General features: G+C 28.0%; 6 long non-coding RNA genes across 6 annotated transcripts; 2 read left to right on the top strand and 4 right to left on the bottom strand.

The window, feature by feature from the left end:
- The first annotated feature begins 7,847 nt into the window (after positions 1 to 7,847).
- On the top strand, positions 7,848 to 15,113 carry LOC141390437 (uncharacterized). The gene is made up of 2 exons (XR_012409352.1): positions 7,848 to 10,422; positions 11,013 to 15,113. It is a non-coding gene; the product is annotated as an uncharacterized lncRNA (long non-coding RNA).
- Positions 10,128 to 15,202, bottom strand: LOC141390435 (uncharacterized). The gene is made up of 2 exons (XR_012409350.1): positions 10,822 to 15,202; positions 10,128 to 10,232 (listed from the first exon to the last, which is right to left on the bottom strand). It is a non-coding gene; the product is annotated as an uncharacterized lncRNA (long non-coding RNA).
- Positions 15,203 to 16,246: 1,044 nt separating this feature from the next.
- Positions 16,247 to 17,164, bottom strand: LOC141390441 (uncharacterized). Its single transcript, XR_012409356.1, has 4 exons — positions 17,064 to 17,164; positions 16,861 to 16,938; positions 16,711 to 16,778; positions 16,247 to 16,351 (listed from the first exon to the last, which is right to left on the bottom strand). It is a non-coding gene; the product is annotated as an uncharacterized lncRNA (long non-coding RNA).
- A 29,063-nt stretch (positions 17,165 to 46,227) lies between these two features.
- On the bottom strand, positions 46,228 to 50,160 carry LOC141390436 (uncharacterized). The gene is made up of 2 exons (XR_012409351.1): positions 47,817 to 50,160; positions 46,228 to 47,695 (listed from the first exon to the last, which is right to left on the bottom strand). It is a non-coding gene; the product is annotated as an uncharacterized lncRNA (long non-coding RNA).
- LOC141390439 (uncharacterized) lies at positions 49,125 to 52,879 on the top strand. The gene is made up of 2 exons (XR_012409354.1): positions 49,125 to 51,222; positions 51,297 to 52,879. It is a non-coding gene; the product is annotated as an uncharacterized lncRNA (long non-coding RNA).
- Positions 52,880 to 56,180: 3,301 nt separating this feature from the next.
- LOC141390434 (uncharacterized) lies at positions 56,181 to 71,309 on the bottom strand. The gene is made up of 3 exons (XR_012409349.1): positions 71,120 to 71,309; positions 61,823 to 62,657; positions 56,181 to 60,660 (listed from the first exon to the last, which is right to left on the bottom strand). It is a non-coding gene; the product is annotated as an uncharacterized lncRNA (long non-coding RNA).
- Positions 71,310 to 72,089: the final 780 nt, after the last annotated feature.

The following is a 72,089-nucleotide window of genomic DNA, read 5'->3' as shown; positions in this document are numbered from 1 at the left end:
GTCACCGACTGATTATAGTTCAGTGAACTATTGAACTATATCGACTGATCTAGTTCATACGCTCTTTTCAATGAATCGTTCAATTGAACTAGTTCGTTCATGAACTATACAACTCTAATAAAGACCAGACAAAATGCATGCAACAAAAAAATGTTTACGAAACTATGTATAGAAACATTACCCTTAACATATTGCAGTTAATTCAAAATCACAACCAAGGAGGAACATTTCATGTAATGGTATCAGAAACGAAATTTATGAATTTAAGGATCTATTCAAGAATAATTCAATTTCAATTGGATCGGTAAATTCGGTTAAATACGTAAAAATGTATAAAAGAAAAAAATGTTATGTCACCATATCGTAACATAACATTATGTTAAATTCAAAGTCCATTCACTGAAGAATGATAGCAAAATAATGTCTTATCTTGTTGTATTTATGTCTTTGATATTTTTTCTTGTGATTGTTTCGAAAAACATTTTTTACTTTGAAAATGTTTTTGTTTCAAAAATAATTTTATGTTGTTGGTATAAAATTCCCATTTGCTTTTTAAAAAAAAAAAATTCGATATAAATGCTACGTATAATATAAACAATAATAGCTCATTTAGACTAGCCATAAATCCTCGACTGGATTTAATAAATCCAGTACAAATCCCATTGCATTTAGATATACATTTTGGAGGATTTAAATGGCAGTCAGTTGATTTTTGTTCATAGCACAATTACCAAGGTAGATGCATTAACCCATCTGAACGAATATGAAACGTCAAAAGAATTTTTTGTAAATTGAATTTGTCTCAAAAAACATACGTCAAATTACAAATGTATTGTTTAATACTGAAAATGTTAGCACATTATGCTACTAATGCTAACTAAAGAGCAAATAAATTATTATTTTATCGCAGTTTGCCCATCCAAAATAAATAAACGAATTATTTTATCCTTTAGACATCATAAATATTAGTCTTGGTTGATTAAAATCAACTTTGCACATCAAAACAAATTTAATTTTTCCGCCTTGTTTACAAATTTTTACATTTTAAATTATTTTTAGTGTAGCAATTCACCGATGCATCTACCTTGTTTCTTGTGCCAGCTTGCAACTTTTTGTATTTTCTAGCAACATGTTGCTAAAAACAGAGTTGTATACGAGGATTTATGCCAGATTTAAAACAAATCCACTCAATAGAAGGATTTATTTTTGTATGGGAAATCTGGTAGATTTTGGCTGGATTTAGAAAATAAAACCTGATAATGCGCTAAATCCGGCTAATGGTGTCATATCTAAATGGCATATAAGTGTTGATAAAGACAACATATCGCTCATTTACTCAAAGAGTGACACATCTCAAAAAATCCCGTTTCGAGAAAAACGCGTTTTAAGTTGGCGATTGAAATTTGACATTCCAACTTAAAAAGATTAATACACAAAAATTAAAATAACTACTTGGACCATATTTTGCAAACAGCTAGCCATATAGCAGTGCTAAATTTCTGTGCAAGATCAAGCACGATTTGAAGTACTTTATTGATTAATAAACTCAGAAAACATTTGTATTGAATTATTCGAAACTTGTAATAAATGGGCTGTAACTCGTCGAGTTTTAGAGATATCGGCATGAAAATTCGACACAATCTAAAGTAGCAGTCGTAGAAAAAATAAAAATTGCTAACTCAGAATACGAATTTTTTGAGTTATGTCACTCTTTGAGTAAATGAGCGATATGTGTAGGTTGCCAAACACAAAACAACAATGTTACTTATCGAGTCGCAAACATAACAAAGAAATAGAAACGGAAAAGGTACATAACAGAAACATCAAGAAACTCCACAGAAATGATTTTCGCCACCATCGTAGAAATGTCATTCATTCGCTAATAATATTATTGCCGATATTCGAAATCGAAGGTATTCCTGCCACAAACTGAGCGACGAATGAATCGCTTTCAATTCATTCTCGTGTGTCGTTTTCGAACAAAATATCCGCAAAACTATCGAGAAACATACGAAAACGATATCGATAGCAATGGTATGGTGGGTACTTACCTCTTGTGCCATATTTGATTCATAAATTGATTTTTTGTTATTTTATTTAATTACTTATTATTTTATTACTTTTTATATAATTTTATGTTATAATAATTTTATAAATCGCAAATTCGTTTTATAACAAGGCAATACAATTTTCTTATACGATAATTGATTCTTAATAATAGTTGGAGTGGTTTGTTTTAATGTATTCCATATAATATTAAAAAAACTTTCTGTAGGGAAGTATTCAAGTACAAGTACATCGAAGTAGTTTAACATCCCCACCTGGATATACATATTTAAGCTAATATATTTAATCACAAAATATATTATTTTGACATTACAATGTAATAAATAAAAATAAATAAATAATAAATTTGAAATAAATATCATAAAGTTTACAAAAGTTTACTTAAAACAAACTGTTTCAATTCTAGATAATGGGGGTTATCATGAACGGCAATTCCCCGTGAATTTTTTCACATTCTCCCTTAAGTTGCAACGGCGGAAAAACAAAACTCACGGGGAAATTCCATTCATGATAACACCAAATATTTGTATTTCTATTTATTATTTAGCTTTGGTATAAAGATATATCTGTTGTGAGATAGGCTACGGAAGTCAGTTGCTTGGCAAATGATTGCTGGGTTGGCAGTCACTGGCCGAAACACTATAGTTTCGGGTCAATCCGGTACGAAAGAACCCGCTACAGTTGGATTGATAGATCACCAATGGGCGAACAGAAGCACCTACAGTGTACGGCAACATCATGTAATTTCGTTCGATTGTGGCCTCTGTTTTTGTTTAACACAATATGTACAAGGACAGTGTTTTAGTCCTTAACTGCGATGGTACCCGTTGCTGTTATATATCCATCGTAAAACTGAAAAATGATAAAAAATAAAAATTACATAAATAATTGTTGTTACCTTTGTTTAAGTATTAAGATTTGTCCCCAGTATCAATATTTAACATTTATTTTATTCGCAGTGTATAGATTTATTTTCTGAGAAGTAAAGCTGTAAATGGAACAAAAGGGTAAGTAGTGACACATAAGCTCTTACCTCTATTTATAAGTATATTTTCGCCAGTAAGGTAATATCCATTAGCCCAATAAATTCTTCTAGTTGCATGTTCACCATCGTGTTCGCATTGCATTTTATTTAATAAGTAATATGTTATATTTAGTCTCTCTTGTTTACTGCAGTTTGAATTTTTTTTTTTGTTTGAAACAATTTCAATCTCTTTTTTAAAATATTTGGTGGGTGGGCTTTACACCGCACCCTTCGAAGACGAATAAAATTTTCTCTGTGGTGGTGATGTAGAAATATACAACAATTACATGCCTTACTTTCGTTTTATATTTGTTAGACCTTCCCCCATTTTCAACTGAAATCCATTTGGTGAATTAGCATCTTCAGTAATCCTCTTGATCCAGCATAGTTACAGTAATTGGGATTCATCTGCCGAAGCCAGCTTTGGTGTTCCATATTTGTGAATTTTATTAATCCATAATGACAAATAACTTGCTACAGCTGAATTTTTAGTTTGAAACAATTTTCAATCTCTTTTTTAAAATATTTGGTGGGTGGGCTTTCAAACCTCACCCTTGAAACGATGTAAATTATATGCTTTAAAGTTTAGAAAATGGATTGATTTTAGAAATTTTTATTTTTTTATGAATGTTTGCATAGTTTTGGTTTTAGAAACATAATTTTTAACGAACGACCCACGCCACACACTAACCCGCCCCAACCGACCGAGAGGGCTCGTCCTCATGACGTAAGGACCTTGCGTACACACCATAATCCGGATTATGGCGGAGAAAATCATTTTTCTTGACTAGTCAACTGAGAACGCGAAGAGAAATATATTTCTCCAAAAATATAGAAACGTATAAGATTTGAGTTATTATTTATTTTTTTTTTTTTTTTGTAATGGATATTTAAATAAATGTTTATTTTTAAAATCTTGTTTTTATATTTTAGCTTTATTATATGAAAATATTGATTTTAAATTTATAAAATTTTGCAAATTTTATTAGATTGTCATGTAATTTAATTTAGTATTTTTATTGACATTTAGTTTATTTGAGTTAATTAATATAATTATTATATATTTCTTTGTGTGTTATTTGAAACTTGGAATTTTTGTGTTTCAACGCTGAAGAATATTCGCATAAATAACTGGGTGCTTTTGTTTTGTCTCGAGTTTCCTGGCATTTTGAAATATGGTTTTATTTTGAACATTTTGTATTGTATTGTAATTTTATGCTATTTGACTTATCTGAATTATTGAATTATGTTTTTAAAGAGTTGAGACTCTGAAGTATTGAAATATCATATATATTTTTAAATATGTATTTTATTTAGCATTCTTTGCCATTAGACTTAATTTTCCTTGTGTTTTTAAATAAAATATCTGGAATCCCTTGTAGATATTTTATGTATTTTTAGAATTTTGAATTTTTTTATATTTAAATGTATTTAAATGTATTTTTGTATATTTAGAAAAAAATATCTTGCCAACGTAATTTTGAATGTATTTCTGAAAGGGTTAAAACTGTTGAATTTCCACTTTTCTCTGGTATTGGGTCTTGAAAATTATACGTTGTTTTGAGTGTTTTTGTTTAATTTTTTTATATTTTATTAAAAATAATTAGCAATTTTGATAGTCTGAAAAAGAGCAGTTAAAACATCCATTTACGTTATGGAGAATTTCATTTCGTTTACTTTGAGAAAAAATATATTTTAAATTGTTTGAATAATTGACGACATATTTAAGTAGTTTTTTCTTAACGTCATTTTGAATTTATTTCTGAAAGGGTTGAAAAAACTGTTGAATTTCCACTTTTCTGTGGCATTGGATTTTGAAAATTATACGTTGTTTTGAATGTTTTTGTTTGATTTTTTTTATTTTATTAAAAATACTATGTATTGAAATATTTAGCAATTTTGATAGTCTGGAAAAATATCAATTAACATATCCGTTTATGTTATGGAGAATTTCATTTCGTTTACTTTGAGAAAAACTATGTTTTAAATTGTTTGAATTATTGACGACAAATTTTAGTAGTTTTGTCTTTTGAGTGCAGTTGTCTTGGGTTTTTACTGAAGACGTTTCCGTAATTTATTTAAATTATACCATCATTTTAACATTTTTATTGGAAATTGCATTTCAAATTTTATATTACATTTTCATTGCAGGTAAATTTGAATTCTTGTTAATTTTTAAGAAACTTTTTGTAGCGAATATTTTATTATTCGGACAATTGAAGATTGAATTTCGAGAAAATTCAAAAAAATTATTAACATAAAATGTTGTTAAATTTTTGGTTACATTTTTAAATGTATTATTTAAATAGTTTAATATTTGGAGATCGCCTTATTATTTATTAAGTGAAATAAAATATAAGTTATTCAGGGAAATGCCTAGCTGTGTTTGTGGCAAAATTTACGATTTGGTGATTTATGACAATAATTTTAGTAATATTTATTGGGAAAAAAGTACGAATATCAAATGGTTATAATATAGAGAAAATGATATTTTTTATCGACGTAGTATAAACTGTTGATAGTCAAAACATAATTAGAATCGAAGTAATAATAGTTAGAAATAAAGCGCATAGAACAAATTTGTTTCCAAATAAAATTTTTTGTGGCATTGCTAATTAAATAACGTGGATTATTTTAAACATAAAATATATATTATAAACAGAGAAAATATAAAATATTTGGGATATAGACCCTATTTTATTATGGCTACTTAATTTTCTTATTTTGTATATTTTTTGTTGGCTGAATCAGCTATTAACTCAATAGGTATTGTGTTGAATAATACACAGAAATAGATTTTACCTCCTTTGGTGGTAAATTTTTGAAGACGTTATAATAATTCTGTACTAATATTTACAAATCCAAGACCATTGAAAGGCCATTTGTATGCACACATACATTTGTTTTATGTTTAAATTAATTAATTTGTCAACACTTTAGAAAAATTGCCTTTTTAAGGATTTATTTTCGTTATTTTTACAATATCGAAGAAGATATATTTTGAATAATAACATACAGAAAATTAAAGCGTAGTACATGTAAAAAATGAAGAGTATACAGTTTTAAAAACCCATAAATAGTGCCAAGAGAAGTTCTCTTTGCAAGTGAAGCATATGCTGAGTTTCATTCACTTTGCATGAACTTATTACAATTTATAAGATCGAGAGCCATTAAAAAGATTGCATTTTTTGTAATGTTACAAGTGTTCGAATATGCCTTAAAGTTTAAATTCGATTTTCACATATCTCTTTATAAAGTGTATACCAAATGAAGAACATTCTGGATGTAGATTAGAACTGTTGAGATTTGGTTCATAAAGGAGTTAACAATATTTACTCCATATGGTACATATACAATTTTTTCAACATAATCATAAATAGTACAAGGGTATGTTAATAATGTTTTACAATGTTCAAAACCATATGTAGGTAATGACGAAATCTTCTCTGAATTGAATAGAAGAATTTTACAAAAACATTGTCTTGCAACTCTTAACAAGTTTCGGGTCTTATTTTTGATTTTTATGGGCCAGAAGACTCGACGTATCTCTCTACATGGATATTTTGTTCAAATCATCATTTGTGAATAAAATTGTATGTAATGTTTCTATAATCCTGTGGTGGGGATTGAAGCTGTATAAAGTGGGTGGGATCGTTGTGTTTTTGTTCATTAAAAAATACAATAAAGAACATATACAAATTATATATATTTTTTTAGAAATTCAACATAAAATGTTCGTATATATTGTTATAAAGAATATTTTTTTATGAAACATTCAAAAATATATGTATGTAGTACATGGTAATGTATTATGGTAATGTATTTTTTACAAAAATAATATGTATAATATTTAATAATTGTTAAAATATTGAAAATATAACTGCATATAGAAAAGAAAAACTCCTTTTTTTGTTGCGAGTAAGTATAGCATGTTCACATATCACAAGTTCAATAATTATTGCCAAGGGATACTTGCATTGTAAAAAGTTGCATTAACAAATACATTTTTTTAGATAAATTTGAGCATTTTTGGTTCCACTAAATACATACATATTTACCAAATGCAAATATGTATATAATTTACAAGCCTTTTTTGGAATATATGTAGCAAATTTTTGTGAAGCCTCCACCATAAATTAAAACTTTTAATAGAGAATACAAAACAAACACATGTTACATAAAGAAATATTTGAAATAAAATGTAGACTTGTCATAACATTTGTTTGCATAATTTGTTTGTAACAAAGAAGGACACCACACACCGTACGTAAATAATTCATTCATTCTAATTTAAAATAATTAAATTCTAGATGAACAAAAACATTGGCATTTAAAAAAAGTAATACAAATTATTTCTGTAAACCCACAAATAAATCAAACAACAAATTCAGTAACTTGCGTCAGCAGCAAAAAAAGGATGGGATAACATTGAAAGAGAAGAAGAAGAAGAGCATGTATCCCAAACATTGTCATAACTTAATGTTTTAAATGGGCCTAAAGAAGCATTATACATAAATAGGGGGATTGATAAATCAGTTTTCAATTACTTTGTGCTGTAATTTATTTCCATTATACAATTACAATTAGAAACCTTTGGAGTTAGCTTTGTAATCTTATTTAGGTACATTTTTTAAACAATTCACATTAATTACATTGAAAATTCTCCAAGAAGGAGTCTTATTTTACGAGTTACCATATAAAGAACATTTACAAAATATGTCATGATGTGGTCGGTTGATTATGGCCTTAAATGGTCTTTTCTTTTCTCTTTTGGGTTAATATGCTTCGATGTTCAATACCAATATTAGTTGGTGAAATAAAGCATTTATTTTTGGGACATAAATTATTACAACAATTAACAAAATATTCTCAGGGAGTGCAGCAGCAAATGTATGTAAGGTGGCAGTAATCAACTAAGGCCTATAACGCTAGGTTTTACACATAACAAGCCACTTGGAGACCAATTTGAGAAAGAAGGTGAGTTCTAGAGTAATTTGAAATATGTACGTCTAAAATATTGCTTATTTCTTATGGTGGTGGTGGTGGATTTATAAAATGTTGATAATGTTAGAGAATATATATTTTCCCATAAAGGACATTTTTGAAAACAACAAGGCATTTTGTACACTATTGTAGTCATTATCGATTACTTTCCAAATAGAAAAACTAAATACACAACAAACAAAGAAAGACGAGAATCGGCTGACATACATGCTTATGTTGGTTATTGTTGAATATTGAGTTATGCGCGTTACCATTGAAAATAATTTATATTAACTTCACCACCCCAGTGTGTTTTCTCAATACAAATAATATAAGGCTAATACGAAAACATAGATTATATGAAAATTATATAACAACAAAAAGGAGAAAAAAAGAAACGAAGCTTTTCTAGAGAAATGATATGGGGTAACAAATTCTATAAAAAGTAGTAGTTTCAGAAACGTAAACATTTGTTAATATCTAAACAATATTGGCATAATAGCATATATGTTGAATACAGTATTCAAGTTACAATTCGTGGTTAGATTCAATTGGGTGAAAGTTTTCATTAGAAAGGGATATACAAACACAATGGCGGCTTGCTGGCCTATGTAGTTTTACAATGAGAAAGGCGCTTTGTTTGTTATAATCTGGAAAATTTGACAATTGTTAAAAGAAACAGAACAAAATGTTGACGACAATAATAAAGTTTTACTATTTAGAAGAACACAATATGGAGTAGATTTGTAGAGTATTTTATATTCTTAGAAGACATTACAAATGTTATGTTGTTGTAGCAGTTTGATGTTGTTGTCGGTATGTTTGTTTTAAATATTACGTTGAACTTTTGAGTTAATGTTTGTCGAATGTTGAGGAGTAGTTTAAAGATAAGATAATCCAATAGATGTTGTGATGTTTCTTGGTGCTTTATATATTGGAGGTGGTGGTGGTGATGATGATAATCATGCGGTTGTGATTTTGATGCTCTCGTAATTATATTGTGGATGTGTGTTTTGTTGGTTGTGAAGGATGTGAAGAGGAGGACGGTTAAAGGTGGTGGTGGCATATCATGGTGGGCAATAGATATCGTTGTAATTGCTAGGATGGTGGATATAGTTGATGTTGAATATTGACATTTTGGTGTAGATAGGCGCAGTTTTTTGGAATTCATAAATTAGGTAAAATATAATAAAATTTATTTTCAGCAGTTGGTGGTAGAGTTGAGTTTGATATCGTTGTAAATAAATATTGTTGTTGCTGTCATTGAAGTTGGGGATATGTGGAGGTGTAACATTCAGCTTAGAATTGCTATTCTTCATTGAGTCACATAAAATACAATACAATTATGTTTTTCAGTTTAATGTCTTTTTTTGAAAAAGGTTTTGGAAATTGTTACATTTATATTTATCGATAGGTGTATACACAACCGTAAACTACAAGTGGTTTATATCGTTTTGAACATGTATGCATCTGAATTCACAGTGTTCGAAAATGGTTACATTAAATCTCTTGGACATTTTTTTTAAATTCCATTTAAGGTTTTCTAGGTATGATACTGAAAGACTTCATGTGTTGCTTGATGTGTTGATTGGAGCTTTCTCTCTAAGCACTTGAGTTACAATTTTGAGTTTAATGTTGTTGAATTTGAGTTTGAAATTGTAGAAAAAAACACCTTCACTAGATAAAATGCTCAGAAGAAATGATTGAAATTACCATTTTAGAACTTGTAGTTGTACTACTGTTTATGTTGGGTCGCAGTTTCTGGGATTTCTTGTGGTGCTGCATGTGCATTTAAGAGGATTGCAATTGGTTGTTAAATCGATGTGTTTGAATGTAGTTGTCTAGGACAGGTGCATTGGTGTTGTTGAATGTGGTGTTGTTGATGTCCAAATCCAATAAATGCTAGTGTTGATCATCATAGAAACAATAATAAAGTTGGCATCTATCATGAAAATAGTTGATTGCTGTTTTAAAAGGACATCCATCCACATTGAAAAGGTTGTAAATGTTGAGTTTAGTTCTAAATCTTCTTTAGGTTAAGTTTATTATTTAATTTTCTTCCTATAATTGGTGTTCTTTAAATATTTTGTAAAAAAAAGAATGGGCTTCATATTTATTTGGGGTTTCAATTCAGGGTTGCATAGATCTTGCTCTTGAACTAATTTAATTTTTATACGTGGTTTGACTAGGTTTTTGACTTTGATGTACGCTTTTGTTGATGACATAGATATGGGTTAGAAATTTGGGGTAGATATTTCAGACATGTTTCTGAGGATTCGGAACAATAGTTATAAATGTGGTGCGCCTGCTGGTACATTCGAAGAAAGTTGAGTTTTGTTCTTCTTTAGGCTATTTTTATGTTTAATAAAATTTCATATTTAATTTTTGTGTGATCGTTGTGTTCATTTTGTAAAAGAAGAGAATTAGATTCCTATCTATATGGGGTTCCAACAATTATGTGGTGTTGTTGATGTCCAAATCCAATAAATTGTAGTGTTGATTATCATAGAAACAATAATAAAGTTGACATCTATCATGAAAATAGTTGATTGCTGTTTAAAAAGGACATCAATAAAATTGAATAGGTTGTAAATGTTGAGTTTAGTTCTAAATCTTCTTTGGGTTGTTGAAGTTTATTATTTAATTTTCTTTCTATAGTTAGTGTTCTTGAATATGCTGTAAAAACTAATGGGCTTCATATTTATTTGGGGTTTCAATTCAGGCTTGCATAGATCTTGCTCTTGAACTAATTTAATTAAAATTTTGTACGTGGTTTGACTTGGTTTTTGACTTTGATATACGCTTTTGTTGATGAGATAGATATGGAGTAGAAATTTGGGGTAGATACTTCAGACATGTTTCTGAGGATACGGAACGATAGTTATAAATGTGGTGAGCCTGCTGGTACATTCGAAGAAAGTTGAGTTTTGTTCTTTAGGCTGTTTATATGTTTAATAAAATTTTATATTTAATTTTCGTGGGATCGTTGTGTTCATTTTGTAAAAGAAAAGAATTGGATTCCTATCTATATGGGGTTCCAACAATTCTGGATTGTATTTTGTGTTTATTCTTGAACTAGTTTAATTTCAATTTTAGAAGTGGATTGACTTGGTTTCGGACTTTGAGGTACGATTTTGTTGAAGTAATATTCGTATAGATATTTCTGTGGTGTTGGGAGATTCGCAAAGTTGTAAATACTGTTCGCTGATTAAATGCAAAATGTTGTGCAGTTAATGCAATGTAATTTGCTTGAATTGTGAAAATTGTATACATTTGGAAAGTGTATGTTATTCATTTTGTTTTGCCATTGACATTTGGAGTTAAACGTAAAGTAACCCTCCTTAAGTAATAGACAGGATGACTTTGTTGAAATGTTTGATATTTTTATGATTTAAAAAAATCACTTCCAAAATATTCCTTTAGAAAATTCTTTCATTTTTTTACTCCAGTTACAGTTCGTGGTTTTATCTCTAAAATAAATTTAAATAATTTTATACTTCTGCTAGTTTCCAACCTTGGATAGGTTTTAAAGATGTCGCTGCCGTATATGTGTTTTTTTGAACAATTATCCAGAAAACTGAATAAGCTGCCGTTTAATGTCAAAAAGTATTTTTAAGGTAATAATTTAAAGCATGGGCATGAATTATTGCTGAATTCGATTATTGGTGATTTCATAAATTATAATGATAATAATTATTGAAATAATGTTTGATTATCATATTAAAGATTCCATTTTAATATATTCATCAAAAAACTCAATGGATTTTGAGCTTATTTGAATAGGTTCGTGTCCTGATGAGGATGAGATTGGCGAAGAATCTGTAATACTCCTTGATTATAGAATAATGGATAAAGGAAAGGTTTTCTCTTTCAAATAACTTGCGTTACTATACCGCAGCAAAAGGTCTTGTAGTGATTTTGCAAATAAGGCGATTAGCCGTGTCTTCATATTTCTTTACAAAAATGTTAACAACATTTTTGAAATGCGATTGTGGTATATAAATATTATACAATTCAAGCCTTTTTTGTAACTATGTAATATGTTAATTGGGCATCCTATCAGCGTCATAAAGTGTCAACATTTGTTAGAAAGCTTCCATTATTTTCTTGAAATTTCAGAAATCGTCTAAAGATATCAAATAAGACGAAATTTCGCTTATATTTTCATGTGTTTTGATTGTCAATTTAACATCGAAGGCAGAAATGTCGTTTGGATAAACTGAAGAGTGGTTTTATCGTAGTTAATAATGATTAATAATTTGTCGTTGTTTTGATGTAAGGTGGGCGAGATGTGGAGGTTTTTAAACAATGTTGTAATGCTAAATAAAAACAATGGTTGTGTTGTAAGTTAATATTGGACTGAGACATTCGTCAGAAGGTCAAATTGTTGCAATGTTGCTAGCGCAATAAATTAGAAAGATAAATATGGCAGATAGTTAATTTCTTCAATAAAATTTCTTGGCCGCTAAAAATTGTTTCCGCTGTTTGAAGGGGACATTTCTCTTATATTTTTATGGTTTTTGGTTGTAATTCGATTTCGAAGCCAGTGGAATGAATGTTTTTTTATCGCAGCTTAGTCATGATTCTTCATTTTGTGTTGACGCAAGGTGGGGGGCAATGTCGTGTTGTTACCAAAGTATATATGTTGTAATGTTAAATAGAAACAATCTTTGTGTTGCAGGATGATATTGAAACGGTATTTCAGGCAATTTTTTTTTTAAATTTATGTTGATAGAAAGTGTTAATTGTCGCAATGTTGTTGTAATAACAATATAAAGTGTCACTCGTTGTAAATTGTATACTCTTGTTTGGAAGAAATTTTAAATATATAAATTATAGTGTACCAAATCTATAATACCCTTCAATACAATACTTCTTTTATTTCTAAATAGACATTATGGTTGGTGCATTCAAATGTGTACTCAATATATTTAAAATAGAACAGTGTTTTCTTTTTTGAACATTTCGTAAGATTCCATCAGGGCACTAGCGGCCAGCAGACACAAAGCAGCATGCTACATACAATTTGACATCGAAGAAAAGCCACAATTATATTTTTTAGTAATATGAAATATGTTGCTATCCCAGTTAAGTTTAAACGTGCCTGTTTGTTTGCCGTTGTGCTGTTGCAATATGAGCCAAATTTGCTTGAAGAATATTGTAATTCCAAATGTAATCAATATTTGTGTTGAAAGATGAGGGGTTGGGGTTGTCAAAGTGTTGCATTTGAATTCGTAATTCATTTAGGAATTGTTGTTGTTTTTCAAAAATAATTGACAAGAAGGTCGGAATGTTGCAGTGCTGATGTAATAAATACTAATTACATATAATTACTAATTACTCTACTCTTGGAATATATTTTCAAAATGCATTCATTGATGGGCTCAATATTTTATTTGGAAAATTTATAACATATTTCATATTCGTATCTCCAAAAATTTTAAGAATTCCTAAAACTCATTTAGGGAGCTATCCTTTTTTTTTTTTTTTTTGTTTGACAATATTTTGTTTTTCAATCTTGATAAAGAGGGCAACATCTTCTTATGTCGCTGTAAAGAACATTAAACATTGTGGGAGATTTTGTTTCTTCCTTTTTTGAAGCGGGCAGGACATGTAACTTGAGTTTGGGAACATGTTATCGTAAGGGCTTCTATGCATTATTGATTTAATATATTACTCGTATTCTTGTGAAACCAAACTTCTTGGGACACATTGGTGAGAAGGGCGAAATGTTGTCGTGTTGTAAAAAATAAAAAATTTGGAGAAGTCCAAATTTGTGTGATAATTGTTGAGTTTGCTTATCCATATTTATTATGATTCTTCGAACATCTGCATTATTTAGCAATGTTTAGTTACTTTTTCCGAAAATATTTGTTGTTAATGATGAAATGTTGTTAAATGTAGTTAAACACAAACAATAGATAATCGCTGTTATTGAACATGTTGGGAGATGTATTTTTTTGAATACATATCGTAATGACAAAATCTTCCGTGCATTGTCGTTTGAATATTCTAGTTTGTATCATATTTAAGAGATTTTTGAAATTGTTGCATTCATATTCATATCTTTAATATTCATATTTTAATTTTTGAGCCATTCGTAAATAGACATTTTGTTTTGAAATTAATTGATATACATATGAATATTGATAAGGAGGACGGCATGTTTATGTTCTAAAAATTGATGTGATGTCTGTTCACTGATTGTTGTTATGACTTTTCCAAGTCTTGCTATAAGACGGGCGGAATGTACAGTGTTGATGCAAAATATAAGTTTGTCGACCGGTGAAAATTGTTTCTTTACTTGGAGCACATAGGATATGTCAAATTTGTAATATACAATGTATTGTACATCGTTGCTTTATTGTTTGATTTTGAAAAGGTTGAATTTGCAAAGTGTTGCATCCAAATGTGCTTAATATTTAAAAGGGTTTTTCATTTCTTAATAATTGATATCGATGTTGATAGGGAGGGCGAAATGTTAGTGTTGCTCAAACATATAATACCAATGATAAAAATCAACTCCGTTAAGAATTGTTTGCAGGTGTTGAAATTTCCTGTTTTGGAGCAGGGTAGAAATGCAATGCATTCGGCAAGGGTAGGTTAAAAATATACTTTTTTACTAAGCAAATAATACGATGACAGGTGATTGTTTTTTAATTTAATCATAGGAACATATCGTTAATCTTTTGTCGAAAATAATTGCCATATTGGTAATGCGGGCGAAATGTTGCAATCAGTTGTTGAAATGCGTTTTTTTTTTCTGGGCGGAAGACAGTGGACTCTCTTCCAAATATTGTTTTTCAGTATAGTTTTAAATTATAACTCTTTGATATATCGCAAAGAACCTGTGAAAATTGGCTTCAGTGATAACTGTTGGGCAGCATTTGATGGACGAAGGCAAGAAATTTGCTCGATGAACTAACATTTTTAAAAGGAATGTTGGTTGAAGTGATTTTGCATAATTGTTACGTTGGTGAAGGCTTTTTGTTGATTTCTCTGTATGATTTTGTATATTGAAACCATTGAAGATTATTTTGAAGCTGGGCAGAAGTTTTTTTTGTGATGAATATCTGTGTGTTGGTGATTATTGAAAGTGTAGTTCTCGTTCGATGATACCTTGAAGACATTCGAATTTTATAATATTGGGTATTTTTCTAAATCAGTTGGTATGGTAAATAAGAAACAATATTTCAATTAAACTCAAACAATACAGAATCGATGCAATCAAAAATGTTGAATGAAATTTATTATCTTTTGAAGGAGACAGGACGTGTACCTTAACTTTTGGAATATATTTTCAAAAGAAAATATTATATTGTTATGTCAACTCTTCTGTATATTAATTATTCAATATTTTAATGAATAATACACACATTTATTATTCATAATTATTTATCAGGGTTTGTTCATTTGTGAACCAAACTTAGGGACACTTGTAACTATTTTTTTGCAGTACAGTATACAAAATATTGTATATTCCAAAGATTATCTCAAAGAACTTTTTGATGTTTGACAAGGCATCGGTGATAATTGTTGGGCAGCAGTTGACGTAAGAGGGCAAAAATCAAGATGTTGAAAAAATTAGTTCAAAAATCTAAAAAAATAGTTCGTGGAGTATGTTGCTTGAAGTATGGCAGAAATGTTACAATTGAAGATTATTTTGAAGCTGGGCAGACATTTTTTGATGAAGCTTTCATGTGTTGGTGATTATTGAAGGGGTTGTTCTCGCCGTTCGCTGATGATGACATGTTGAAGACGACATTCGAGTATTGTGTAATATTGGATATTTTGCCAAACCCGTTGGTGTGATTTCAGGATAAGTTAGGGCGAAATGTTGTTGTTTCGGTGTGAGGAATAATAATAAAATTTAACAGCAAACAATAGATAATCGATGAAATTGAAAATGTTGCGAGATGTTTGTGTACCTTTTTCTCTTTTGAAGGGAGCAGGACATGTACCTTTCTGTACATTGTGAATTATATATTTTTTGCAGTCAATGTGTGAGTTTTCGTGTTCAAAAAATATTCAGATTTATAAAGGAAAAAGTAGTAGAAAATGTTGAAAATACATAGCAGATTTTTGCAGGTTCTGAAAAATACATAATATATTTGTGTGTGTAATTTATTTATATACCTGGATTGATCATTTTTGAGCAATTTGTAACAAAACTCAGGGGACTCGTTTTAATTGTGATTTGCTGGTGTTTGACAAGACTTCAGTTATAATTGTTGGGCAGCAGTTGATGAAGATGTTGAAAAAAATCAGTTACAAAATCTAAAGAAAAAGAAATATGTTGCTTGAAGAATTACAGAAATTGTGTTATTTTGGCGAAAATTTTCGGTACATTTCGATGTGTTTTTGAATATTGAAACAATGGAAGATTATTTTGAAACTAGGAGAATTTTTGATGATGAAGTTTTTGTGTTGGTGATTATTCAATGTGTTGTTCTCGTTCATGGATGACGACATGTTGAAGACATTCGAATTGTGTAATATTGAGTATTTTGCAAAATCCGTTGATATGATTTCAAGAAAAATTAGGTACTGCCGATGTCAAGTATTAGATGTAGTTGTCAAGGTGGTGCATACATTAAGCAAAATCATTTGGTAAGTAAAAGTAAAATATCAGTTACCATTTATGATGAACATGGTGCTCTTTGCAGCGTTTTGATGGCGTCTAAGCTAAAGCAAAAAAGATACACTGAAGATAAAAATGGCTGATATTTAGATCATTTTAAGAGGTAGCTAAGGGATTTGCTATGAAAATATTTCGTTTTTTTTACTTGTATATGTTGATAAAGTGGGTTTTGAGGTGGTGTTGGTTGGTTTCGAACAGTTGTATTTTGTTGTAATGCCTTGTACTGTTGATAAAGTTTAAAATAATGTAGGTAATTTTTTGTTATTTGGAATTGTATCCAGAATTCAATCGAGATAAATATTCTGTATTTTGGATATTGAAATATATATTCATTATACAATTATTTACTTGTTTTTGTATAGCTACAAATTACTTTTTGTATTTGGCATTTTTACATAATTGTTGAAAATTAATTATCTGCTTGTTGTTTATTTTGTTGACATCTAATGCTGAAATTGTTTGGAAAATTAAACAATATAAAAATGTTAAATAAAACACAATAATGAGAGTATATCATGGTGGACACTGTTAGGACAAAATCTAGGCAGTATTACCAATTACGTTTATTGAGTGAAACATTATTTGTATTTTACACATAAGAGAAAAAGAGGATATTTGTTTTAAATTTACATTATCCTATAATGAAATTGAAGTAAAAAATATTGGACGAAGACTAATTACTATAGTTAACAAAAAGTACAAATTATTATTTATGAAAATTATATCAATATATTTTACCTAAAATTGTGTTAGAAACTTAATAGAGAGATTTAAACAAAGAAAATTAAGTCAATAATATATCAGGCGATGACGACGGTGGCTTCACAACATATCTAAAGATGCATTCTTTTGAGTTTTATATAAAATTGTGTATTGGAGAAGAAAGAAATACAATATTTAATAAGTAAAATATACCACATTATGTAACAAAGTATTTGTTGTTAGACAAGTAGAAAAGTATATGTTTTATATTATCAATAATACGAGGCTTTTAAAAATATGCAATGGAAACAAACTCATAGATTAGGAGAAATAAAAAGAAAATATAATCTACATAAATAAAATTTAAACACAGCTTATAAACAAAAATCATGGCAATGATATATTCCATTCAGTGGTCGGTTAGTTTTTAAGAATTTGCCAATTTGATTTGTTATTTGTTTAGTTTCTGAATAAGTTGAGAATTAATTCAAGCTGGAGGTCTATAAATAATTCAAGTTTTTTTAAATAATTGAACACTGATATGGTATAGGGTATGTGGAAATTGTATCCATGTTAATAAGACTAAGGCAATCAAAATATTTAGGTATTTCATATGTGTACTATAATGTGAAGTATAAAACATAGCATTTATATACCACGAAGGTTGGATTGTGTGCCAGACAAACATAGCTGCAGAAATATACCATAAATATATATTTTTTTAAAAGTTATTTATTAATATCCAAATTTAATAATATATTTGATTATGATTTTAGAAGATATCTTTAAATATGTTTATTTTATTATAACATCCATTTAGATTTGATTTTGTTATATTTGTAATTTATTTAAATATCCATTTTATATACAAAGAATTAGCTTTTTTATGTTTTCATAGAATTTATTTACTATGTATTTATTTTTAATGTTTGATACATTAATATTATGTACATCGGAGTTTTATTTGGAAATCAGTGATATTTTAACGCTTTTTAGTTTAAATGTGGTAAATGCTTAGAGCGTTTCCGCTTTATACTATTTTTATTGCATTCAAAGTTCATCAATTTGATGAAAAGGTGGTTTATTTTTTAAAAGTGATTCGCTATTTCGGCATGTTTTATATAAAAAAATTCTAATTTTTTAATATTAGGTATGCGCCTTATTTTTCATTAAAATTCGATGAATTTGTTTTATCTTCTTTATAATATTATATAAATATTATTAAAGTGGATTTTATGTTGGTCATTGTGAATTCGTCATTTAAAATGTAAAATATTTCATTATTTATTATATAATATTCATATTTTTCGATTCGAATTCGATTTATAACAAAACGTTGCAGTCATGACCTACAACGGTATTTTCAATTTAATAATTCTTAAGTTTTATACGTGTACGTAATTAATAGCAGTTTATAATTTTTATATTATATTATTATATTCTATATGTTTATTATAGCCTTTTTAGTTTGTGAAATTAGATTCAATGTTTCATTCATATTTCAAAATATTGAATATTGTTGCAACGCTTCTATGAAAAACATAACTTTTTTAGAAAAACAACGCTGATAAATGCAAGAAAAGGACACTTTTACAGGAATATACATTGTGTTTTTTTACGACGGTTTATAAGAAAATCGACGCCTTCTTTATAAAATATACTCTTTCCTTAGAAAATCGAAGTTGGTTCAGAAAATGTGGTCCTTCTTTACAAATTCAACATTTCAATAGAAAATCGACAATATTTCTTTAAAAAATCGACGCTTTCTTCGGAAAATACTCTTTCTTTATAATATCAATGTTTTGTTTAGAAAATATATTCTTTCTTGAGAAAATCAACGCTTTATTTATAAAATATTTTTTTTTAGAAAATCGACGCTTCTTTAGAAAATTCTCTTTATAAAATCAACACTTTGTTTAGAAATTATACTCTTTCTTGAGAAAATCGATGCATTCCTTATAAAATATTTTTTTTAGAAAATCTACGCTTTCTTCAGAAAATACTCTTTGTAAAATCAACGCTTTGTTTAGAAATTATACTTTTTCATGAGAAAATCGACGCTTTCTTTATAAAATATTTTTTTAGAAAATCGACGCTTTCTTCATAAAATACTCTTTATAAAATCAACGCTTTGTTTAGAAACTATACTTTTTCTTTCATGAGAAAATCGACGCTTTCTTTATAAAATATTTTTTTAGAAAATCGACGCTTTCTTCATAAAATACTCTTTATAAAATCAACGCTTTGTTTAGAAACTATACTTTTTCTTTCATGAGAAAATCGACGCTTTCTTTATAAAATATTTTTTTAGAAAATCGACGCTTTCTTCATAAAATACTCTTTATAAAATCAACGCTTTGTTTAGAAACTATACTTTTTCTTTCATGAGAAAATCGACGCTTTCTTCATAAAATATTTTTTTAGAACATCGACGCTTTCTTCATAAAATACTCTTTATAAAATCAACGCTTTGCTGAGAAACTATACTCTTTCATGAGAAAATCGACGCTTTCTTTATAAAATACTCTTTATAAAATCAACGCTTTGTTTAGAAACTATACTCTTTCATGAGAAAATCGACGCTTTCTTTATAAAATATTTTTTTAGAACATCGACGCTTTCTTCATAAAATATTTTTTTAGAACATCGACGCTTTCTTCATAAAATACTCTTTATAAAATCAACGCTTTGCTGAGAAACTATACTCTTTCATGAGAAAATCGACGCTTTCTTTATAAAATACTCTTTATAAAATCAACGCTTTGTTTAGAAATTATACTCTTTCATGAGAAAATCGACGCTTTCTTTATAAAATATTTGTTTAGAATATCGACGCTTTCTTCATAAAATACTCTTTATAAAATCAACGCTTTGTTTAGAAATTATACTCTTTCATGAGAAAATCGACGCTTTCTTTATAAAATATTTTTTTAGAATATCGACGCTTTCTTTATAAAATATTTTTTTAGAATATCGACGCTTTCTTCATAAAATACTCTTTATAAAATCAACGCTTTCTTCATAAAATACTCTTTATAAAATCAACGCTTTGTTTAGAAATTATACTCTTTCATGAGAAAATCGACGCTTTCTTTATAAAATATTTTTTTAGAATATCGACGCTTTCTTTATAAAATATTTTTTTAGAATATCGACGCTTTCTTCATAAAATACTCTTTATAAAATCAACGCTTTCTTCATAAAATACTCTTTATAAAATCAACGCTTTGTTTAGAAATTATACTCTTTCATGAGAAAATCGATGCTTTCTTTATAAAATATTTTTTTAGAAAATCGACGCTTTCTTCATAAAATACTCTTTATAAAATCAACGCTTTGTTTAGAAATTATACTCTTTCATGAGAAAATCGACGCTTTCTTTATAAAATATTTTTTTAGAATATCGACGCTTTCTTTATAAAATATTTTTTTAGAATATCGACGCTTTCTTCATAAAATACTCTTTATAAAATCAACGCTTTCTTCATAAAATACTCTTTATAAAATCAACGCTTTGTTTAGAAATTATACTCTTTCATGAGAAAATCGATGCTTTCTTTATAAAATATTTTTTTAGAAAATCGACGCTTTCTTCATAAAATACTCTTTATAAAATCAACGCTTTGTTTAGAAATTATACTCTTTCATGAGAAAATCGACGCTTTCTTTATAAAATATTTTTTTAGAATATCGACGCTTTCTTTATAAAATATTTTTTTAGAATATCGACGCTTTCTTCATAAAATACTCTTTATAAAATCAACGCTTTCTTCATAAAATACTCTTTATAAAATCAACGCTTTGTTTAGAAATTATACTCTTTCATGAGAAAATCGATGCTTTCTTTATAAAATATTTTTTTAGAAAATCGACGCTTTCTTCATAAAATACTCTTTATAAAATCAACGCTTTGTTTAGAAATTATACTCTTTCATGAGAAAATCGACGCTTTCTTTATAAAATATTTTTTTAGAATATCGACGCTTTCTTTATAAAATATTTTTTTAGAATATCGACGCTTTCTTCATAAAATACTCTTTATAAAATCAACGCTTTCTTCATAAAATACTCTTTATAAAATCAACGCTTTGTTTAGAAATTATACTCTTTCATGAGAAAATCGATGCTTTCTTTATAAAATATTTTTTTAGAAAATCGACGCTTTCTTCATAAAATACTCTTTATAAAATCAACGCTTTGTTTAGAAATTATACTCTTTCATGAGAAAATCGACGCTTTCTTTATAAAATATTTTTTTAGAAAATCGACGCTTTCTTCATAAAATACTCTTTATAAAATCAACGCTTTCTTCATAAAATACTCTTTATAAAATCAACGCTTTGTTTAGAAATTATACTCTTTCATGAGAAAATCGACGCTTTCTTTATAAAATATTTTTTTAGAAAATCGACGCTTTCTTCATAAAATACTCTTTATAAAATCAACGCTTTCTTCATAAAATACTCTTTATAAAATCAACGCTTTGTTTAGAAATTATACTCTTTCATGAGAAAATCGATGCTTTCTTTATAAAATATTTTTTTAGAAAATCGACGCTTTCTTCATAAAATACTCTTTATAAAATCAACGCTTTGTTTAGAAATTATACTCTTTCATGAGAAAATCGACGCTTTCTTTATAAAATATTTTTTTAGAAAATCGACGCTTTCTTCATAAAATACTCTTTATAAAATCAACGCTTTGTTTAGAAATTATACTCTTTCATGAGAAAATCTACGCTTTCTTTATAAAATATTTTTTTTTAGAAAATCGACGCTTTCTTCAGAAAATACTCTATATAAAATCAACGCTTTGTTTAGAAATTATACTCTTTCTTGAGAAAATCGACGCTTTCTTTATAAAATATTTTTTTAGAAAATCGACGCTTTCTTCATAAAATACTCTTTATAAAATCAACGACGTTTAGAAATTATACTCTTTCATGAGAAAATCGACGCTTTCTTTATAAAATATTTTTTTAGAAAATCGACGCTTTCTTCAGAAAATACTCTATATAAAATCAACGCTTTGTTTAGAAATTATACTCTTTCTTGAGAAAATCGACGCTTTCTTTATAAAATATTTTTTTTTAGAAAATCGACGCTTTCTTCAGAAAATACTCTATATAAAATCAACGCTTTGTTTAGAAATTATACTCTTTCTTGAGAAAATCGACGCTTTCTTTATAAAATATTTTTTTAGAAAATCGACGCTTTCTTCATAAAATACTCTTTATAAAATCAACGACGTTTAGAAATTATACTCTTTCATGAGAAAATCGACGCTTTCTTTATAAAATATTTTTTTAGAAAATCGACGCTTTCTTCAGAAAATACTCTATATAAAATCAACGCTTTGTTTAGAAATTATACTCTTTCTTGAGAAAATCGACGCTTTCTTTATAAAATATTTTTTTAGAAAATCGACGCTTTCTTCAGAAAATACTCTTCATAAAATCAACGCTTTGTTTAGAAATTATACTCTTTCATGATAAAATCGACGCTTTCTTTATAAAATATTTTTTTAGAAAATCGACGCTTTCTTCAGAAAATACTCTTCATAAAATCAACGCTTTGTTTAGAAATTATACTCTTTCATGATAAAATCGACGCTTTCTTTATAAAATATTTTTTTAGAAAATCGACGCTTTCTTTATAAAATATTTTTTAGAAAATCGACGCTTTCTTCATAAAATACTCTTTATAAAATCAACGCTTTGTTTAGAAATTATACTCTTTCATGAGAAAATCGACGCTTTCTTTATAAAATATTTTTTTAGAATATCGACGCTTTCTTCGTAAAATACTCTTTATAAAATCAACGCTTTGTTAATAAAATCTACTCTTTCTTTAGAAAATACTCTTCATAAAATCAACGCTTTGTTTAGAAATTATACTCTTTCATGAGAAAATCGACGCTTTCTTTATAAAATACTCTTTATAAAATCAACGCTTTGTTAATAAAATCTACTCTTTCTTTAGAAAATACTCTTCATAAAATCAACGCTTTGTTTAGAAATTATACTCTTTCATGAGAAAATCGACGCTTTCTTTATAAAATACTCTTTATAAAATCAACGCTTTGTTTAGAAATTATACTCTTTCATGAGAAAATCGACGCTTTCTTCATAAAATATTTTTTTAGAACATCGACGCTTTCTTCATAAAATACTCTTTATAAAATCAACGCTTTGCTGAGAAACTATACTCTTTCATGAGAAAATCGACGCTTTCTTTATAAAATACTCTTTATAAAATCAACGCTTTGTTTAGAAATTATACTCTTTCATGAGAAAATCGACGCTTTCTTTATAAAATATTTTTTTAGAACATCGACGCTTTCTTCATAAAATATTTTTTTAGAACATCGACGCTTTCTTCATAAAATACTCTTTATAAAATCAACGCTTTGCTGAGAAACTATACTCTTTCATGAGAAAATCGACGCTTTCTTTATAAAATACTCTTTATAAAATCAACGCTTTGTTTAGAAATTATACTCTTTCATGAGAAAATCGACGCTTTCTTTATAAAATATTTTTTTAGAACATCGACGCTTTCTTCATAAAATATTTTTTTAGAACATCGACGCTTTCTTCATAAAATACTCTTTATAAAATCAACGCTTTGCTGAGAAACTATACTCTTTCATGAGAAAATCGACGATTTCTTTATAAAATACTCTTTATAAAATCAACGCTTTGTTTAGAAATTATACTCTTTCATGAGAAAATCGACGCTTTCTTTATAAAATATTTTTTTAGAATATCGACGCTTTCTTTATAAAATATTTTTTTAGAATATCGACGCTTTCTTCATAAAATACTCTTTATAAAATCAACGCTTTCTTCATAAAATACTCTTTATAAAATCAACGCTTTGTTTAGAAATTATACTCTTTCATGAGAAAATCGACGCTTTCTTTATAAAATATTTTTTTAGAATATCGACGCTTTCTTTATAAAATATTTTTTTAGAATATCGACGCTTTCTTCATAAAATACTCTTTATAAAATCAACGCTTTGTTTAGAAATTATACTCTTTCATGAGAAAATCGACGCTTTCTTTATAAAATATTTTTTTAGAATATCGACGCTTTCTTTATAAAATATTTTTTTAGAATATCGACGCTTTCTTCATAAAATACTCTTTATAAAATCAACGCTTTGTTTAGAAATTATACTCTTTCATGAGAAAATCGACGCTTTCTTTATAAAATATTTTTTTAGAAAATCGACGCTTTCTTCATAAAATACTCTTTATAAAATCAACGCTTTCTTCATAAAATACTCTTTATAAAATCAACGCTTTGTTTAGAAATTATACTCTTTCATGAGAAAATCGATGCTTTCTTTATAAAATATTTTTTTAGAAAATCGACGCTTTCTTCATAAAATACTCTTTATAAAATCAACGCTTTGTTTAGAAATTATACTCTTTCATGAGAAAATCGACGCTTTCTTTATAAAATATTTTTTTAGAAAATCGACGCTTTCTTCATAAAATACTCTTTATAAAATCAACGCTTTGTTTAGAAATTATACTCTTTCATGAGAAAATCGACGCTTTCTTTATAAAATATTTTTTTTTAGAAAATCGACGCTTTCTTCAGAAAATACTCTATATAAAATCAACGCTTTGTTTAGAAATTATACTCTTTCATGAGAAAATCGACGCTTTCTTTATAAAATATTTTTTTAGAAAATCGACGCTTTCTTCTACTCTATATAAAATCAACGCTTTGTTTAGAAATTATACTCTTTCATGAGAAAATCGACGCTTTCTTTATAAAATATTTTTTTAGAAAATCGACGCTTTCTTCATAAAATACTCTTTATAAAATCAACGCTTTGTTTAGAAATTATACTCTTTCATGAGAAAATCGACGCTTTCTTTATAAAATATTTTTTTTTAGAAAATCGACGCTTTCTTCAGAAAATACTCTATATAAAATCAACGCTTTGTTTAGAAATTATACTCTTTCTTGAGAAAATCGACGCTTTCTTTATAAAATATTTTTTTAGAAAATCGACGCTTTCTTCTACTCTATATAAAATCAACGCTTTGTTTAGAAATTATACTCTTTCATGAGAAAATCGACGCTTTCTTTATAAAATATTTTTTTTTTAGAAAGTCGACGCTTTCTTCAGAAAATACTCTTCATAAAATCAACGCTTTGTTTAGAAATTATACTCTTTCATGATAAAATCGACGCTTTCTTTATAAAATATTTTTTTAGAAAATCGACGCTTTCTTTATAAAATATTTTTTAGAAAATCGACGCTTTCTTCATAAAATACTCTTTATAAAATCAACGCTTTGTTTAGAAATTATACTCTTTCATGAGAAAATCGACGCTTTCTTTATAAAATATTTTTTTAGAATATCGACGCTTTCTTCGTAAAATACTCTTTATAAAATCAACGCTTTGTTAATAAAATCTACTCTTTCTTTAGAAAATACTCTTCATAAAATCAACGCTTTGTTTAGAAATTATACTCTTTCATGAGAAAATCGACGCTTTCTTTATAAAATACTCTTTATAAAATCAACGCTTTGTTAATAAAATCTACTCTTTCTTCAGAAAATACTCTTCATAAAATCAACGCTTTGTTTAGAAATTATACTCTTTCATGAGAAAATCGACGCTTTCTTTATAAAATATTTTTTTAGAAAATCGACGCTTTCTTCATAAAATACTCTTTATAAAATCAACGCTTTGTTTAGAAATTATACTCTTTCATGAGAAAATCGACGCTTTCTATAAAATATTTTTTTAGAATATCGACGCTTTCTTCGTAAAATACTCTTTATAAAATCAACGCTTTGTTAATAAAATCTACTCTTTCTTCAGAAAATACTCTTCATAAAATCAACGCTTTGTTTAGAAATTATACTCTTTCATGAGAAAATCGACGCTTTCTTTATAAAATACTCTTTATAAAATCAACGCTTTGTTAATAAAATCTATTCTTTCTTCAGAAAATACTCTTCATAAAATCAACGCTTTGTTTAGAAATTATACTCTTTCATGAGAAAATCGACGCTTTCTTTATAAAATACTCTTTATAAAATCAACGCTTTGTTAATAAAATCTATTCTTTCTTCAGAAAATACTCTTCATAAAATCAACGCTTTGTTTAGAAATTATACTCTTTCATGAGAAAATCGACGCTTTCTTTATAAAATACTCTTTATAAAATCAACGCTTTGTTTAGAAATTATACTCTTTCATGATAAAATCGACGCTTTCTTTATAAAATATTTTTTTAGAATATCGACGCTTTCTTTATAAAATATTTTTTAGAAAATCGACGCTTTCTTTATAAAATATTTTTTTAGAAAATCGACGCTTTCTTTATAAAATATTTTTTAGAAAATCGACGCTTTCTTCATAAAATACTCTTTATAAAATCAACGCTTTGTTTAGAAATTATACTCTTTCATGAGAAAATCGACGCTTTCTTTATAAAATATTTTTTTAGAATATCGACGCTTTCTTCGTAAAATACTCTTTATAAAATCAACGCTTTGTTAATAAAATCTACTCTTTCTTCAGAAAATACTCTTCATAAAATCAACGCTTTGTTTAGAAATTATACTCTTTCATGAGAAAATCGACGCTTTCTTTATAAAATACTCTTTATAAAATCAACGCTTTGTTAATAAAATCTACTCTTTCTTCAGAAAATACTCTTCATAAAATCAACGCTTTGTTTAGAAATTATACTCTTTCATGAGAAAATCGACGCTTTCTTTATAAAATATTTTTTTAGAAAATCGACGCTTTCTTCATAAAATACTCTTTATAAAATCAACGCTTTGTTTAGAAATTATACTCTTTCATGAGAAAATCGACACTTTCTTTATAAAATATTTTTTTAGAATATCGACGCTTTCTTCGTAAAATACTCTTTATAAAATAAACGCTTTGTTAATAAAATCTACTCTTTCTTCAGAAAATACTCTTCATAAAATCAACGCTTTGTTTAGAAATTATACTCTTTCTTGAGAAATTCGACGCTTTCTTTATAAAATATTTTTTTAGAAAATCGACGCTTTCTTCGTAAAATACTCTTTATAAAATCAACGCTTTGTTTAGAAATTAGACTCTTTCATGAGAAAATCGACGCTTTCTTTATAAAATATTTTTTTAGAATATCGACGCTTTCTTCATAAAATACTCTTTATAAAATCAACGCTTTGTTAATAAAATCTACTCTTTCTTCAGAAAATACTCTTCGTAAAATCAACGCTTTGTTTAGAAATTATACTCTTTCATGAGAAAATCAACGCTTTGTTAATAAAATCTACTCTTTCTTCAGAAAATACTCTTCGTAAAATCAACGCTTTGTTTAGAAATTATACTCTTTCATGAGAAAATCAACGCTTTGTTAATAAAATCTACTCTTTCTTCAGAAAATACTCTTCATAAAATCAACGCTTTGTTTAGAAATTATACTCTTTCTTGAGAAATTCGACGCTTTCTTTATAAAATATTTTTTTAGAAAATCGACGCTTTCTTCGTAAAATACTCTTTATAAAATCAACGCTTTGTTTAGAAATTAGACTCTTTCATGAGAAAATCGACGCTTTCTTTATAAAATATTTTTTTAGAATATCGACGCTTTCTTCATAAAATACTCTTTATAAAATCAACGCTTTGTTAATAAAATCTACTCTTTCTTCAGAAAATACTCTTCGTAAAATCAACGCTTTGTTTAGAAATTATACTCTTTCATGAGAAAATCAACGCTTTGTTAATAAAATCTACTCTTTCTTCAGAAAATACTCTTCGTAAAATCAACGCTTTGTTTAGAAATTATACTCTTTCATGAGAAAATCAACGCTTTGTTAATAAAATCTACTCTTTCTTCAGAAAATACTCTTCATAAAATCAACGCTTTGTTTAGAAATTATACTCTTTCTTGAGAAATTCGACGCTTTCTTTATAAAATATTTTTTTAGAAAATCGACGCTTTCTTCGTAAAATACTCTTTATAAAATCAACGCTTTGTTTAGAAATTATACTCTTTCATGAGAAAATCCACGCTTTCTTTATAAAATATTTTTTTAGAATATCGACGCTTTCTTCATAAAATACTCTTTATAAAATCAACGCTTTGTTAATAAAATCTACTCTTTCTTCAGAAAATACTCTTCGTAAAATCAACGCTTTGTTTAGAAATTATACTCTTTCATGAGAAAATCAACGCTTTGTTAATAAAATCTACTCTTTCTTCAGAAAATACTCTTCGTAAAATCAACGCTTTGTTTAGAAATTATACTCTTTCATGAGAAAATCAACGCTTTGTTAATAAAATCTACTCTTTCTTCAGAAAATACTCTTCATAAAATCAACGCCTTGTTTAGAAATTATACTCTTTCTTGAGAAATTCGACGCTTTCTTTATAAAATATTTTTTTTAGAAAATCGACGCTTTCTTCGTAAAATACTCTTTATAAAATCAACGCTTTGTTTAGAAATTATACTCTTTCATGAGAAAATCGACGCTTTCTTTATAAAATATTTTTTTTAGAATATCGACGCTTTCTTCATAAAATACTCTTTATAAAATCAACGCTTTGTTAATAAAATCTACTCTTTCTTCAGAAAATACTCTTCGTAAAATCAACGCTTTGTTTAGAAATTATACTCTTTCATGAGAAAATCGACGCTTTCTTTATAAAATATTTTTTTAGAAAATCGACGCTTTCTTCATAAAATAAAAGCAACGCTTTGTTTAGAAATTATACTCTTTCATGAGAAAATCGACGCTTTCTTTATAAAATATTTTTTTTAGAATATCGACGCTTTCTTCATAAAATACTCTTTATAAAATCAACGCTTTGTTAATAAAATCTACTCTTTCTTCAGAAAATACTCTTCGTAAAATCAACGCTTTGTTTAGAAATTATACTCTTTCATGAGAAAATCGACGCTTTCTTTATAAAATATTTTTTTAGAATATCGACGCTTTCTTCATAAAATACTCTTTATAAAATCAACGCTTTGTTAATAAAATCTACTCTTTCTTCATAAAATACTCTTTATAAAATCAACGCTTTGTTAATAAAATCTACTCTTTCTTCAGAAAATACTCTTCATAAAATCAACGCTTTGTTTAGAAATTATACTCTTTCTTGAGAAATTCGACGCTTTGTTAATAAAATCTACTCTTTGTTCAGAAAATACTCTTCATAAAATCAACGCTTTGTTTAGAAATTATACTCTTTCTTGAGAAATTCGACGCTTTCTTTATAAAATATTTTTTTAGAATATCGACGCTTTCTTCATAAAATACTCTTTATAAAATCAACGCTTTGTTAATAAAATCTACTCTTTCTTCAGAAAATACTCTTCGTAAAATCAACGCTTTGTTTAGAAATTATACTCTTTCATGAGAAAATCAACGCTTTGTTAATAAAATCTACTCTTTCTTCAGAAAATACTCTTCATAAAATCAACGCTTTGTTTAGAAATTATACTCTTTCATGAGAAAATCGACGCTTTCTTTATAAAATATTTTTTTAGAAAATCGACGCTTTCTTCATAAAATACTCTTTATAAAATCAACGCTTTGTTTAGAAATTATACTCTTTCATAAGAAAATCGACGCTTTCTTTATAAAATATTTTTTTAGAAAATCGACGCTTTCTTCATAAAATACTCTTTATAAAATCAACGCCTTGTTTAGAAATTATACTCTTTCATGAGAAAATCGACGCTTTCTTTATAAAATATTTTTTTTTAGAAAATCGACGCTTTCTTCATAAAATACTCTTTATAAAATCAACGCTTTGTTAATAAAATCTACTCTTTCTTCAGAAAATACTCTTCGTAAAATCAACGCTTTGTTTAGAAATTATACTCTTTCATGAGAAAATCGACGCTTTCTTTATAAAATATTTTTTTAGAAAATCGACGCTTTCTTCATAAAATACTCTTTATAAAATCAACGCTTTGTTAATAAAATCTACTCTTTCTTCAGAAAATACTCTTCATAAAATCAACGCTTTGTTTAGAAATTATACTCTTTCAGAGAAAATCGACGCTTTCTTTATAAAATATTTTTTTTAGAAAATCGACGCTTTCTTCATAAAATACTCTTTATAAAATCAACGCTTTGTTAATAAAATCTACTCTTTCTTCAGAAAATACTCTTCATAAAATCAACGCTTTGTTTAGAAATTATACTCTTTCATGAGAAAATCGACGCTTTCTTTATAAAATATTTTTTTAGAAAATCGACGCTTTCTTCATAAAATACTCTTTATAAAATCAACACTTTGTTTAGAAATTATACTCTTCCATGAGAAAATCGACGCTTTCTTTATAAAATATTTTTTTAGAAAATCGACGCTTTCTTCATAAAATACTCTTTATAAAATCAACGCTTTGTTTAGAAATTATACTCTTTCATGAGAAAATCGACGCTTTCTTTATAAAATATTTTTTTAGAAAATCGACGCTTTCTTCATAAAATACTCTTTATAAAATCAACGATTTGTTTAGAAATTATGCTCTTTCATGAGAAAATCGACGCTTTCTTTATAAAATATTTTTTTAGAATATCGACGCTTTCTTCATAAAATACTCTTTATAAAATCAACGCTTTGTTAATAAAATCTACTCTTTCTTCAGAAAATACTCTTCATAAAATCAACGCTTTGTTTAGAAATTATACTCTTTCATGAGAAAATCTACGCTTTCTTTATAAAATATTTTTTTAGAAAATCGACGCTTTCTTCTTAAAATACTCTTTATAAAATCAACGCTTTGTTAATAAAATCTACTCTTTCTTCAGAAAATACTCTTCATAAAATCAACGCTTTGTTTAGAAATTATACTCTTTCATGAGAAAATCGACGCTTTCTTTATAAAATATTTTTTTAGAAAATCGACGCTTTCTTCATAAAATACTCTTTATAAAATCAACACTTTGTTTAGAAATTATACTCTTCCATGAGAAAATCGACGCTTTCTTTATAAAATATTTTTTTAGAATATCGACGCTTTCTTCATAAAATACTCTTTATAAAATCAACGCTTTGTTAATAAAATCTACTCTTTCTTCAGAAAATACTCTTCATAAAATCAACGCTTTGTTTAGAAATTATACTCTTTCATGAGAAAATCGACGCTTTCTTTATAAAATATTTTTTTAGAAAATCGACGCTTTCTTCTTAAAATACTCTTTATAAAATCAACGCTTTGTTAATAAAATCTACTCTTTCTTCAGAAAATACTCTTCATAAAATCAACGCTTTGTTTAGAAATTATACTCTTTCATGAGAAAATCGACGCTTTCTTTATAAAATATTTTTTTAGAAAATCGACGCTTTCTTTATAAAATATTTTTTTAGAAAATCGACGCTTTCTTTATAAAATATTTTTTAGAAAATCGACGCTTTCTTCATAAAATACTCTTTATAAAATCAACGCTTTGTTTAGAAATTATACTCTTTCATGAGAAAATCGACGCTTTGTTAATAAAATCTACTCTTTCTTCAGAAAATACTCTTCATAAAATCAACGCTTTGTTTAGAAATTATACTCTTTCATGAGAAAATCAACGCTTTGTTAATAAAATCTACTCTTTCTTCAGAAAATACTCTTCATAAAATCAACGCTTTGTTTAGAAATTATACTCTTTCATGATAACATCGACGCTTTCTTTATAAAATATTTTTTTAGAAAATCGACGCTTTCTTCATAAAATACTCTTTATAAAATCAACGCTTTGTTTAGAAATTATACTCTTTCATGAGAAAATCAACGCTTTGTTAATAAAATCTACTCTTTCTTCAGAAAATACTCTTCATAAAATCAACGCTTTGTTTAGAAATTATACTCTTTCATGATAACATCGACGCTTTCTTTATAAAATATTTTTTTAGAAAATCGACGCTTTCTTCATAAAATACTCTTTATAAAATCAACGCTTTGTTTAGAAATTATACTCTTTCATGAGAAAATCGACGCTTTCTTTATAAAATATTTTTTTAGAAAATCGACGCTTTCTTCATAAAATACTCTTTATAAAATCAACGCTTTGTTAATAAAATCTACTCTTTCTTCAGAAAATACTCTTCATAAAATCAACGCTTTGTTTAGAAATTAGACTCTTTCATGAGAAAATCGACGCTTTCTTTATAAAATATTTTTTTAGAATATCGACGCTTTCTTCATAAAATACTCTTTATAAAATCAACGCTTTGTTTAGAAATTATACTCTTTCATGAGAAAATCAACGCTTTGTTAATAAAATCTACTCTTTCTTCAGAAAATACTCTTCATAAAATCAACGCTTTGTTTAGAAATTAGACTCTTTCATGAGAAAATCGACGCTTTCTTTATAAAATATTTTTTTAGAAAATCGACGCTTTCTTTATAAAATATTTTTTTAAAAAAACGACGCTTTCTTCATAAAATACTCTTTATAAAATCAACGCTTTGTTTAGAAATTATACTCTTTCATGAGAAAATCGACGCTTTCTTTATAAAATATTTTTTTAGAATATCGACGCTTTCTTCATAAAATACTCTTTATAAAATCAACGCTTTGTTAATAAAATCTACTCTTTCTTCAGAAAATACTCTTCATAAAATCAACGCTTTGTTTAGAAATTATACTCTTTCATGAGAAAATCGACGCTTTCTTTATAAAATATTTTTTTAGAAAATCGACGCTTTCTTTATAAAATATTTTTTTAAAAAAACGACGCTTTCTTCATAAAATACTCTTTATAAAATCAACGCTTTGTTTAGAAATTATACTCTTTCATGAGAAAATCGACGCTTTCTTTATAAAATATTTTTTTAGAATATCGACGCTTTCTTCATGAAATACTCTTTATAAAATCAACGCTTTGTTTAGAAATTATACTCTTTCATGAGAAAATCAACGCTTTGTTAATAAAATCTACTCTTTCTTCAGAAAATACTCTTCATAAAATCAACGCTTTGTTTAGAAATTATACTCTTTCATGAGAAAATCGACGCTTTCTTTATAAAATATTTTTTTAGAAAATCGACGCTTTCTTCATAAAATACTCTTTATAAAATCAACGCTTTGTTTAGAAATTATACTCTTTCATGAGAAAATCGACGCTTTCTTTATAAAATATTTTTTTAGAAAATCGACGCTTTCTTTATAAAATATTTTTTTAAAAAAAACGACGCTTTCTTCATAAAATACTCTTTATAAAATCAACGCTTTGTTTAGAAATTATACTCTTTCATGAGAAAATCGACGCTTTCTTTATAAAATATTTTTTTAGAATATCGACGCTTTCTTCATAAAATACTCTTTATAAAATCAACGCTTTGTTAATAAAATCTACTCTTTCTTCAGAAAATACTCTTCATAAAATCAACGCTTTGTTTAGAAATTATACTCTTTCATGAGAAAATCGACGCTTTCTTTATAAAATATTTTTTTAGAATATCGACGCTTTCTTCATGAAATACTCTTTATAAAATCAACGCTTTGTTTAGAAATTATACTCTTTCATGAGAAAATCAACGCTTTGTTAATAAAATCTACTCTTTCTTCAGAAAATACTCTTCATAAAATCAACGCTTTGTTTAGAAATTATACTCTTTCATGAGAAAATCGACGCTTTCTTTATAAAATATTTTTTTAGAAAATCGACGCTTTCTTTATAAAATATTTTTTTTAAAAAAACGACGCTTTCTTCATAAAATACTCTTTATAAAATCAACGCTTTGTTTAGAAATTATACTCTTTCATGAGAAAATCGACGCTTTCTTTATAAAATATTTTTTTAGAATATCGACGCTTTCTTCATAAAATACTCTTTATAAAATCAACGCTTTGTTAATAAAATCTACTCTTTCTTCAGAAAATACTCTTCATAAAATCAACGCTTTGTTTAGAAATTATACTCTTTCATGAGAAAATCGACGCTTTCTTTATAAAATATTTTTTTAGAAAATCGACGCTTTCTTTATAAAATATTTTTTTAGAAAATCGACGCTTTCTTCATAAAATACTCTTTATAAAATCAACGCTTTGTTTAGAAATTATACTCTTTCATGAGAAAATCGACGCTTTCTTTATAAAATATTTTTTTAGAATATCGACGCTTTCTTCATAAAATACTCTTTATAAAATCAACGCTTTGTTTAGAAATTATACTCTTTCATGAGAAAATCGACGCTTTCTTTATAAAAATTTTTTTTAGAAAATCGACGCTTTCTTTATAAAATATTTTTTAGAAAATCGACGCTTTCTTCATAAAATACTCTTTATAAAATCAACGCTTTGTTTAGAAATTATACTCTTTCATGAGAAAATCGACGCTTTCTTTATAAAATATTTTTTTAGAAAATCGACGCTTTCTTTATAAAATATTTTTTTAAAAAAACGACGCTTTCTTCATAAAATACTCTTTATAAAATCAACGCTTTGTTTAGAAATTATACTCTTTCATGAGAAAATCGACGCTTTCTTTATAAAATATTTTTTTAGAATATCGACGCTTTCTTCATAAAATACTCTTTATAAAATCAACGCTTTGTTAATAAAATCTACTCTTTCTTCAGAAAATACTCTTCATAAAATCAACGCTTTGTTTAGAAATTATACTCTTTCATGAGAAAATCGACGCTTTCTTTATAAAATATTTTTTTTAGAAAATCGACGCTTTCTTCATAAAATACTCTTTATAAAATCAACGCTTTGTTTAGAAATTATACTCTTTCATGAGAAAATCGACGCTTTCTTTATAAAATATTTTTTTAGAAAATCGACGCTTTCTTTATAAAATATTTTTTTAGAAAATCGACGCTTTCTTCATAAAATACTCTTTATAAAATCAACACTTTGTTTAGAAATTATACTCTTCCATGAGAAAATCGACGCTTTCTTTATAAAATATTTTTTTAGAATATCGACGCTTTCTTCATAAAATACTCTTTATAAAATCAACGCTTTGTTAATAAAATCTACTCTTTCTTCAGAAAATACTCTTCATAAAATCAACGCTTTGTTTAGAAATTATACTCTTTCATGAGAAAATCGACGCTTTCTTTATAAAATATTTTTTTAGAAAATCGACGCTTTCTTCTTAAAATACTCTTTATAAAATCAACGCTTTGTTAATAAAATCTACTCTTTCTTCAGAAAATACTCTTCATAAAATCAACGCTTTGTTTAGAAATTATACTCTTTCATGAGAAAATCGACGCTTTCTTTATAAAATATTTTTTTAGAAAATCGACGCTTTCTTTATAAAATATTTTTTTAGAAAATCGACGCTTTCTTTATAAAATATTTTTTAGAAAATCGACGCTTTCTTCATAAAATACTCTTTATAAAATCAACGCTTTGTTTAGAAATTATACTCTTTCATGAGAAAATCGACGCTTTGTTAATAAAATCTACTCTTTCTTCAGAAAATACTCTTCATAAAATCAACGCTTTGTTTAGAAATTATACTCTTTCATGATAACATCGACGCTTTCTTTATAAAATATTTTTTTAGAAAATCGACGCTTTCTTCATAAAATACTCTTTATAAAATCAACGCTTTGTTTAGAAATTATACTCTTTCATGAGAAAATCAACGCTTTGTTAATAAAATCTACTCTTTCTTCAGAAAATACTCTTCATAAAATCAACGCTTTGTTTAGAAATTATACTCTTTCATGATAACATCGACGCTTTCTTTATAAAATATTTTTTTAGAAAATCGACGCTTTCTTCATAAAATACTCTTTATAAAATCAACGCTTTGTTTAGAAATTATACTCTTTCATGAGAAAATCGACGCTTTCTTTATAAAATATTTTTTTAGAAAATCGACGCTTTCTTCATAAAATACTCTTTATAAAATCAACGCTTTGTTAATAAAATCTACTCTTTCTTCAGAAAATACTCTTCATAAAATCAACGCTTTGTTTAGAAATTAGACTCTTTCATGAGAAAATCGACGCTTTCTTTATAAAATATTTTTTTAGAATATCGACGCTTTCTTCATAAAATACTCTTTATAAAATCAACGCTTTGTTAATAAAATCTACTCTTTCTTCAGAAAATACTCTTCATAAAATCAACGCTTTGTTTAGAAATTATACTCTTTCATGAGAAAATCGACGCTTTCTTTATAAAATATTTTTTTAGAATATCGACGCTTTCTTCATGAAATACTCTTTATAAAATCAACGCTTTGTTTAGAAATTATACTCTTTCATGAGAAAATCAACGCTTTGTTAATAAAATCTACTCTTTCTTCAGAAAATACTCTTCATAAAATCAACGCTTTGTTTAGAAATTATACTCTTTCATGAGAAAATCGACGCTTTCTTTATAAAATATTTTTTTAGAAAATCGACGCTTTCTTTATAAAATATTTTTTTAAAAAAACGACGCTTTCTTCATAAAATACTCTTTATAAAATCAACGCTTTGTTTAGAAATTATACTCTTTCATGAGAAAATCGACGCTTTCTTTATAAAATATTTTTTTAGAATATCGACGCTTTCTTCATAAAATACTCTTTATAAAATCAACGCTTTGTTAATAAAATCTACTCTTTCTTCAGAAAATACTCTTCATAAAATCAACGCTTTGTTTAGAAATTATACTCTTTCATGAGAAAATCGACGCTTTCTTTATAAAATATTTTTTTAGAAAATCGACGCTTTCTTTATAAAATATTTTTTTAAAAAAACGACGCTTTCTTCATAAAATACTCTTTATAAAATCAACGCTTTGTTTAGAAATTATACTCTTTCATGAGAAAATCGACGCTTTCTTTATAAAATATTTTTTTAGAATATCGACGCTTTCTTCATGAAATACTCTTTATAAAATCAACGCTTTGTTTAGAAATTATACTCTTTCATGAGAAAATCAACGCTTTGTTAATAAAATCTACTCTTTCTTCAGAAAATACTCTTCATAAAATCAACGCTTTGTTTAGAAATTATACTCTTTCATGAGAAAATCGACGCTTTCTTTATAAAATATTTTTTTAGAAAATCGACGCTTTCTTCATAAAATACTCTTTATAAAATCAACGCTTTGTTTAGAAATTATACTCTTTCATGAGAAAATCAACGCTTTGTTAATAAAATCTACTCTTTCTTCAGAAAATACTCTTCATAAAATCAACGCTTTGTTTAGAAATTATACTCTTTCATGAGAAAATCGACGCTTTCTTTATAAAATATTTTTTTAGAAAATCGACGCTTTCTTCATAAAATACTCTTTATAAAATCAACGCTTTGTTTAGAAATTATACTCTTTCATGAGAAAATCGACGCTTTCTTTATAAAATATTTTTTTAGAAAATCGACGCTTTCTTTATAAAATATTTTTTTAAAAAAAACGACGCTTTCTTCATAAAATACTCTTTATAAAATCAACGCTTTGTTTAGAAATTATACTCTTTCATGAGAAAATCGACGCTTTCTTTATAAAATATTTTTTTTAGAATATCGACGCTTTCTTCATAAAATACTCTTTATAAAATCAACGCTTTGTTAATAAAATCTACTCTTTCTTCAGAAAATACTCTTCATAAAATCAACGCTTTGTTTAGAAATTATACTCTTTCATGAGAAAATCGACGCTTTCTTTATAAAATATTTTTTTAGAAAATCGACGCTTTCTTTATAAAATATTTTTTTAAAAAAACGACGCTTTCTTCATAAAATACTCTTTATAAAATCAACGCTTTGTTTAGAAATTACACTCTTTCATGAGAAAATCGACGCTTTCTTTATAAAATATTTTTTTAGAATATCGACGCTTTCTTCATGAAATACTCTTTATAAAATCAACGCTTTGTTTAGAAATTATACTCTTTCATGAGAAAATCAACGCTTTGTTAATAAAATCTACTCTTTCTTCAGAAAATACTCTTCATAAAATCAACGCTTTGTTTAGAAATTATACTCTTTCATGAGAAAATCGACGCTTTCTTTATAAAATATTTTTTTAGAAAATCGACGCTTTCTTCATAAAATACTCTTTATAAAATCAACGCTTTGTTTAGAAATTATACTCTTTCATGAGAAAATCGACGCTTTCTTTATAAAATATTTTTTTAGAAAATCGACGCTTTCTTTATAAAATATTTTTTTAAAAAAAACGACGCTTTCTTCATAAAATACTCTTTATAAAATCAACGCTTTGTTTAGAAATTATACTCTTTCATGAGAAAATCGACGCTTTCTTTATAAAATATTTTTTTAGAATATCGACGCTTTCTTCATAAAATACTCTTTATAAAATCAACGCTTTGTTAATAAAATCTACTCTTTCTTCAGAAAATACTCTTCATAAAATCAACGCTTTGTTTAGAAATTATACTCTTTCATGAGAAAATCGACGCTTTCTTTATAAAATATTTTTTTAGAATATCGACGCTTTCTTCATGAAATACTCTTTATAAAATCAACGCTTTGTTTAGAAATTATACTCTTTCATGAGAAAATCAACGCTTTGTTAATAAAATCTACTCTTTCTTCAGAAAATACTCTTCATAAAATCAACGCTTTGTTTAGAAATTATACTCTTTCATGAGAAAATCGACGCTTTCTTTATAAAATATTTTTTTAGAAAATCGACGCTTTCTTTATAAAATATTTTTTTAAAAAAACGACGCTTTCTTCATAAAATACTCTTTATAAAATCAACGCTTTGTTTAGAAATTATACTCTTTCATGAGAAAATCGACGCTTTCTTTATAAAATATTTTTTTAGAATATCGACGCTTTCTTCATAAAATACTCTTTATAAAATCAACGCTTTGTTAATAAAATCTACTCTTTCTTCAGAAAATACTCTTCATAAAATCAACGCTTTGTTTAGAAATTATACTCTTTCATGAGAAAATCGACGCTTTCTTTATAAAATATTTTTTTAGAAAATCGACGCTTTCTTTATAAAATATTTTTTTAAAAAAACGACGCTTTCTTCATAAAATACTCTTTATAAAATCAACGCTTTGTTTAGAAATTATACTCTTTCATGAGAAAATCGACGCTTTCTTTATAAAATATTTTTTTAGAATATCGACGCTTTCTTCATAAAATACTCTTTATAAAATCAACGCTTTGTTTAGAAATTATACTCTTTCATGAGAAAATCGACGCTTTCTTTATAAAATATTTTTTTAGAAAATCGACGCTTTCTTTATAAAATATTTTTTAGAAAATCGACGCTTTCTTCATAAAATACTCTTTATAAAATCAACGCTTTGTTTAGAAATTATACTCTTTCATGAGAAAATCGACGCTTTCTTTATAAAATATTTTTTTTAGAATATCGACGCTTTCTTCATAAAATACTCTTTATAAAATCAACGCTTTGTTAATAAAATCTACTCTTTCTTCAGAAAATACTCTTCATAAAATCAACGCTTTGTTTAGAAATTATACTCTTTCATGAGAAAATCGACGCTTTCTTTATAAAATATTTTTTTAGAATATCGACGCTTTCTTCATGAAATACTCTTTATAAAATCAACGCTTTGTTTAGAAATTATACTCTTTCATGAGAAAATCAACGCTTTGTTAATAAAATCTACTCTTTCTTCAGAAAATACTCTTCATAAAATCAACGCTTTGTTTAGAAATTATACTCTTTCATGAGAAAATCGACGCTTTCTTTATAAAATATTTTTTTAGAAAATCGACGCTTTCTTTATAAAATATTTTTTTAGAAAATCGACGCTTTCTTCATAAAATACTCTTTATAAAATCAACGCTTTGTTTAGAAATTATACTCTTTCATGAGAAAATCGACGCTTTCTTTATAAAATATTTTTTTAGAATATCGACGCTTTCTTCATAAAATACTCTTTATAAAATCAACGCTTTGTTTAGAAATTATACTCTTTCATGAGAAAATCGACGCTTTCTTTATAAAATATTTTTTTAGAAAATCGACGCTTTCTTTATAAAATATTTTTTAGAAAATCGACGCTTTCTTCATAAAATACTCTTTATAAAATCAACGCTTTGTTTAGAAATTATACTCTTTCATGAGAAAATCGACGCTTTCTTTATAAAATATTTTTTTTAGAATATCGACGCTTTCTTCATAAAATACTCTTTATAAAATCAACGCTTTGTTAATAAAATCTACTCTTTCTTCAGAAAATACTCTTCATAAAATCAACGCTTTGTTTAGAAATTATACTCTTTCATGAGAAAATCGACGCTTTCTTTATAAAATATTTTTTTAGAATATCGACGCTTTCTTCATGAAATACTCTTTATAAAATCAACGCTTTGTTTAGAAATTATACTCTTTCATGAGAAAATCAACGCTTTGTTAATAAAATCTACTCTTTCTTCAGAAAATACTCTTCATAAAATCAACGCTTTGTTTAGAAATTATACTCTTTCATGAGAAAATCGACGCTTTCTTTATAAAATATTTTTTTAGAAAATCGACGCTTTCTTTATAAAATATTTTTTTAAAAAAACGACGCTTTCTTCATAAAATACTCTTTATAAAATCAACGCTTTGTTTAGAAATTATACTCTTTCATGAGAAAATCGACGCTTTCTTTATAAAATATTTTTTTAGAATATCGACGCTTTCTTCATAAAATACTCTTTATAAAATCAACGCTTTGTTAATAAAATCTACTCTTTCTTCAGAAAATACTCTTCATAAAATCAACGCTTTGTTTAGAAATTATACTCTTTCATGAGAAAATCGACGCTTTCTTTATAAAATATTTTTTTAGAAAATCGACGCTTTCTTCATAAAATACTCTTTATAAAATCAACGCTTTGTTTAGAAATTATACTCTTTCATGAGAAAATCGACGCTTTCTTTATAAAATATTTTTTTAGAAAATCGACGCTTTCTTTATAAAATATTTTTTTAGAAAATCGACGCTTTCTTCATAAAATACTCTTTATAAAATCAACGCTTTGTTTAGAAATTATACTCTTCCATGAGAAAATCGACGCTTTCTTTATAAAATATTTTTTTAGAATATCGACGCTTTCTTCATAAAATACTCTTTATAAAATCAACGCTTTGTTTAGAAATTATACTCTTTCATGAGAAAATCGACGCTTTCTTTATAAAATATTTTTTTAGAAAATCGACGCTTTCTTTATAAAATATTTTTTTAGAAAATCGACGCTTTCTTCATAAAATACTCTTTATAAAATCAACGCTTTGTTTAGAAATTATACTCTTTCATGAGAAAATCGACGCTTTCTTTATAAAATATTTTTTTAGAATATCGACGCTTTCTTCATAAAATACTCTTTATAAAATCAACGCTTTGTTTAGAAATTATACTCTTTCATGAGAAAATCGACGCTTTCTTTATAAAATATTTTTTTAGAATATCGACGCTTTCTTCATAAAATACTCTTTATAAAATCAACGCTTTGTTAATAAAATCTACTCTTTCTTCAGAAAATACTCTTCATAAAATCAACGCTTTGTTTAGAAATTATACTCTTCCATGAGAAAATCGACGCTTTCTTTATAAAATATTTTTTTAGAAAATCGACGCTTTCTTCAGAAAATACTCTTTATAAAATCAACACTTTGTTTAGAAATTATACTCTTCCATGAGAAAATCGACGCTTTCTTTATAAAATATTTTTTTAGAAAATCGACGCTTTCTTCATAAAATACTCTTTATAAAATCAACACTTTGTTTAGAAATTATACTCTTCCATGAGAAAATCGACGCTTTCTTTATAAAATATTTATTTAGAAAATCGACGCTTTCTTCATAAAATACTCTTTATAAAATCAACGCTTTGTTTAGAAATTATACTCTTTCATGAGAAAATCGACGCTTTCTTTATAAAATATTTTTTTAGAAAATCGACGCTTTCTTCAGAAAATACTCTTTATAAAATCAACACTTTGTTTAGAAATTATACTCTTTCATGAGAAAATCGACGCTTTCTTTATAAAATATTTATTTAGAAAATCGACGCTTTCTTCATAAAATACTCTTTATAAAATCAACGCTTTGTTTAGAAATTATACTCTTTCATGAGAAAATCGACGCTTTCTTTATAAAATATTTTTTTAGAAAATCGACGCTTTCTTTATAAAATATTTTTTTAGAAAATCGACGCTTTCTTCATAAAATACTCTTTATAAAATCAACACTTTGTTTAGAAATTATACTCTTCCATGAGAAAATCGACGCTTTCTTTATAAAATATTTTTTTAGAATATCGACGCTTTCTTCATAAAATACTCTTTATAAAATCAACGCTTTGTTTAGAAATTATACTCTTTCATGAGAAAATCGACGCTTTCTTTATAAAATATTTTTTTAGAATATCGACGCTTTCTTTATAAAATATTTTTTTAGAAAATCGACGCTTTCTTCATAAAATACTCTTTATAAAATCAACGCTTTGTTTAGAAATTATACTCTTTCATGAGAAAATCGACGCTTTCTTTATAAAATATTTTTTTAGAATATCGACGCTTTCTTCATAAAATACTCTTTATAAAATCAACGCTTTGTTAATAAAATCTACTCTTTCTTCAGAAAATACTCTTCATAAAATCAACGCTTTGTTTAGAAATTATACTCTTTCATGAGAAAATCGACGCTTTCTTTATAAAATATTTTTTTAGAATATCGACGCTTTCTTCATAAAATACTCTTTATAAAATCAACGCTTTGTTAATAAAATCTACTCTTTCTTCAGAAAATACTCTTCATAAAATCAACGCTTTGTTTAGAAATTATACTCTTCCATGAGAAAATCGACGCTTTCTTTATAAAATATTTTTTTAGAAAATCGACGCTTTCTTCAGAAAATACTCTTTATAAAATCAACACTTTGTTTAGAAATTATACTCTTCCATGAGAAAATCGACGCTTTCTTTATAAAATATTTTTTTAGAAAATCGACGCTTTCTTCATAAAATACTCTTTATAAAATCAACACTTTGTTTAGAAATTATACTCTTCCATGAGAAAATCGACGCTTTCTTTATAAAATATTTTTTTAGAAAATCGACGCTTTCTTCAGAAAATACTCTTCATAAAATCAACGCTTTGTATAGAAATTATACTCTTTCATGAGAAAATCGACGCTTTCTTCATAAAATACTCTTTATAAAATCAACGCTTTGTTAATAAAATCTACTCTTTCTTCAGAAAATACTCCTCATAAAATCAAAGCTTTGTTTAGAAATTATACTCTTTCTTGAGAAAATCGACGCTTTCTTTATAAAATACTCTTTATAAAATTAACGCTTTGTTTGTAAAATCTACTCTTTCTTCAGAAAATACTCTTTAGGAAATCAACGCTTTGTTTAGAAATTATACTCTTCCATGAGAAAATCGACGCTTTCTTTATAAAATATTTTTTTAGAAAATCGACGCTTTCTTCATAAAATACTCTTTATAAAATCAACACTTTGTTTAGAAATTATACTCTTCCATGAGAAAATCGACGCTTTCTTTATAAAATATTTTTTTAGAAAATCGACGCTTTCTTCAGAAAATACTCTTCATAAAATCAACGCTTTGTATAGAAATTATACTCTTTCATGAGAAAATCGACGCTTTCTTCATAAAATACTCTTTATAAAATCAACGCTTTGTTAATAAAATCTACTCTTTCTTCAGAAAATACTCTTTATTAAATCAACGCTTTGTATAGAAATTATACTCTTTCATGAGAAAATCGACGCTTTCTTCATAAAATACTCTTTATAAAATCGACGCTTTGTTAATAAAATCTACTCTTTCTTCAGAAAATACTCTTTATTAAATCAACGCTTTGTTTAGAAATTATACTCCATCTTGAGAAAATCGACGCTTTCTTCATAAAATACTCTTTATAAAATCAACGCTTTGTTAATAAAATCTACTCTTTCTTCAGAAAATACTCTTTATTAAATCAACGCTTTGTATAGAAATTATACTCTTTCATGAGAAAATCGACGCTTTCTTCATAAAATACTCTTTATAAAATCAACGCTTTGTTAATAAAACCTACTCTTTCTTCAGAAAATGCTCTTCATAAAATCAACGCTTTGTTTAGAAATTATACTCTTTCTTGAGAAAATCGACGCTTTCTTTATAAAATATTTTTTTTTTTAGAAAATCGACGCTTTCTTTAGAAAATACTCTTTATAAAATTAACGCTTTGTTTGTAAAATCTACTCTTTCTTCAGAAAATACTCTTTAGGAAATCAACGCTTTGTTTAGAAATTATACTCATTCTTGAGAAAATCGACGCTTTCTTCATAAAATACTCTTTATAAAATCAACGCTTTGTTAATAAAATCTACTATTTCTTCAGAAAATACTCTTTATTAAATCAACGCTTTGTTTAGAAATTACACTCCATCTTGAGAAAATCGATGATTTCTTCATAAAATATTTTTGTTTAGAAAATCGACACTTTCTTCAGAAAAACTCTTTATAAGATCAACGCTTTGTCTATAAAATCTACTCTTTCTTGAGAAAATCGACGCTTACTTAATAAAATATTTTTTTTAGAAAATCGACGCTTCAGAAAATTGCCTTTCTTGAGAAAATCAATGCTTTATTTATAAAATCTACTCCTTTTCAGAAAATCGACGATTACGCTTTCTTTATAAAATATACTCTTTCTTTAACAAATATACTCTTTGTTTAGAAAATCGACGCTTTGGTCAGAAAAAACTTTTTCTTGACAGTCTTTCTTTGGAAAATAAAAAAAAACAACGCTTTGTTTAGAGAATATACTCTTTCATGAGAAAATCGACACTTTCTTTATAAAATAAAATCTTTATGAGCAAAATATTTATAAGATATATTTTAAGATATTTATATCTATTGAGCCAAGAGGACACAGAGTCATATTCGATAGCTAATAATACAACGCTACGTTTGTTCGCTTTATCAAATTTTGCTTTTTGAATCTCGAAATATACGCTCTCTCAACTTTTGATAGATTTCCCAGATCACTGTCATTAATTGATATTTAAATTTCTATCTTTGCATTATTCTTCCTGTGTTTTTATAATGTGATTATATTAATCGCAGTTATTAAAACCTCTTTCATTTCCATCGAACGCATTATTTTCGAATAATTTTTGTTTTATGTTTATCTAAGTCGCAAATGTGTTCATAATCAAATTCCCAACAATCATTAGTTATAAAACCGTACTACATTTACTTCCTATTTAAATTTATTGCTATTCAGATTTCAATCTGAATCAAATTTTATCCTCTTTTCAAAACAAATTCGTACGCAACTCATATATTTAATTTTTGTACTAATTTCTCGCATCAATACCTTCTTCATCAGCCATCAAAATGTTCACTCACGATAAAATCAACTTCGTCAATTAGATGTACTCAATATCCTTTAGAACACTCTCTAGCAAACTTTAAAATGCCCGTAAACTTATTTATTTAGAACTGCAATACTCTTCATTTATTACTTCACATTAGTCGCTCTTGTATAATCTTTAAAACACTAATTAACCTTCTTCTCTTCCATTAACTCTTCTTGTATCAACCTTATTCCATAATTTGTCTACGTATTTTAAACGGATTCTTTAACATTTACCCATGGTTTTTCTTATACGCATATATTCTCTTCATCCTTAATAAACTCTCAACAGTATTCAAAATTATACTCATACTCTCAAATATCCACAAAATGTTCCTCAAACACATATCTTTATCTTTAATACTTTCATCTTTACTTCTTTCGCATACTCTCAAAAAATCACAACATTTTCGAACACATCAACAATGTTCACACTAAACTTTGCTCTCATATTCATTTCGCATATAGCAATATTTTCTATCTCTCAATCTTTTATATTACACGCTCTCTTGACTCATACTACTAAACTCTTTTACCGACATGCTTCAAATTCTCTGTAATTTGCCTTTAATTTCATTCATTTTTTATCAAAAAAAAATGAATATTGCATACTGAACTCTCTCCCACTCTTGTTTGTTATTTTCATCATCACATCTTTCATTTCGATTCCTCTTTTTCCCATTTAAACATATCTCCAGTGAAAAACCAAAAGTTTTTTAAACGACGGTAGTAAAACAACTCGCCACTCAAACTCGTCATCACTTTCTTTTATCTTTCAGTTGGATTCCCTTTGTTTCTCATTTGTTCGCTTAAGAAGAACTCCGATGAAAACTTAAACGACGAAATAAACTATAATTGATCTCAAACTCTCATATATATTTCAACCAAATTACTCCTTTTCACTGCGCTCCTTCCACATTTATTCTTTCATATTTCCTATTGACAATCATTTCACGTACTCTTTCTCTCTTATCGCAGAATTTGTTCACTCTTATAAATTGTTCAAGTCTGAAAACTCACATACTTTTCAAAAACTCAATCGCTCAATTCGCATAAGCATCATAAGTTTACATTCTATATAATTCTCAATTAAAACTCGGTTTTAACACACTTTATTTTTAAATCTTATTATCACTCGGTAATGGTCTCTCAATACTCTCTCTCTCTCACATAACCTCAACATTATTCATTATTAAAGTATTTCCTCTAATCACATTTCTTATCACACATATGGATTCCCTTTATTTTCATCATTATTCTACATTATTTTTCTAGAAGAAGTACTATTTCATATCTTTTGAATTTAACTCTCAAAAACTCTTCTTTTCTTCCATATACAAACGAACTCAAATATTCTCTTATACTCTTTATGTTTCACACTCTCATAAAGACCCAAACACACCATTTCATTTCTTTGCTAAACTTTTCTTATTCTCCACACAGGTCTTCCTTCCTCTCATTTCTTCAAATGAACACAAAACTTTTTTAACCAATCATTTGGATTCCCTTTTATTCTCATATTACGCAACTGTTTACATAAATACGACGAAAATCAATTCTGAATGTTGCAAAAATCATTCATTTAAATCTCTCTTCAAATTCAACTCAATCTCTCATTGATTATTTTAACAATCGCACGGTTCTCCTTACATTTTCTTTCATGTTCATCTTTCGCATTATAAGCAAATTAACCGTTCTACTCTGTTCTCTCGAACTTTGCCAACATTTGTTTGATTCATCAACAATTCTCTAATTACATTCACATACTTATAAGTCTTGGTTTCACGCTATATTCTCAAATGTCATCTTCTTATTTGGATTCTCTTACACCATACTAACTCTTCTGTCATTTTTTAACCAATCTTTTGGATACCCTTTTTTCATGCGATTTTCATACTTCAAAAAAGAACATAATAATGTCGCAAAAATCAAACATCTCTCTTCAAACTCAACTCAGGCTCTCATATATCGCTTTAAAAATTGCAAAATATTCTATCATTTCCATGTTTCGCATTATAATCAAATTAACCATTATATTCTATATCTTAAGACTTTGTCAAATCCTTATCTTCTCTTCACATAAGACTTCTTCCTAAGTTCTGGTTTCACTCATTTTTCTTAAATGTCATCATCTTATTTGGATACCTATTAATTAATGTTTTATACATCATATCTTGTGCTTAAAAAATAAAGGACCATTATTAAAATATCGCAGAAATTAACTCCATTAAATCAATTCTCCATTCAAATATATATGGAACTACAAACACTCAAATTCTTAGATTCAAACGTACTCTCTCATTTCTATCGTTCTCATTTCTATCGTTCTCATTTCTATCGTTCTCATTTGTCTCATAACCAAAATAATCACTGTCAAACCCCTTTCGTTATTATTTTCTCTTTGGCGATCACCATTCGAAGGACCTTTTTCAAATGTAAATTAGCATTTTACTGTAATGTATGTCTTCGTTTTTAAACACTCTCTCATATTTTAATGTATTCTAGTTTTTATAAAACGCTCTAACAGACTCCCTTGTGTTTTGGTATCGTTGTTACTAAAGCTATAAATTCTATCTATCTACGAATATTATTTCTACACTATGATTTTAAAACTTTTCTATTTGAAATGAATATTTTTTTAATATTTTATTGGGAAATGTAAATACGCAAACATATTCTGGTTTATAGATTTTAAGAATCTTCTGTAATTCTATACTCTTATTTATAGTATTTATTTGTCTGAATGTGCATGCCGCAAAGAAACTTTCGTAACTATTAAAACCTTTACCAAAACAACACCGTTTTATTGATGTTTATATTTCTTGTCATTTGACGCATTAATTTATTTAAATCATTTCTAATTAACATTATCTTCCAATCGATTTCTTAACATTCCATGATCTCTCATTTTATAGAATTACACCCATCAACCTTTGCCATTTTATCTTTCACTATCTTCTATGTTTCTATTACGCTTATCTTCTAAATCCCATATGTTTTTAATTTGTCACCTTTAACTGCAATGTTTTTTCTTAAACATCATACCAACACTCTTTTACTACTCTCTTTAGATCTTCGCAAACCATTTGTTTTGTCACTAACTTCAACTTTTAGATCGCATAATAAGCCCATACTTTGTTTCACTCCAATTTGTTCTCATGTCTATATATGTATTTCTGAAATTATTTTTAATCCAATTCTATTCGTTATCAATCATTTTCATTTTAAACATACTCTCTCTTTAGATTTTTAGAAAAATCTCATATCATTCTCATTCAACTTCAACTTCAAATGCATTCTCATTTTCAATAAGTACTCTCTTAGTTTTTACATAACACTTCTAGAACTCTCCTTGCATCTCCTTTAACTCAATGTTAAAGTCTATCACTATCGTTCCCAAACATCTTCAATTACACACTCTCTTTAGATTTCCGCAAATCTTGAATTTCCACATTCTACTTCAAACGCTTTCACATTCTCTTTATATACTCTCAATCCAATATTTTCTCAATTGTCTATATATTTCTGATTTTGTAATCCAAATCTGTTTGTTCTCAAGCTTCTTCAATTTCACACAAACTCTCTCTTTAAAAATTCAGAAAAACCTTGTATCAATCTCATATTCTGAAACTCATCTTTTGAACCTTCGATTTGTTAACATTTCCTTAAATGCAATATATTTTTGAAATAATTTCCAATTCAACATTATTCGTTCCTAAACATTTTCAAATACGCATTTTCTTTAGATTTTCGCAAATCTTTTCTGCACTCATTTAAAATCAAACGCTTAATCATTCTTCTTTCTTGTTCTGTACCACATTCTCGCATTTATCCATAGAACATTCAATACGCTTGCATTAAATTAATTCCGTAATGATAATGTAGATGGTTTCAAAATATATTTATATATATAGTTTCTTGTTTACTTCTGTCTAATTCTTATATTTTAAGTTGTTGAATGTTTGCAATTGTAGTGTGTTAATATAAGTTATTGGCCATATTGGCTTTTTTATATTACAAAGTATGAAAGAAATGAAAGCTTATTAAAAGCAGAATCGTTTCGAATAATAACGGCTTTGTTTTCACCTTTCATAAATGTTTTTTCAAACACAATACGACGATTTTTAAAGGTTTTGCCTAATATACGTTCTAAATTTCGAAAGAAAGCTTTTACTTATTGTAATAATTACTCCTTCTTAGGCTGAACGTTTCTTTGATCCTAAATGAATAGTCGGTTTTTGAAATTGTAAATCATCAGAGTTTTGCATATTTAAAAAAGAATTATCTTCAAGATCAAATCGATCGATAGCTCAAGGTTTCTTTACTCAGAATTCAAACATTCCGTACTTATTTTCTATACTCTTAAAAAATTATTACATTTACTCTCATATAAAAACCTAATTTCTAACAAAGAAAACATGTCACAGATTTTCTATTTCGAATTTCGAAAACTTTCTTTGAAATCTAGCATAAAATTTGTGGAAAACAGAAAACACACCAGTAACGAAAGAAACTCGTTAAGAAATTCATGGTTTTTTAGATGGCATTCATCACAGTTTCTTTTGGACACATGTTTCATGTTTAACCTTGTTAAGGAATGAACGCTTGAGCATCTTTCTTTAAGAACTCTATCTTAAGAAATGTTACACATCATATTTTATGTTCGTAAAAGTCGACTCCTTTTGCAAATTCGATTTCGCTTTTCAAAATTCTTTTGCAAAATATAATATTATATTTATTATATCCATAATATCGACGCAAATTTTTAGAACTCTACTCAAATGTTTCTCTATATAATGGATATCAGTTGGTCGCAATATTGTATAAGGATTTTTCGCAAGTATCAATTCAACTTTCTGATGAAACATTGAATAATATTTTTTGATATTTGAAAAAATATGTCGTCATTGAGAATTTTATGGGAAGTAATTTTTAATTAATCATCATTTAAATTAAAAAACATTTTAAATAAAATTCATACTATTGCTCCATGATGACCTTAATGAACGCAATGCAATTTTCGAATCTATTCAAAGTTTGGAGTTGAGCTCCAATACATTTGTTGCTTGCACACACACAAATAACATACGAATATAGGAAATTTATTTTATAATTTTGATTAGAATCAAGTTTTACATTTATAATTTCGACATTCTAATTGATAATATATAGCTATAGCTATTTTAAAGGATGTAAAACAAATATTGATTTATACGTGAAAATAATTGTTGTAATTTAGTATATTTTGATTTCTATATTAGTCTAAATACAAGAGAATGAATACAATATTTCGGGTGCTATTTGAATAATGGTGGGAAGTTTATTTGTACATATGTACAAAAAAAAAGAATTTTTTAATTGCATATAAACTTTATCATACAATAAAATAATTAATTTGCATATATTTCAATTTGTTGCTACTTTACTTAGAGTTTTGTTAAGTGTAAGTGAAAATATTATTGTCCAAAAGATCTATAACTAAATTGTATACTATTTTATACAGAGAAAAAGTCTCGAATATGTTAAGGTAAGATTACATATAAATATTGTATTGTGTAGTATATTCTAAATACATTCCTAAACATTAAAATGCGCACCCATAACAATTAATTGTTAGAATATTCAAGAATTCATAGAATGTGGAAAAATTAGGAAAACAAGATTTGTGTGAGCAAAGGGAAACTAGTAAGTCGGAAATTCTGATAAAAGTACTGCAGGTGTACTAAATAGAATAATTATCATAATAATTGGAATGAAATATCTAATTGTTTAAAACTATTGTATTAGGATCATAGAAATATTTTTTATTTTTTACTCAGATAAATATTGAAATTGGTTCTTTAGAATTGTTAAAATAGACTATTAGTTCATATGCATAGAGAATATTTCAATAAGGCTTTATGATATTGTACTTGATACTCATACTCATTTAAGTGAATACGAAGAATTATATATGCAATACAATTTATTTTAAGAATTATAAATTTTTTTATAATGCATTTTCTATGTAATTTTATATGGGAATTACTTTTTTAGAACATTCTGTGTTGATTTGCTAGTAACACGAAGTAAAGATTTTACTTAATGTGAAATATATCTGAAATTAAATTCGAGCAAATGAAATCAATTTGAAATTAAACGAATCAAATAATTATTTTTGATTTTATAGTTAAATGTATTAACTATGCTCGTCATTATCGACTTCCAAAAATGTTATTTCATATATTTTGAAGGCGCATATCTCTCCATAACACCTATGCAAGCATGGAAATTGCAAACATTTTTTTGAAATGTTAGAAAACATTGCTGTATCTGTGGACTTTCTGAAAACAAGAAATTTTCATTTTAAAAACCCCCTAAAACAAATATGTTGTTTTGGGTCTCAATAAAAAAACGCAGAATGTATAATAATAAATATTATTTTATGATCATTCATGTTACAGTAACTGAATCATCGAAGTAATAGGGATATATGTATGTATATATTCGTAATCTACTGCAATGTTAATTGTGTTTTGCGATTTCATAGCTCTTATTCCGTATACCTTGGTGTTATTAAAATAGCTTCCCTAAATAGGGCACGTTATATGTTATATTCAATAATATGTATATGAGACTTTGTCGTTTGTCTTTTTATTTTTATTATAACTGCAATTTGTTTACGAGCGTATTAAAAATATCGTAATTAATATTTATATAGAATAGGTTTTTATATTATCGTAGGGGGAATATGTACGAATAATTTTATTTGTTTCATAAAAAATCCTTTAATAAATTATTTATAATTAATATAAACATTCGAAGAATTCAAGATATTTGGCCAACTTTTTTATGTTTTTGTAATGAAAATGATAACGGAGAAGGCTTTTATTTTAAACCATTCGATGTTTTTATAATTCTAGCTTGATTTGTAATAGCGTAGACATTATGCCATTATATTTCCAAATCAATCAATAACTTTTCTACCTTATATGAGTTTAAATAAAACTTGCTTTAATATTAGCTTGAAACCTTTAATTTATAAACCGCATTTAAAATAATATACTTTGTGAAAAATACCTTAAACTCTCTTTGATGGTAATTTAACGCTTATGCAGAATAATAGCTGTAAATGTACCTTGGGTCCTATAATACTTAAAATTGCACTTGCGCCAAACATAGTTTGCGACTTTTTGTGATTTTAAGGCGTTTTTGTAATATTTTGATGACGCATAATAAACTCAATAAAATATTATGTAAAATGATTTCATCATAAGGAATATTCATTTTTTAAGGAAATAATTAATTTATTTTTAAAGTGAAAATATAAAAGATTTGCTTGTATTATGAGGGAAATTAATTCTCAATCATTATAGATTGGAATTGAAGCGGGTGGGTTGGTTTTCTTCCAATTGTTTTTATTCTAGCTTTATCTCTACAATCGGTGGGGTATATTAACACAACATATACGAAAAGGTTTAACGTTAATTTCGAAATATAATGTGTTATATACATGGGCATTTAAGGGCAATATATATTCGTCATACAATTGACTATATTCAAATAATAGCAAATGTTTTCTAAATTTTTCAGAATAAGTATTGCAATTAACATGTGTGCATTGGAAAATGTAAAAACAGATAAAATGCAAATAACATAGAAAGTGTGTTTTCATTGAAAGCTTCAATATAATGTGTGTGCAAGCATAAAAATATTTTTAATTGAATTATGAAAGATTGGCTAGACATTATGTCTTTTGGAGTTTTGTGAGAAAAATAGATTCTTAATTTGTTGGATCAAATTAAAATTTCAATTTTGACATTTGTGCCATTAAAAGTAAATAAGTCAATTGACTGAAATTTGACGCATTACTAAATAATGTTAACTTTTAAATTCTATAGTTTAGTCCTTTCTGACCTAATTTTATTAATACATTCACTACGAACTTTTTGTAAAAAGTTGATGTATTTCGTACAAATGCTATGCCTTTTGACGAATGCGAACATTTGTTTGTATGAATTTTGTACTTAACAGAATTTAAGAACGTGTAACTGTAACTTTTCTACGACATTAAGATATGTCTTTATTATCAATATGAATTCATTACTGAATAATTTAATAATATGACGCTTTTTAATATGTATAATGCTTCTTGATTATATGACACCTCATAATTATACGACCCTACGCAACAGGAATCGATTTACAATTTATATGACTGACACCCTATATTGTATCATATTTTATGAATTCATCACGCTTTAAATATTATGAGATCATTTATACATCATTAAACACCAGTTAATACGACGCACAGATTCAATTTTAAGTTCCTTAAAGAATTTATGAAAAATCAACATTGCAGCCGCATGAATTTTTTACCAACACTTTAACGCTTCTAGTACACACCATTCAATTCTAACATGTTGATATACATAATCGAAGATCATTTTTTGATGTGAGTTTGTAAACCATTTTCAAAAATCTTAAACTTCTTACAATTAAACTTTTCTTCATATTAAAATACGCTTGAATTGGATATTTTATAGAAAACTTTTCATTGTTTTAATGCTTTTAAATTGTAACTCCTTGGTATTGAAATTTTACTTTTCTGATAAATTTGTTTTTTTATCTTTTTCTATCAATGTTCAAATCTAATCATATCGACGCTTTTAATAATTGTAATAATTGTTTAAGACGCTTATCCCTTTCTAATATAATTTTAACATTCTACCATTTATGTTTTCTGTTATTTAGGAGGACGCTTATAAAACATTTCGGTTATGATACATTCGGTATCGAGACTTCAAATTGAATACGATGATGTTTTACAAATGGTACACATTGTGCAAAAATACCTTATACGTTCATTACTATTGCATTTACTCTTTTTAATGTTGACGTTTCTTTCAGACATTTTCAAATATATTACACTTCTAACAAATTCGTTCCAAATCGAATTTCATCTCTTTTTACTGCATAAAACAAACCCTGTTTTCGAAGTTTAATTTCTAATTAGACGCATAGACAAGATGTTCAATACGCATATCGCTCCTATTTAGCCGTTTATTTTTTTACCATTTTTTTCTAATTAATGATTCGGTTCATAATAATACAACGCAAGAAAATCTCTTTCTAATTTGATGATACTTATTTAAATATATGTTTTAATACGTTAGACGCTTCAATACGCTTTTAATATGTTCGACGATTCAGATACAACTTAACGGTTTTAAAATGCAACGCAACCCCTTTATTTTTTCATAATACTGCGTATTTAAATATGTTTTTATTTATTTCCTTTAACTCTATTTATCGCTTGACTCAATCTTAACCTATTCTCCTGCAGAATTTACTGCCATGTTTCATCATCATATTGTGGGCTATTGAAATATTCAGAATAATCTTAACTACTTGACTGATTATTGTTTATTAATTAAACTTGCTAAACAAGTATAAGTAAAAAATGTGAAAATTAGCGGTATTGCGAAGCAAAAGCTTTGCTATGGAACTACTAAGCTCAAATATTTACTCATTTCAGATTTCGAGGTAAACGTACTCTCAACTACAAAGAATTATATCTTTAATGACTACTCGGCTAGCAAAAACATTATTTCCAAAAATGCTAACTACATTTGTTTTTCGGAATTTAACATTTGGTCAATTACTTCAAAGTCTTGGTATCTTTAACGCATTTTTAACCAGAAAATTAACAAAGAAATCTAGCCACTCATTAATTGAACGCAACGTTAATTAAAATGTGAAAACGCTAACAATTGTTTAAATTATAACAACGCTTTGTAAAATTAGGACGCTTTCGAAAATTACGTTTTAGGAAAATACTACACTTTGGGAAAAACAAGACCAATTATATAAATATTAGGTTTTTTTTTAATGGAAACAACCTTTTTGTAAACCTTTTTGCCTGCTAACGCTTATAATTCTCAATCGTTAAAAATTGTAAATTATACAAAAAATGGATTCTTTAAACGCTTCAAAATAGTTTTTAAAATTTTATAAATATTACGGATCTTTTGCTTTTTCCGATGTAAACGTTTTCCAAAATGTTTGAATGTACACGTTTTTAGTTAGAAATTTAGATAATGCAACACACATCCGGTGAAATTAGAAATTCTTTAAGCTTTCTATACAAAAAAAAATCCGTTAAGGATATAAATAATTTGAAGTGCGCCTAAAACTGAGTTTTTTATTAATATTCGACGCAATTGAACTGCGATTTCTATAAAACTAACTTTTATAAAAACATCGCATCGCAAAATTGCAATTGGAAAAATCTAGTTTGTTCCTGTCTACTGCTTTGGATTATTTCTATGTAAGGATTTATGTTTTATATTATTTTTTTCATTTTATCTTTTATATTGTTTTTATATTAACGTTTACATTTTAATATTAATATATTGTTATTGTATTGATTTGGCTCGATGTCATTATTATTTAATATAATTTTTCTTTTGGGATTTTATTTCTATCTATTTTCAATAATTTATTTATTTCATAGTATTGTGATTTTTAAACATCTTTTTTAATTTAAAAAGTTTAAATTTTGTAAAAAAAACAACCTACGCTTCGCAAAATTGCATTCTTGTAAATATATTCAGTTTTGTTCAACCATTTTACCATTATTTTCGATTTTAATTTTATATTTTTCAAGGCATATTGAAAAGCTTGTGACAAGTCAGTCTTAAAACCTGTGGATCTCCAGACTTTTTCACATTTTTAGTAACTTTTGCAGGTATCTGGGACTTTGGAAAATCTCTTTGGAATTAAATGAAATTTTATCTATATCGAAAATTTGCAAAATTTGGCTATTTTGGATCTACGTTATATTGCTTCTTTCTTCTATAGTCTTGCTCTTCGGTAATGCTATAATTAAATTCTACGTCGACAATATTGCCCTATTATTTATAACTCTAATTTAAAGTATCTACGTTTTTTTATAAAAAATGTTTCGATTTATCCCGTTTGACTTTATCCAACTGTGTTGCATAAGTATTTTTGCATAAGGATAAATTCAGCGTTTTCACTTTCTTCTTCAAAAGAAATAAATTCAATTGAATTACTCTCAAATAATCTACCGGTATAAAACGTAGTAACAGCCCTAAGGTCGAAAGACGGGGCATTAAAAATTTAAATATTTTCTGATCAATTCCAAGTAAAAATGTTTAATATATCTACCACTAGCTACATGTAAATCTATGAAAAACTCAACAGTGGTTAATTCCGTAGCATAAAAAGTCTTCTAGACCTTTATAGATACCGTTATTATTATACCCTATGAGCTAGGCATTGTTACACGAAATTGTCCTATGATCACAACATCCAATCCATGGATTGGAAAACAAAGAAAGATGGTATAGGTACCATCTACTAAAGAAAAACACTGATTTTTGGAGAGAGGTAGGGGCAAAGAAGAGTTATCATGTGCCTGGTTCATCTTGTTCATAAATCAGACTTTTTATATATGATTTTGTATCGGTCTCCTCCTTACTATTTAAATTCGGAATTCAATACGTCATATTAGGTATTACCTTCTATTAAATTTTGAAGCGACAACTGTTTTTACCAATGTTAAGTGTTCAGTCGAACTACTACATAAGTAAAAAACCTAATTTACGCTTTGTACTCGTAGAAACCAACAAGGTTTGAAAGCATTTTTTATGTTCATAGTTTAATACCTTACATAAACATGTATTTTTCGTTGTTCTATTCACAAGGAAAACTAATTGTAATCTCCTATTTGACAAACGGATATCAATTGAACATTTTCTATTTAAATGTGACTATTGTCTCGAAGAACGCTTTATTTAAAAATATATTTTAAATTAATTTATTATTCCCTACGTAAAGCGCCGTATATTAATGAAATCATTGAGGTACGACGAATTCTCAAATTTTTGTTATTAATTCTAAAAATTAAATCCAAATTGCGATTATCACGCTTCTTAAATTTCCTACTAAATTCAATGCGCCTCTTTCTCTATGTTTTTTTGTTGAAACATTTTCTTAATACCAAATATCGTTGTTTCGCCCTTTACAACATTCTCTTATTGATCTTTTGATTTCTTTTTCAGAGTTAGTATTTTTCGGAATTCGACGACATAAACAACTACTAATTTACGCTTTCTTATTTTATATTATTTCGTTGGTTTTATATCTTAAACGCATACATGTCTTCGTTTTGTTCGCAACGAAAAATAATTGTATTCTCTTGTTTGATATATGTGTAATACTATGGAGGTTTTCAACGCATCTCAAATATTTAAGAATTTAAGTGATTTCTATGTATTTAAGAACGCATTGTTTAGTTTAGAAGTTTCAAATAAATTTATTATTCCCTACCCAATGAGTGCGTACATTTATGTATCGACGAATTATACCAAATTATTTTAAATTTCTAAAAATTCAATTCTCGACTATGATACTTCTCAATTTCCTACCTAACTAATCGCTAATGTACTTTGTTGACGGCTAAGATCGCAGTTTCGCAGTGATTTTCATTTCAACCATTTTTACGTCTTTCTCTTATGACCTTTTGATTTCTTTCTTGAGGTTTATATTTTTCGCAATTCTACGATTATTAACCATATGTAATATGTAATATTTTTTTTTCTTTAAACCCCTACCTCAAAAATTACCATTTCTGAATTTGTACGCATTTTTTAATTACCATTTGCAAAAATAAACGCATTTTATTTTTCGTGTACTCTTATTGTGGTTTATGGAATTTCGACGAATCTCAACAAAATGCGGTTTCTTATAATACATACGCTTGACTTTTTACTTCGCTTTCAATAATTTCGCTTTCTTTGATTTTTAATTGTACCCATTTATGTTTCTTTTACATATTTAATAACTCTTTAGAATTTTATGCGACATTTTGTTCATTGTTTTGGTATACCATGTACCCATTAATTAAATATTTCGCTTTTTATTTCATATGTTTATTTCATTGCATCTTGGGTATTATTTATTTATAAATTTGCATTTGTCTTGAAGCGTCGTAATACAGATGACCAACATAGGTTGAGTTGACAAAAGTTCTATTACCACATGTTTGATGATTTCGATTCAATTGTAATGATATTGAAATTACTCAAAATATTTTCGACCATTCAAATTGCTTAAAATAGTTCTATACATTGACGACTCTTTCGTTAATCTTTAATATTTTTCGTTGCGTTTCGTTTAAATTATATTTTGATTTAATCATAAGTTTAATTTAAGTGCATTATTTTCGCATTTGTATTTGCATTTCCCTATTTAACTTTTACAATTTCCTACCTAACATATGCATCGCGTTGAGCTCATATTTTTGGGATTTCAAATTTGTCCTAACCAAGTTCTGTTTTTTTTTTTTTTTTTTTTTTTGTTTAAAAAAATAATTAAAAAATTACTATAACTATTACTCACTTTGTTTTGATATACGTGTAAAGAACGCAGTTCCTACGTTAATAATATATAACGTAGTCACATAACGTGTCTATAACGTAGTTATTTCGTGCCTCTTTTCACGCTGGTTGCTTTTTGGAAGGCTGTAAAAGAAATGGCTGTGGGGTTTTGGTAAAGAGCTTTGGCTATACCTGCCGCCGTCTCCCATTGATGATCGAGAGTTTGAAACTCGAAACAATCAGAAAGGATCGGAATATTGGTGGTATGGTATGGGTCAGCACAAAGCAGTATTTTTTGAGTTTTGAAAGGAAAAACAATTTTTGGTAGAGTTGTTTTTAGAAAAATCATATTCTCATATATTTATTTCAAAAATATTTGGTTTTTTATCATTTTTTTTGAATATCTTTTTTGATTTTGATATTTTCTTTTTTAATCTTTTCTGTGTATTTTTTCAAAATATTTTTGTATTTTATTTTTTTGTGGAGGATCTTTTTTTTCGTTTTAACAAGAAAATGAAGAATTTATAATTTATATACGTATATAATTGTTACTGAAGAAAACTTAATTAATATGTATAGAGGTCATGTTTAGCTGACGAACAAACGTATGAAGAAATAAAATAAAAGACAACTTAAGGTTTACAACATTGTAATCTTAATACGAATGCAAAAAATGGACATGTTAGAAAAATATTCTAGACACGTTGGTGTTTTATTGATTAGTATGTATGTAGTATGTAATAACAAATTATATAAATCTATAAAACACTTAACCCTTAGGTTGCTAAAGGGGAACGAAGTTGTTGGTTTTTTTTATTTCTAAATAACGTTGTTGTTTTTTGCACTAAAGCATTATCATCAATCAATCAGTCTATTTTGGTTTAACAAAAATATTTCTTATAAATTCTAAACGCATACCTCTCAGATAGATAGCTCTATTATTCAGATCAGTTGGTCGTAGTCTTGGGGAAGGTTTCAATTCTCATTCTGAATCTGAGTGATGTGTTTGTTTCTCTCTGTGATAATTATCTGCCTGCCTGATAGATACGACATTCCTTTCATTTTCTGTCAGAACATACCACATATAGTAAATCTTTCATTCTCGGACACGATTTATCATAAACGCAGTGTAATTATTCTCGTACATTTCGCATTCATTACACATTCATACTCTCTCTTCATCAAATTCATATTCAATTTCAAATACCATACTCTTTCTCATCATTTATGACTTGCGATAGATCTCAGATTGTGTAGATGTGATTGGTTATATTCGATGTGTACATCTTTTTGCTGTATGTACTCTATTATATAGTATATGTATGTATGTACACTCTATGGTAATATACAACAATACTCTTCGCAGTTTCTTTTCTAAAGATGAGGATGGTTTTTAAATTTCTATCGAATACGAGAAAATACGACGACGATGTGACGACGAAGACAGAATTTGGACGTTATATTGCAAATTTAGCACATAATTATGATAAATTTACACGACGCCGCCCATTATAATAATCACACATAAATATTCGCTATATGATTTAAAAAAAGAAAGGCATATTGTAAGTTTCAAAAATATAGATATGTAGAATGGGAAAATAATAAATGGTAATTATTTGCAAATATAATAAATATAAATACGCCTAAAATTATGCTTTAATTTAGGGCGGTATGAAAAGACAAAACAGTGATTGGCAAGTTTTAAGGCTTGCCAACGAGACAAAATGACAATGCACACAGAAGAGAGGGAGAATGCGCCTGGAAACATTTCTGTTATACAAAAAAAGGGGATGTGAAGAACAATGAAAAAATTCTCAGCAGATAGATAAAAATAAGGCGTTGCATTGCCAGTGTGCAAATACAGGGGGGAAAATGGAAATTTCATGAAGTTAAGTACAGTAATTGGGGGTTGTAGAATTGTATTAAAAAATACATATTCGAAATATCAAAAGGGATAATTCTAGAATTTCCAGCGCCTATGGCAAACGAAGGGTTGGTTCTCTTTACCAAACGCCATAAACGAATGTTATTAATGGGAAAAATATTTTCAAAATCAATTTTTCGGCAACGTTTCAGCAGCCAAACTAATATTGCTTTTTAACAAAGGTTGGCTCTCATCAACCCATTATAGGGAAAATAATAGAAAATGGTATGTGGGGTAGACGATAATGGCGTAAAAAGACTTTTTTGCTTTCAAGAAGACAATATGAGGAAAATTCTATGCGGTGGGCAGTGGAAGCATGATACGAACTTTTACAATTTGTAAAAATGGGATATTTTTAGAATTTGAAGGCGCATGACTTAATTTATTGATCTCTCCCATTGATTCTAAGGAAATTAAGTATACACTATCTGGAAAATATTGAATAGAAAAATTATTTCACTGGATTCTAAACAAAGCGTGTTAAATTACACAGAACTAGAACAAGTTTTCAAAGCAAAAATGGTAAATACCTATAGAGAAACTTGATAAAATTCCAGATTCTGGAACAGAGCTAACGTAGAATTTATTCTAGTTGTTAAATATGGCAAAAGAATAACTGTATTACTCATGTAAAGAATTTTTTGCTTTTTCCAAAATTACGAATTGTTTTCTCCCTAATTACGCAGTAACTTATTTAACAAGTAGGTATGAAACATATTTTTTTTGTATGCAACAACAAAACAAAATTGAATATTTAAAACAATGCTTACGGCTTGTGATTGGACAACCAAAGCTCAGCCAAGTGTAAAGCTTGCTAGCCATAAACCCAGAGACGACACACGGCTATAACATCGGCAAAAGATGATTCATCAAATATAGTTGTTCCCAGCCCATTCAGAGAAGTCAACAGCCATTTCTCAATACATTTTCATTCTGCCTAGTTGTTTCACAGCTCAATAATTAGCCACACAATACGGCTTCCGCAAAATTATTTTTCAATTTTTCCCAAATTGCAAACAGCATTTCAGATTTCTCTCCTCACACTATTTCGGCCTACTACTCGAACAATAATATTCAGCTTTTCTAGTTGATTCAAGGTTTACAATACAACGCTTGACAATGTTGAATACAGCCATTTTTACTTTGGCAAGAATAAACCACTTTAAACTCTTATTTCAACCAAAAAACACTTTCACACAACTTATAAAATAAATATTCCACTATATTTTGTCCCCTGGACAAGTTCAACAGCAAGATTTTAAAAACACAACTGATAACGAGGCAGGCCATGCAGTGGTATTTATACGCTGTCGTCCAACTTGCTTTCATTGGAATGTCGTGAAATTTCCATTGACCCTCTCTAGCACATTCGATTGTCGTTTGCAGTCGTCTCGTTGTTTCTATTTGCTCATGCGTGTTATCTCTTTCCTTTGTCATTTCTGTTATAAACTGTTATAACAGGGGAGGGGAATGGAGGGAGGCTTGAATTATTTTTTGTTTTCATTGATAACCCACACAGGAAAGGAAATTGGAACTGGTGTTTTTCATTTGGAAAAAAGGAAAACTCTAGAACTGGTTGCAAAATGTCCCTAGCCCTAGGAAAAACTGGAATTAAAGAAGATTTTAAAGGGGTGGATGATGCATCTGGAAACCAGCACCAATTTTTCCATGACGAAAACAATTCTTTGTTTTGGTATTTGTGTTATACACAACAGAGACAAATACTACATTTTATAACTCATGACAAAGATAGCTACATAGCTAATAATTAATACATAATTCCCAGAGGTTTAGTGTTAATTATTCTACTTGACATGTAATTTAAATTGAAGAATTATGTCGTAAATTAATATCTATGTCTATTCTATTATTTTTTTTATTTAAGTAATTAACATTTTTCTCCGTTTCTTTTGGCCTTTTGTTGTTCTTATACCGTTTTAATATAATTAATTGAAAAATCTTGCCAATTATTCCACTTTATACCCCCCACTTTACATGACATTAGCTCCTCTCATTGGAAAATTGTCGACAATTCTAGATTTTTGCGTGGAAAATGTAAACAAACTTATGATGTACGTCACGTCCTTAGGTGAGTCAAACATACATACAGACAAATAGTTTGTATTATGTATAATTACAAGAAACAGTGTCTCAAGAAAAAGATCTATTACAAGCTCAATGCTTGATTTAATTCATGGATAGGCAATGTGCGCTTACTGAGAGCAAGTGAGCATACATTTCAATGCATTTTACATTGAAGTTTTCGCTCACTTGCTCTCAGTAAGCGCACATTGCCTATCCATGATTTAATTGACATATGTATGTACATACATATGTATATTGTATGAAAATGACAACTTTCTTCTTCTTTATTTACTCATCCGTTATCCGGATATAAGTGATCGTACAATTCATCTTTTTTTAATATTTATCGCATTTTAATTATTATCTTATTGTATAGTGGTAGTCAGCTCTCTGTGTTTTGCAGCATTCAGCAGATCGGTTTCGTTGGTATAACCTGTCCAGTCCATAATATTTTTGAGCCAGGATGTTTCTTTCCTTCCTCTAGCTGGCCTTCCTTCAATTTTTCCCTTCAGAATTGCTTGTAAAATTATGTATTTGTTGTTCCTTAATACATGTCCCAGATACGCTATTTTGCGCCTTTTTATAGTTGTTATTAATTGCCGGCTTATATTTATCCTTCTTAGTACTTCGTCATTAGAAATTTTCGCAGTCCATGGTATTTTCAGTACTCGCCGGTAAATCCATATTTCAAAGGATTCCAATTTTTTTTCATCAGAGGATTTGAGCGTCCAAACTTCTGTTCCATATAACAGCACCGACCAAACATAACATTTTATAAAACGTATTTTTGTTGTTATATTTATGTCATGACTTTTCAGGGTTTTACTATATTTACAGAAAGCATCTCGCGCCATCTCTATTCGACTTTTTATTTCTTTTGAGGGATCCCATTTGTCGTTTATTAACATCCCAAGATATTTAAAGGTTCTCACTCTTTCTATTTGTGTACCTTGTACTTTTAAGTTCACCTCAGCATGGGGATTTTTTCTGCTAATGATCATGTACTTCGTCTTCTTCATGTTGATTTTAAGACCATATTTCTCACTTACACGTGCCAGTTTCTCTACTAGTTTTTGTAGACCGGATATGCTCCCTGCCAGTAACGTAGCATCGTCCGCATACCTTATATTGTTGATTAGTTTCCCATGAATTCTGATTCCGATGTTTTCTCCTTCGAGTGTTTCTTGGAATATTTTCTCTGAATACACGTTGAATAACAGGGGAGATAAAAGGCATCCCTGTCTAACACCCCTTGATATGGCAATTTCTTTTGTGGGTTCTCCACTTACGTCAATTCGTGCCGACTGATTCCAATAAAGACTTTTAATGCACTGGAGTGCGTTTTCTGGTATTCCAATAGTATTCAAGATTTCTATTAATTTGTCATGTTTGACGGTGTCGAATGCCTTTTCATAGTCAATAAAACACATGAACACATCCTTCTGGGCATCTCTACATTTCTGTGACAATGACAACTTACATCCACTGCATTATTTTACTGCAAAGCCTCAATTTTGTAAATTATTATAGGGTAATTATTAAATGGAAACAGGAAAACTTTTTCCCGAACCACACTATACTGACTTCAATGCAATAATTTAATGAAATTATGCGTTCTTAGATTGAGTTCCTCACTGCTGCAATTTCATAATTCAATTCAAAGTTGATTTAGTATGGAACTCGATCTAAGTCCCGGTCTAGAGTAATTTCATTGGTCCCGGGCCACACTAGCATAATTTCACTGAAATTTTGACATGAAATTTTGCGTTTTTAGGAGAAGGGGATGAAATTCGTGTACACGGTTTCAAGTGTTTGCAAACTTTGTTATGTTGCAATATTCGTTTGAAACAATTTGACATATTTGTTTCCAGTTCCCTTTTATTTGACATTTTTGTTTCAATTTTCTTTTGCTTGGCATTCTTTCAGTCGACATTACAACAAAATAGCTTTGTGAAAATAAAAGTATAAAATCCGTGACATTAAAACAATAAAAGTTAATAAATTCGTTTATTTTTTGTGTAAAAAACATAAAATTCGAACAATTGTTGCAAAATATGACACAAAAGTGGAAGAAGGAAACTGTGGAGCAGTTAATATTATGCGTACAACAGTATCCGTGTCTTTTTAATGTACAATCGCCGGATTATGTTGATCGCATAAAGAAGGCACAATGTTGGAACCAAATCCTATTAGATCTCCTTGTACTAAGTGTACTAGGCAAACAAGTGGCATTTTTGCATAAATCTAATGGACCTGTAAATCAGTAATAGTTCGTTTACATATAACCGGATATAGAAATATATAAGTGGTCTTCCATGGGTCCATTAGCGACTGTTGCGATATATTCGTCGTTTGACAACTAACATTTATGATCCGCAAAATAACTGCAGATACAATTAATCATTGCTTTGAAGGTCGTTCGATGGTCCATGTGGCTATCAATGGCTTCGAACCTGAAGAAATGTTCTATAACAGCCAATGAAAACTCATGATATCATATTCCAATCTGTATAGCCAAATATAGGTGGGTGATATTATTGAAACTATGGTGACCGACAAGCCCCCAACTCCTTCGGCACAAACACAAGTTGGAATGGTTGGTGTTGTTAAACAATTTAATGTTTTGTGGTTTAAATTTTTTTATTTTGTTAGGGTTTTTGGTCTCCGAAGTTATTCTGCAAATTATAAATTTGTTCTTGTGTTTATAAACAAAGAATGACAGAATAAAGAAGAAAAGCAAAAAACGTCAGTTTGACATATGACTTCAGACATGTGTGTGGACATGAATGAAATTGCAAATGGAATTTCATGCTGTTTTTTTTTTCAGTGAAACTACGCTAGTGTGGACCGGGACTTGATAAAATTTTATGAAATTAGGTGTTGTTAGATCGAGTTCCCCACTGCAGCAATCTCATGACATTACTATAGTATGGAACTCGATCTAGGAGCCCATACTTTCATGAAATTTTAATATAATTAATGTTCTTAGAGTGAGTTCCTCACTACTGCAACTTCATAAAGTTGATTTAGTATGGAACTCGATCTAAGTCCCGGTTTAGAGTAATTTCATTGATAAAATTTTATGAAATTAGGTGTTATTAGATCGATTTCCCCACTGCAGAAATCTCATGATAGTACTGTAGTATGGAACTCGATCTAGGAACCCATACTTTCATGAAATTTTTTCAATGAAATCAAGCTAGTGTGGACCGGGACTAATATTTTTTTTAATAAAATCACACTAGTGTGGACAGTGGGACCCTCCTGCAAAAATAAATGCATATTTCACTTTGTTTTTTACACTGAAAACCAAACATGTGTTTTCGAAATTTGCTACATTTATTTGACGGATACCTGCGTATACAGTGAAAAAACCTTGATTGTATTCTTTTACACAAACATGCATTTCAAATCAAAAATTGTGTACCTAATTGTTCACAGTTGCTCGACATTTCCACTATTCATTATTTTACTGTCTCACCCAGCGTGTTGCATCTGTCCCCTAGGACAGACAGATAGGCACACATTTCAATAAACCATTTATGCGAGCATAAAAACTGTTGTATGTTTAAAATAAGGGTAGCAAACGAAAATGCAACTGAGGCCATTTATTTATTTATTTGAAACCAAAACTATGCGATACGAATTCTCATGAAGATTACTCTTCTGCATGCAAACAATCCATGAACATCATAAAGGTAACAGCATAAAGGTGCCGATGTATATGCGACCGGTGCTTTGTATATACTATATAGAAAAACGTATTTCAACTTTCTTCATTGAAAACATTCCGGACTTTACTGAGAACTATAACCCTGTCTCTAACTGGTCGTTAAAACAAAATGTTGCTGCTAACAACACATCCTAGAACATCTTTTGAAGTTGAAAACATCAATTTTGAATTAGTCAATGCCCTAATCCACATCTATACGCTAAAGCAACTGTTAGTTTAGCGATATATAAGAATATTTATAAAAAGTTTTTTTTTCATTTTGATTTAAGAAATATTATGAAGATTAAGTTCATAAATTATATTGGATTCGAAAAATGGCCCTTGGTCTAATAGTCCATTTGTCGGTTCTTATAACATGTTTTTTTTTAATTTCGAATGAACGAAACTTATAGTACGTTTATAATTACGAAATCGAGTGGATTTCAACTGTCAATTTCTTTTCGTATACGTCATGGTACAATAATACAGGTAACATTATCAAGCCAGCTGATGGTAACATAATGTGTCAATTGCATTGAATTAATGTCAAATTTGGACATCTTATGTTACCAACAATTGCCGATGCGGCTACCTGTGTATTTGTACCATGGTATACGTCAAATGAAAACTCATCTAAAATTCATTGGATTTCATTTGACGTTTGAGCAATGGAATTGGCAGTTGAAATCGAGTGGATTTCGTAAATGTAAAGGTACTATTAAATGATTTCCCTGTCATATGCAGCGGTATGTACTCCCGGGTGGTATAGTTCCATCAGGAAAGCCCTAAAATCCAGTAAACGCCCATATTTTCAATGCAAAGAGGTTACCAAGAACAAAAAATTATTTGTTCACAACTAAAAATGCAAACAATTTTCTACATCTGTTTGTGCAAAGTTCTTGTAAAAACCAAAAAAATGATATGGTTTCGATAAAATTGCATAGATCTTGAGTTTTGTGCAACATGTATGAACTCTTAGTAAAAAGCCACTTATGATAACGTATTGAGAGGTTTATATAAAATACACATGGATCAGTATGAAAATACCTTATACTACAGAAGTCTGAACCACATTTTGAGTAAATATGTTTCTATAAATTGCTGCGTAGAGCCCCGAGAAGTGAGGCTCTTTTTAAAATTTTGACAATTTGGGAGACTATGAAACGTTTTTTTTTCAGTTCATTTATTTTACGGATCTGAACAATCAAATCCCAAATAGTGTTTTTGCACTAGAGCTTTTTGTCGGGTTAACCTTTTTTATGAGGATTCATTTTTGGAATATACCAGTAAAAAATACATTTTACATACCGTAAATGTAATTTTAAATAGCCACTTTGCATTGAAAATGTGGGGTTTTACTGGATTTAATGGTCCATGCCGTTTGATAGCCATAAAAATTTTGCAGATGGGAAGAAAGCAACTTTTTCCATCAAAATTTCATCAAAATATATTCATCTATCCAAAAGTTATAAAGAAAAAAAAACAATGCAGTTTTTAGCATAAATAAAATTGAAATATAATTTTTATAAGTTTTTTACTTATACTCTAAAATATAGCTCGTATTCTAACACACTAATTTGCAAAAAAATCCACCTGTAGTGGAATTCTGTAACTCATTTTTCAGGTTACCGACAAATATCGGTAAAATTAAAATGCTAATAATTTCGGTAATTAACGAAATCATTCGGTAAATTAACAACCAAAATAAAGCTGTTGCTAAATTCTACCGATAGCAACAGTGTTGTCAACTTTTATTGATACTTTTCATTCATAATTTTGCGTTTCAATGTTACCGATTTGTGTCGGTAACTCAGAACATGAGTTACAGAATTCCACTATTGAAAATCCCATTTTTCTACGAGTTGCAACGTTAGTTTTAAATGGGTACAAATGTACACGGTTATTGATCTACGTATACTTTTTTGATTATTGCCCCTAGGGTTAACATAACTTGTGTGCAATTAAAAAAGTTGTCTTAAGATCTTTCCCGCTTTTTATACCCTCATCATTTATGCTAACGAGGGTATGTACACTTTCATACGGGCAAAATGTGCCTCATCAAAATAATGGTTTTAGACCCCAAGTATGTTTGGACTAAATGTGTTTCAGACAATTTGGAGTTGATTTAGCCATGTCCGTCCGTCTGTCTGGCTGGCTGGTCCACTCCTTTGGGTACCTCCCACACAAAATTTCGGAAAAGTTCAGTTTAGGACCTGCTCTTGGATCGCTTTGATTTTTGTTGTAACAACTTGTATTCGCTGTCCCACATACGACGGTACAAGTTTCATAAGGGGCAAGTCCATACTTCCTGAGAAAATAGCCTGAAAGGTGCAAAAAAAAAACCCTATGACACCGTGTGTAGTGGTTGGAGCGCAAGATAAATCTCGAACGGATCTGCCAATTCGGTCCAAAATTTGGCCTTCGTAATATTTTGTCCAAACATAGTTTAAGTTCGAAGATAAACCATGCCGGTCAACTACTTCAGGTACCTCCCTCAAAAAAAATCCAAAATCTTCGGAAAAAATATGCGCACGATGATTGCTCTCGGATCGCTTTGATTTTTGTTGTAACAACTTGTATTCGCTGTCCCACATACGACGGTACAAGTTTCATAAGGGGCAAGTCCATACTTCCTGAGAAAATAGCCTGAAAGGTGCAAAAAAAAAACCCTATGACACCGTGTGTATTGGTTGGAGCGCAAGATAAATCTCGAACGGATCTGCCAATTCGGTCCAAAATTTGGCCTTCGTAATATTTTGTCCAAACATAGTTTAAGTTCGAAGATAAACCATGCCGGTCAACTACTTCAGGTACCTCCCTCAAAAAAATTCCAAAATCTTCGGAAAAAATATGCGCACGATGACTCTTGAAGTGAGTGACTGATGTAATCCATACTCTGCACATTCTAATATATCTGCCAGATATAGATCAGGTTCGAATATGGACTATATTTGTGCAACTCCTTTGGGTACCTCCCACACAAAATTTCGGATAAGTTCACTTTAAGACCTGCTCTCGAATCACTATGATTTTTTTTGAAGCGATTTGCATTCGCTACCTCCATTACGACGCTAAAAGTTTTTTTCAAGAGCAGCTCCATATTTCTTGGGAAAACATCCCGAAAGGTATAAAGACCTATGTCACCATATGTGGCACCATATGTGTGCAACATTTGGTCTTCGTCATATTTTATCCAAACTTAGTTTCATGGGGCAATACCGGTCCCCAACTTCCGGTACTTATCCCCAATATTTAAAAAATGTGACTAACATGTTAGGACGATATCACTTGAATGGTGCAATTTGGTCCAAACTTTGGATCTCCTAATATTTTGTCAAAATTTAGTTTAACTTCTATAATGGCCCATATCGGTCCTCCCTAAGGGTACCTCCCCCACCAAAGTTCAACATTTGTGTTAATTCCTAATCCACATTTTTGTCGGCAAATTCAAATGTTGAAAAAGGGCCACAAAATTCTGAAGAGACGCTAAATACATTCTATCTGTCCGTAGATGAAAGTTTCAATTCACATTGGCTGAGGGTATACTTCTGCGGCAAAGCCGACTGACACTTTTTTACTTGTTTATTTTATTTCTACTAGTTTGAAAAAATCACCATCTCTGATAAAAACTCGTCGTTAAGTTCATAATTATTATTTGAAAGAAGTTCTTGCGGGATTCCCTATTTCCATTTATAAAAATAACCAATTTGAGCCACTGTATGTACATGTTGACAGACATACATATGTATGTACATATATGTATGTATATTTGTGCAACAAAATATTCCAAATTGGATTTCTAAAACCATTAGATAAAAATCGGAAAAATATTAATATTTGTATTAATAATTTTCTAAAATCGAAATTTTATTTGAAATTTCAATGGCATTGAAATTTGTATGTACATTGGTTTGTGTTTGTGAACATACACAAAACGCTGTTTGCCGCACGTAAATCTGTATAACAGAAATGTTGCAGGTAGAAAACGCGTTTTTTTTCTGAAACTCATTATCCTTCCCCCTCTCGCGCTGTGTACGGGATAAATATTGAAAATTGAACAGCTGTGTTTTTTTTTTGTATAACAATGAAGAAGTAAAATATTGTTTTGCATTTGGTACCGGTAAAATGCCTATCGAATTGTTATTTCAAGATAGTAGATATGTACATATAAAATATGAAAATATTGTACTACTTGAATACAAATAATTTATTTAATAACATAGAACTATTTAATTCCCTCATAGTTTTAAAGTGGAAACAAGTTATTTACCACACAGTATGTTGATTTATTTGTACTTTTTAAGTTCTTCTCTGCTACCGGTCACAGACTTTACAATATGCGGTGAATGGTTCTTTTTTATTTATTAAAACCATTTCTTCTGTTTGGTTTTTTTACCCAATATTTAAAACTGCACTACTTTGGATAATATAAAATCGACTACGTTTACTTTGACACTTCTGTTCTAGCGGCAGAAAATGTACCGGTATTTATACTTGGCAAGAAGATGTCGAGAATTTTCCATGTTTTTTTTATGTAAAAGGATAAAAGCGCATTTGCAGTACTGATGCAGAACATGACTCCTATTTTCTGCATGGGTGACCTACATAGGATGCATGTATGTATATATACTATGTGAATGCATTGTATATATTGCGCATATGTACATTTGAACGTAAAAACAGATTGGATACTCGAATTTTTCTATGGAAGGTTTTTGTAGAATATTCTATAAGCTAAAGAGAAAAGATAATGTATACACATTAAATTAAAGTATGTATAAGCATTTCAGAATGTATGTACATATGTATGTATGCATATCCTTTATTCATTTTAATGCTGCCATAGTTCAGACAACAAATGTACGCCTTGTCTTCCACATATTTTTAAACAATTTGCAATTTGTACTAGTTTATATTAACTATTTTATATTAATTTATAAAGAGATTTAGATTTTAATGGAAAAATAACCGTTCTATGACCTTAATAAGCTCACCAGAATATTTTTTCGAGCTATTGTTAGCACCGACTTCAAAATGTCATTTCGAGAAAAACGCGTTTTGAGTTGCGCCTCTACAAACAAAACACAACGGCTTCCTCACTTTGAACGGTCATTTCTCAGCCAATTTTACCTCCGGTCGACTTGATTTTTTTTTGCGGCATACTCTATGCTACATGTACTTCAAAATAGGGCAATTAAATTATTTTCGATTTTTTGAAAGTGATAAAATAATTTTTGAAA

The sequence above is a fragment of the Musca autumnalis genome, unplaced genomic scaffold, assembly GCF_047663935.1.
Source record: "Musca autumnalis isolate F117 unplaced genomic scaffold, ASM4766393v1 scaffold_1, whole genome shotgun sequence".
NCBI lineage: Eukaryota > Metazoa > Arthropoda > Insecta > Diptera > Muscidae > Musca > Musca autumnalis.
This window is presented reverse-complemented; position numbering and strand designations above follow the sequence as displayed.